This window comes from Triticum aestivum, chromosome 1A (genome assembly GCF_018294505.1).
Source record: "Triticum aestivum cultivar Chinese Spring chromosome 1A, IWGSC CS RefSeq v2.1, whole genome shotgun sequence".
Classification (NCBI taxonomy): Eukaryota; Viridiplantae; Streptophyta; class Magnoliopsida; order Poales; family Poaceae; genus Triticum; species Triticum aestivum.
In genome coordinates, this window is record NC_057794.1 from 315494392 (window position 1) to 315566480 (window position 72089).

Consider the following 72089-nt stretch of genomic DNA (forward strand, 5'->3'; position numbering starts at 1 on the left):
ACACACACTTAAAGTACTCAAGTTCCTTAGCGAGTGACTGTATCTCATGAGTGTGCTGAACAACAGAGTGCTCATCAGTCATCTTGTAGTCACAGAATTGCTCCATGACATACAACTCGTTGCCAGCGCCCGAGGCCCCAAACGTGGCCTCGAGCGCAGTCCACATGTCTTTGCCGCTATCAAACGACATATGTGAATCCACAATGGAATCGTGAAGAACACTCAGCAGGGCGGCTTTGAAGAGGGTATCATGTTCTCAAAAGCTTGCTGCTATGTAGGATTAAGATCGCCCTCAGGCTTACCCTTAGTGGCGTCATAGCAGTACATGATCTAAAACCAATATACTGGTCTTGTGCGCCACCTTTTATATTGCACGCCCTTAAAAGTAGGCAACTTAAAAAACGCAGCAAAACCACTCGGAGTAAATTGCCTATAATCAGGTTTTTGGACTGCATTGTTGAATATATGAGCAATTTACTATGAGATTTAATCCAAATCAATAGTAAATAGATCATGACGACAATTGCAAAGATCAAAGTAATGATGCGGACTAAACCAGGAGGACAGAATCACATACTATACGGCGGGAGCAGAACCGCTTTGGTTGATGTTGTCACTCATGTCGTTGATGAAGAGGTTACCGAGGTCGGGGAAGAAGGTTGTCATTGAGGAAGTGGTTGCTGGTAGCAGTCACAGGAGTGTGCTCCCCAAAAATCTGACCACCCCTCTCCCGTACAGGATCAAGAAAGGCGGGGTTGGGAGGACTGCTGTCCCTTCTCGTGGTGTATGCCAGAAGGAGGGATGGAGAAGAATTGTGTGGCGGCACTAAGATCTGGAACGGTGCGAAACCATATGATACAGTGGCGGCTAGGGTAGAGCCTGTTAGGTCGGTCGTGCAAGTAAGACCAAGTATAATAGTACTCCATCTCGGTTCATAGGGCATGCACGTCGTTCTAGGTTGAGAATTTAACTAGCTATATATGTATAATATGTGATGAAAAATATATGTTTAGAAACTACATCGGCTTAAGAATCCAATGATATACTTTTGGTGACATATAACTCATATTTAGTTAGTCAAATGGATGATCTGGAACTAAGCACACACCCTTTAAACTGAGACGGAGGGAGTAGGCCTTTGGCCCAAACCCCACGTCCAAGTCAATAATAGCCCCAGTATCCAAAAGAATCAGAAACGGTTGAGTAATTAAGGTGTCTGTTAATTATTAATTAATGACTTAATAAATTTTCCGACCAACAAAAATATAGATCACGTGCATAGCTTTTGTCCTTGGACAGGCTCATTCCTGAAGAGTGCGCGTGTAGGTGTCCTATTATCATGCTCATGCAAATGCTAGAATAGAACACATTATAAAGTGGTGCAACTCACACTAACCTAGTAGCAGTATGGGACTAAACTTTAGTCCCACTCACACCACACTTACAGCATGGTTAATAGTATAGCCAACATCCGGCTATATGAAGTTGACACATCATCTAGAACCAACCTAATAGCCTGCTAGTACAATAGTTAGTCCCTTTAGTATAATACTATATCATTAATAATGGCCCCACCTTTTGTCTCACAAAGTATGTTGGAGCTCCTGCTACAACCGGCTACAAGTTTACAGCCCGCTTCTCTTCTCTCTCCTCTTCTCTCTCCTTCAACTAAGCACAAATACTATATTGAAATCCTTATAGCCTGTTTATGTCATCTAATTGTAGTACTTGCTCTAAAGTTACTCTCCACTATGTAGTCTGAAATGCGGGGCGTGCAGCGGGTGATGCCCTAGGTCGACGTGCCGCTTCAACGGCGGAAGCAGTGAGAGGTTGCGTCGCCATGACTTGCCATCAATATGGAGTGGCGGGCTCAGCTGGCGCCAGGCGGGAAGCGCGCGCGGGAGGGGGGAGGGGTTTTTGGTGGGTCAAGAAGGTGAGAAGCCAACTTGGGATCGGTCCAGACAGGGAAATAGCATGTGCTCCCATACTCACTAGTTTCATGCATATGACACTAGTCTACTTGTTCCTCGTAAGCAAGAAATATCATGAGCATGTTACCACTTCTCATTAACTACTTGCCGCATAAGCAAAATTTAAACATCTACCTCTACTAATGGGCTAGTCGTGTTTAAACATCTTCCTCTACTATTAGTATAGCCACATATCCGGACCAACCATTTTCTTGCACGACACCACACTTAGAGCATGGTTAATAGTATGCAAGAAACATCATGAGCATGTTACCACTTCTCATTAACTACTTGCCACATAAGCAAAATTTTCATCGAGTGTGCTAAGTTACTCCCACTATAACTAGTCGTACAAAGTGTGGGCTATGTAGAGGGAGTAGTAAGCAAGCTTCTCATCATTCTGCGAGTTGACATGACACATCAAAGTAGTAGTTTTTTTTCAAAATGTACATCAAAGTACCAGTGTAGTACTCGCCAAAAAGGGTCGACCATGTCCGTGGCTACCATCCCATCCCATGCTCCGTCATTGAGTATGTGCACGATTGACGTGCCATCCAAGAAAAAAATTGTGCACATTCCATTGAAGAAAAAAATTAAAAACAAACACGCCATCGCGTCATGGTTGAACTTTGATTCGTCCACGTGTGGTTCCCGACCCTCCACTAAGTGAACAACTACCAAATGCGTCAAATTATCACGTGAGATGCCTCTTCATCCAGAAATGAGCTCCATTGTGTACCCGCGCGCGTGTGTTAGGGAATGAGGCACATAGTACGTGCGTCCGTGCGTGCAATTTTTCTCTTCGTGCATGTACTCCTTTTTTGTGGGTGATTTGTGCACGTACTCGGCCTACGTTGGTGACCGTTGGTGAGTCTCACTTATCCCTACATCTCAACATGTACATCTACATATGCATCTACATCTACACTACATCTACATCTACCTCTACTATAGTACAACAAGTTTTAAACATGAGACCAACCATTTTCTTCCATGACACGACCAGCCCGTTTCGCTTCTTGCTCCTCGTCTCTCTCAAAGTGTGTCCGGCAGGCGATTTTGCCATCGATTGAGGTCGGTTCGCTCACACTCGGTCCCACATGTTATAAATCTAAAAAGAATACTCTGACCAGCAGACCATTCAAAGAAGTATATTTTTCACCCTCAAATGTAAGTTGATGGACAAATAACCCCCCAAAGTCAATTTTGGTTCGATTTTTACCCTTAAATCTCTAAAACCGGGTATATCACCCCCTTGAGCGGTTTTAGTGTTCACATGTTAGAGTTTAGGCGGTTTTGATTGTTGACTAGGAATTGACTAATTATTTGCACTAATGAAATGGCAACGACGTCGTCGGAAGCCGCGAATGTCGTTGGAGATGTACCCAATGGACCGCGACCTTCCCTACGAGGAGAGGAGATCATGTGGGTGCCTTTCAAGCTCAAGGGGCCGTCAGGCTACCCTGTCGGCTCGTCGCCCGCCTATCTCTGGTCCTCCCAGAGCCTCTATCATTGTCGCGCAGCTCACGGTGGCGCTCATTTGCAGGTGGGTGCTGCTAGCTAGGAGACATAGTTGAGTTAATCGAGCCCTACTTGAAAATCAATTGTGTCCTTGGCCTAAGCTCTGCCACTACTAGAAGAAAACTCCTGGAGAGGAGGTCGATGAGAGGCAGCACCGTGCTACCTACATTGGTCGTTTGATTCATAGGATAGAATGCTATAAGATTTTTTTTCCAATGTAATCATGTGTTAATTGGCAATCTAGCATCCACCCTACTTTTTTTTCACTTCCTTTGTTTTTCATGTGTCAAACACTCTGGTTTTTTAGGGGAACATTGTGTTAATGCTATGGGATTCAAGTGGACATGCCACTCCAATCCTTCATTTTTCTTTATGAAGAGAGTACTTGCTGCTGCAAGAGCACTATGTTAATGATGTGCCGCTGGAAGAGCCGCCTATATTAATTAACCATGCAGCAATTCATTTAGTAGTACTAGGTTAGTAGGTGACCTTGCGCTTGGCTCTTCTCCTCTTCCGGAAGTCGGACAATAATGATGGTACTACAATAGTACTTCTAGCAATCTGACACCGAATGAACTGTTGCACGTCCACCGCTTGTAAGCAAAAGTTTCTCCTCGTGCTGTTGGTGAGGGAGCTCATCATTCTGCGACTTGACGGGGCACGTCAAACTTATTTAGTACTCTCTCCAAAAAGGGCCGACCATGTCCATGGCTACCATCCCGTGCTCCGTCATTGAGTACGTGCACTATTCATGTGCCATCGAGGAGAAAAAATATTGCGTAGTACTACACGACTCACTTACGCACTGCTTATCTCCATTTTCTTACATGACACGTGCACCTTGATGCTAGATGTCTCGCGTGTTGGCAAAAGGATGAACAAAGCTCACGTAAAAAAGTGGAAGAACATAGGGCCTGTTTGGTTCCCAGCCTAAGGTTGCCACGTCTAACCTTAGTCATGCCACAACATCTTAGACATGTGTTTGGTTCATTGCCACACTTCTCTAGTTATATGGTCCACATGTCATACGCTCATTTTTTTGCCAAATCTTGCCACACTTGTGCTGGCCATAGCCACACTTTTTGTGGCAGCCACACTTTGCCTAAGGTTAGTTGTGGCAAAAGTTCTCTTGTTTTTCCCTCCTTCTTGGTCATGGTGCATAACCAAAGAAGACTTATTCCTTATAAAAAAAAGACGACTTATTCACCTGGACGGAGGGAGTAATATAAAATATTATGAGTGCAGACGCTCTATCGCGAGGTTCCTTGCTCCTTCTCGGTCGTAGGGAATCTATGAGGGTAAAATCTATGAAGTGAGTGTATGGTTCAAGACACACCTTAGTCAAGCCACACTTGGACCCCACATGTCATACACACAAAAAATAAGGCAAGATTCCCTTAGGCTTGCCAACTTGTGGCTCTCATTTTGATGAACTAACCTTAGGCAAGCTTGGCAAAAATGTATGGCAAAGTGTGGCAATGCTAGGCCTAGAACCAAACAGCCCCTAACCTTAGGCAAGCGTGGCAACATTGTATGGCAAAGTGTGGCATGGTTAGGCCTAGAACCAAACAACCCCTTAATGTTTATTTTGCTAATTAATAGCATTGCATGCAATGAACTAACCACTGCATGTCGTGTTTGGTAGTCTCGAGTCATTGAAAACATGCACGCCCACATCTCTGATTGGTTGATATGTCAAGAAACAAGAATGTTTATTTGCTAATTAAGGTTGCTTTCAATGCATTGGTGCTTACAGGAAGTGATAAGCATATTAAATACTTTAGCAACTAAAGACCCCAATGCATAGGTGCTTAACTTGTTGGTGCTAAGTATCCTTCATTTAATGATTTTGCAACTAAAGTTCTTCATGCATTGGTGGGATTCTTCCATTGAAGTGTTTTGCCCAGGTTCTCGCGCTTGGCATTGTTTCTTCCTGGGGTCACCACACTCATCTCTCTCCTCTTAATTACCTTGACACATCAGATTTTTTGCCTACATGGCAGCCTTAGCACTTGTACAAGGTGGAGCATTGGGAGGGGCCTAAAGCATTACATGCATGCCCGACGACCGAGAAGGAGGAAGGAACCCCGTGGTGGAGCGTATGCACTCATAATATTTTAGATTATTCAGCGATATAAAATCAACCAATCATCTCCACAGTAGACCGGAAGAGTATGAAACACGGCAGCCCAGTGTAGTTACGTCATACTACATGGCTAACCCACGCTATCACCATATTTATTGGCCTTCGTGCGACACCTAGCTCTAGTAATCCAGCAGCCCATATCGCTTCTCGCTCCTCGTCTCTCTCAAAGTGCGGCGGGCTGGCGTTTTTGCCGTCTATTGAGGTCGGTTAACTCATCACATGTTAGCGACATGCCAAGAGCATTCTAAAAAAATTATTGTACTATATTGTTATGCCAAGAAGAGGAAGCACTTTGACCGATGGACCAAATGAGACAGGCGTGCCGTGCCATGAGTGGGTCCAGTTTCTCGTTTTGAACTTGTTTGGTGTAGTAGTAACACTTGGTTTTGACTATTGATAAGATTTTATATAGGGCCTAATGTATTCTTCGAGGATGCCTTTGACTATTGATAAGATTTTATATAATTTGAAAATTATATCATTCGAAGATCCTTTGATGTTCCGTTTTCAAAAAAAGACCCTTTCACCTACGAATTTAACTGTATGCTTTGAGGAACTTGCATGTCCTATACTGCTCCTGTTTGGATACTCTAATTTAGCTAGAGGTTAGACTAACTCATGACTAACCACTACTGCAGGATGTTGCTAATGCAACACTACGATCAGAGACCCTTCGAGAAACTGTGTGCGATGCCATAATCGCAAACAGTGTTGTATGAAAACCATCAAAAACAATGCAAAACGTTTGTGATGAATGATACATCAAACACGGTTCAGATTATAGTTGCGTGTGCGATGAGGGGCATACAGTTGATCTATACGAACTGTTTGCGATGAGACAGAACAACAGATGTGGGCATCCATATCAATGTGTGTGCGATATACGACATACAGTTTGCTCCGATGAACCGTTTGCTATTAGGGAGTGCAACATAAAATGTTAGCCAGATCAAGGTGTGTGTGATATAGGGCATACGGTTCACTCGGACGAACTGTTTTCGATTAGCGAACGCAACAGAAGTGGTTCAACTTAACAAGATGTGTGTGATACATGGCAAACAGCCGACTCAGATGAATTGTTTGCGATGAGAAATTACAACACAGACGGTTAATACAGTTAGTTCGTGTGCGATTCTGTGTGTACAAAAAACTTTGAAAAATGCAAACTAGTTGCTTGCGGTGGCTAGGAGTATCGCACACGATGCGTTTGCGAGTACTCGTGTGCGATGATTAGTAAGTTACGCATACATTTCCTTATGTTAACACTTGTTTGATAAATAACACGTGGCACCGGATACAGTATTCGGGTTGTGTGTGTGCTCCACTTAGTCTTCCCGGGCTCCAGCGAATGCTTCCCACGCTCCACATGGATGAATTGTAAAATCCACGCCTATTCCCTCACCGGTTTCCCGCCACCAGCTAACGGCTTGCTGGATATAACCCAGGCAGCAATGAACCGCCGCGACACTCTGCGAAGATCTAGTCCTCACCCATCTACCATTAGTTATTCCAAGCATGCCAGGCAATGACCAAAGATTCGACGTCGACGCCTACCTGCATTACATCTTCGGTGAGGAGAACAAGCCGGAGCAGGTCGGGGAGCAAGAGCTTCATCGGCCGGTGCAGGCACCATGGCCCATCGGCAGCGATATCGGCGTCACGGACCTTGGGAGCACAATCGACATATTGTAGAGGAGGTGTGATGAGCAGTTTGCCATCCATCGTGCAAAAGATCCAGAGCTGCTCAGCGGCATGATCGACGACCCACCCGAAGAGCCGCCGTGACCAGTGCTCATCGAGAGCCTGATGCCCCGCAAGGAATGGGCACAGGACCTTTGCGATTCAGTCAAGATAAAGGCAGCCTATGGCGTCATCATTGCCCGCGGCGGCCGTGTCAACCTCGATCCCGATGATGTGGTGGTCAGGCTTGAGCGCATCCTTGGCGGAGTTGACGTCCCCGACAAAGTAGAACATCGCCAACGTGATATCTTGAGGATGCAGGTGATCAATGGAATTTGCTACCAGGCTAGAGACATGGAAATGGAGCGGTTCCGCGGAGTTGTCATGCGCGCGATTGCACGCTGTCAAGCTCTTCTGGAAGAGGCCCAGCAGCCCTAAGAGCCTCCCAGCGCCAGCAGCTCCGTAGGCGGAGGCGGGTCGGGACACTCAGAGTGAACGGCCGCAAGGGTGCTATGCTGATCATGGAGTCCGAGAAGACCATTGTCGGAAGGCCACCAGCTCAGCCTTTTAGCTTATATTTTATTATAATTGTATGCATATGTAGGTCGTGAGTGTTCTGGGCCTTACCGCATTTGGCATTTTAAATTATCCTGAATATGTAAGACAACTATTAAGAATTATTAACAGTTGCCATTGTAACTTGGCCTCAACGGAGAGCAGAGCGTGCAGGGACGCCAGAGCGGAGCATGCTGTGGCCGCCTCAACAGCGAGCAACCACGTGGTCAACCTTCTGCCATCAGTAAATTTTGACCTTGTTTCTCGTCACATTGGTGATTACAACACAATAAGTAATTGCAAATCTGTTCACACCTATCAAACTAATATGTGTTCACACTTAGCACCGAGCTATAAAAACTACCCACTCGAAAATTACTTCATAGTTCCTCTCCTCATCACCCACAAAACTGGTTTTTTTTGTCAAGTCATTCCGCCATGATTGGTAGGAGGAGTTTAGGGTGGACATATAACCAGGCAGCAAAGACCAAGGTCGCAGAAGCACTAGAGAGGTCCCGCCACGAAGCCACAGCCGCAACAGAGATGTTCGGGCGCGCCGCGGAGCCCTCGAACAAGCTCTCACGGGCACGCGAGGGCTCTCACAAGAGGATTCGTGGCGTTGGTCATCGCGACGAGCCGGCGTTCCTGAAGTCCTTCGCCGACGATGACGACATTCTCGCTGGCGTCACTACGCAGCAGGAGCTGGTCGACGGCTTGATGAAGCTGCTCAAGATCAGCGATGCCTCGGTTGACAAGGCGACCGGCCTCGTCGAGCAACTCATGGATGACAATGCAAAGCTCCTCAAGTTGGTAGCCGGGAAGGAGGAGGAGACCACCGACTGCAAGATGCTGCATGAGCAGAGCAGTGCCTCGGAGATGACGCTGAAAGTGGTCGTCAAGGAACTGATGGGTGGCTTGAGGAAGCTCCGGATCGAGCACGAGCAGGAGGTGGAGGAACCCGTGGCTGCTTTCAAGCAAAGTCGTGAGGAATTGAAGAAGGAGCTGGAGGATTTCACCGCCCGCTGATCCATCATCGAGTAGAGACAGTAGCGACCCAGATCATTGTCTGCAATTTCCTTCTTCTCTTGCCCCCGTGTCTTCCGGGCTTTGCCGCATGTGGCATTTTAAATTATCCAGAATATGTAAGACAATTATTATGTGCGCCATTGTAAATTTTTCATTGTATTATCCATTGCCATTTTATTTGTGGTCGTATTATCTGTTGCCCTATGTGGCAATTTAAATTAGGGCGGAATACTAGTTGAAAACACGAACAAAGTAAATGTTGCCATGGGATCACAAGAAAACACCCTCCATCCAGGTGCTTTAATTAACCCATTAATGGAGAAGTTGTGAGCGGGGCGGGCGGTGGCTGGTGCATGCAGGTCAAAGATCTCGCTTCCCGGTGAGCATGGGTCGCCTTGCTGCTCGCACGTGTCCCGTCGAGCCTGCGAGGTGGAGAGGATGCATGCGTCCCGTCGAGCCTGCACGGTGGACTTCTCGCGCTCGTCCTATCTAATCAAACAGCTGCACGCACACCACCATGTATGGTTAAATTTTGACATGGTAAATATGATACAACCGTTTGTGATATTAACGGGTCATCTTTTTGTTTCAAAAAGGACTTCGTTGGCTACTAATGTGTGCGCCTCTTCTCAAATTGGACGATTTTTTTACCACAGCATATATGTGCAATGTCATGAAACCATGCAAAGTTTCATGTTTTTTGGGTGACTTCTTTATTGGGATTTAAAAACCGAGATTCTCATTGTTTCAGGATGACAACAAGTTTGAAATTCATTCTCATTCCTTAAACGAGTCCTAAACATGCACCCAATGACACATGTACGATTTCCCACCCATTTTGCTTCACTGGAGCATGTGGTTGTAGTTCAAATTTGAATTATGGACTAATGACCCACAAGTATAGGGGATATATTGTAGCCTTTTCGATAACTAAGAGTGTCGAACCCAACGAGGAGCAGAAGGAAATGATAAGTGGTTTTCAGCAAGGTATTCTCTGCAAGCATTGAGATTATCGGTAACAAATAGTTTTGTGATAAGGTGATTTGTAACGGGTAGCAAGTAACAAAAGTAAATAAGATGCAGCAAGATGGCCCAATCCTTTTTGTAGCAAAGGACAAGCCTGGACAAACTCTTATATAAAGGAAAGCGCTCCCGAGGACACATGGGAATTATCGTCAAGCTAGTTTTCATCATGTTCATATGATTCGCGTTCGGTACTTTGATAATTTGATATGTGGGTGGACCGGTGCTTGGGTACTGTCCTTACTTGGACAAGCATCCCACTTATGATTAACCCCTATGGCAAGCATCCGCAACTACAACAGAAGTATGAAGGTAAACCTAACCATAGCATGAAACATATGGATCCAAATCAGCCCCTTACGAAGCAACGCATAAACTAGGGTTTAAGCTTCTGTCACTCTAGCAACCCATCATCTACTTATTACTTCCCAATGCCTCCCTCTAGGCTCAAAAATGGTGAAGTGACATGTACTCGACGTTCGCATGACACCACTACAGGAGAGATAACATATATCTCATTAAAATATCGAAAGAATACCAAATTCACATGACTACTTATAGCAAGACTTCTCCCATGTCCTCAGGAACAAACATAACTACTCACAAATCATATTCATGTTCATAATCAGAGGGGTATTAATATGCATAATGGATCTGAACATATGATCTTCCACCAAGTAAACCAACTAGCATCAACTACAAGGAGTAATCAACACTACTAGCAACCCACAGGTACCAATCTGAGGTTTGGATACAAAGATTGGATACAAGAGATGGACTAGGGTTTGAGATGAGATGGTGCAGGTGAAGATGTTGATGGAGATTGACCCCCTCCCGATGAGAGGATCGTTGGTGATGACGATGGTGATGATTCCCCCCCCCCCCGGAGGGAAGTTTCCCCGACAGAACAGCTCCGCCGAAGCCCTAGATTGGTTCCGCCAAGGTTTCGCCTCGTGGCGGGGGAGTTTTGTCCCATGAGCTAGCTTATGATTTTTTTTCTCAACGAAAGACTCCATATAGCCAAAGATGGGCATCAGAGGGCCACCAGGGGGCCCACGAGGCAGGGGGCACGCACAGGGGGTAGGGCGCGCCCCCACCCTCGTGGACGGTGGGTGGCCCCCCTGTGGTACTTCTTTCGCCCAATATTTTTTATATATTCTGAAAATAATTCCTCTGGAGTTTCAGGACTTTTGGAGATGTGTAGAATAGGTCTCTAATATTTGCTCCTTTTCCATCCCAGAATTCCAGCTGCCGCCATTCCCCCTCTTCATGTAAACCTTGTAAAATAAGAGAGAAAATGCATAAGTATTGTGACAAAATGTGTAATAATAGCCCATAATGCAATAAATATCGATATAAAAGCATGATGCAAAATGGACGTATCAACTCCCCCAAGCTTACACCTCGCTTGTCCTCAAGCGAAAGCCGAAATTGAAAAATATGTCCACATGTTTAGAGGTAGAGGTGTCGCTAAAATAAAATACAGACATGAGGGCATCATGATCATTCTTAGAACAGCAACATATATATATATATATATATATATTGTCATATGATCTCTTATGCTAAATTAACAACTCATTCACATACTCAAGTATGAATCGGAAACTTCATTGAAAGCTAACGAACTATAATCTCAGTCATTGAAGCAATTGCAATTTATCATAACATAGGAAAGAGTCAATATAAGAGCTTCTCAGCAAGTCCACATACTCAACCATCATTTAGTCTTTCACAATTGCTAACATTCACGTGATATTTATGGTTATGAAGTTTTAACCGGACAGAGAGAAAGATAGGGGCTTATAGTTTTGCCTCCCAACTTTTTACCTCAAGGGTAATGTTAACAATAATAGTTCATGAAAACTCACATCCAATTAGCTATATATACCTGGATCTTTCCAACACATTGTGCTTGCCAAAGGATAAAATGTAAAAAGGAAAGGTGAAGATCACCGTGACTCTTGCATGAAGTATAAGACAAGAATCAAAGATAAGCCCTTCGCAGATGGAAGCAGAGGTTGTCATGTGCTTTTATGGTTGGATGCACAAAATCTTAATGCGAAAGAACGTCACTTTATATTGCCACTTGTGATATGGACCTTTATTATGCAGTCCGTCGCTTTTATTTCTTCCACATCACAAGATCGTATAAAGCTTATTTTCTCCACACTAATAAATCATACATATTTAGAGAGCAATTTTTATTGCTTGCAACGATGACAACTTACTTGAAGGATCTTACTCAATCCATAGGTAGATATGGTGGACTCTCATGGAAAAACTAGGCTTAAGGATATTTGGAAGCACAAGTAGTATCTCTACTTGGTGCAAAGAATTTTGCTAGCATGAGAGGGAAAGGCAAGCTCAACATATTGGATGATCCATGGCAATATAATTTATCTCAGATGTAAGAAAACATAACCCATTATGATGTCTTCCTTGTCCAACGTCAACTCTTTAGCATATCATACTTTAATGAGTGCTCACAATCATAAAAGACGTTCAAGATAGTATATTTATATGTGAAAACCTCTCTTTCTTTATTACTTCCTATTAATTGCAACGATGACCAAAACTATGTTTATCAACTTACAACAACTTTTATTCATCATACTCTTTATATGTGAAGTCATTACTCTCCATAAGATCCATATGATCTCTTTATTTCCTTTTATTTCTTCTCTTTTATTCTATTCTCTCAAGATCATAGTAAGATAATCAAGCCCTTGAATCAACACTAATCTTTATTATATATAGCTCACGGACTCGATCACATAGAAGGATCATAAAGCAAAACTCACAACTAGATCAAGATAACCAAAAGGATTGAACTAAGAAAAATGGTAAAGATAAAAGTGTGATGGTGATATGATACCGGGGCACTCCCCCAAGCTTGGCAGTTGCCAAGGGGGAGTGCCCATACCCATGTGTTTATGTCTCCTTCTTCGGATATGGTGACATGATATTCTTGGCGATGATGCCCTTCAGGATACAGTTCTCTTCTTCAAGCTTATTGACTTGCTGCTTGAGGTCCATTATTTCCTGACGGAGCTTGCCCGTAACGGCTAAAGCTCCTTTCACCCATGGATGTTGCATAGCTGCTGGAGAACAAATAACACTCTTTTTCATATTTTCATAAGAAATAAATCTAACATTGGAAGGGATGACCGAGTTTGGAATGGCTGAGCTCTATAGGTCCCCCATCATGAATCCAGCTCGGAAACGAGAAGTAACTTCTTGATCCTCTTCCATGGCATATATCCTTTTCAAGTCAGCCTCAATCTCTTCTTCCGTTGATGGACCAAAGTGGTCAGCATCGCTGTTTGCTCTCGGCCCCGGTGTCGGATGAGACGCCCGACTCTCCCTGACTAACTCTTGAGAAGACATCTTGCTCTAAATCCGCAGAAGAAACAGCTCGAAATAAAAATAGAGGATATTTGCATGATACGGTGGTCAAAACCTTCAGGAGATTATATAGTGAATATTTACCGACCAAAAGAAGTATCGTGCAAGAAAACGGAGTCCGGAGAGCACACGAGGTGCCCACGAGGCAGGGGGCGCGCCCAGGGGGTAGGGTGCGCCCTCCACCCTCACGGAAGCCTCGTGTCCTTCCCAGACTGCTTCTTATTTTTCCTATTTTCTTAAATATTCCAAAACGGAGAAATTTTGCCATTAGAACTGTTTTGGAGTCGGTTTACTTACCATACCAGGTACCTATTCCTTTTCGGGGTCTGAAACATTCTGGACAGTGTCCCTTATGTATTCCTCTGGGGTTATGGTTTCAATAACATTAGTTTCAACATTTATGGGATTACCTGAGATATAATGTTTGATTCTTTGACCGTTCACCACCCTCGGATTTGTGCCTTCGAAGCTGTCGATTTTTATGGCACCGGAATGATAGACCTCCTCGATGACATAAGGACCTTCCCATTTAGAGAGAAGTTTGCCTGCAAAAATCTTAAACTACATAATCACCTACATTAGACTCACGCTTTTGTATCCTTTTATCATGCCATCTTTTAACTTTTTCTTTAAACAGTTTGGCATTCTCATAAGTCTGGGTTCTCCATTCATCAAGTGAGCTAATGTCAAACAACCTCTTCTCACTAGCAAGTTTGAAATCATAATTGAGCTCTTTAATGGCCCAATATGCCTTATGTTCTAGTTCAAGAGGTAAGTGACATGCTTTACCATAAACCATTTTATACGAAGACATACCCATAGGATTTTTATATGCAGTTCTATAGGCCCATAATGCATCATCAAGTTTCTTGGACCAATTCTTTCTAGATCTATTAACAGTCTTTTGCAAAATTAATTTAAGCTCTCTATTACTCAATTCTACTTGACCACTAGACTGTGGGTGATAAGGAGATGCAATTCTATGATTAACATCATACTTAGCAAGCATTTTACGAAAGGCACCATGAATAAAATGTGAACCACCATCAGTCATTAAGTATCTAGGGACTCCGAATCTTGGAAAAATAACTTCTGTAAGCATCTTAATAGAGGTGTTATAATCAGCACTACTAGTTGGAATAGCTTCTACCCACTTAGTAACGTAATCAGCAGCAACTAAAATATGTGTATACCCGTTAGAGGAAGGAAACGGTCCCATATAATCAAAGCCCCAAACATCAAATGGTTCAATAACAAGTGAATAATTCATAGGCATTTCTTGACGTCTATTACCAATTCTTTGACATTCATCACAAGACAAAACAAACTTATGGGCATCCTTGAAGAGAGTAGGCCAATAAAAACCGGATTGCAATACCTTATGTGCAGTTCTATCTCCAGCATGGTGTCCTCCATAAGCCTCGGAGTGACACTTGCGTAGGATCTGTTCCTGTTCATGCTTAGGTACACAACGTCCAATAACACCATCTACTCCTTCTTTATAAAGGTGTAGGTCATCCTAGAAGTAATGTCTTAAATCATAGAATAACTTTTTCTATTGCTGGTATGTGAAACTAGGTGGTATAAATTTAGCAACAATGTAATTAGCATAATTAGCATACCATGAAGCAGTACGAGAAGCATTTATGACAGCTAATTGTTCATCAGGAAAGCTATCATCAATAGGTAGTGGGTCATCAAGAACATTTTCTAACCTAGACAAGTTGTCTGCAACGGGGTTCTCAGCTCCCTTTCTATCAATAATATGCAAATCAAATTCTTGAAGCAAGAGAACCCATCTAATAAGTCTAGGTTTAGCATCTTTCTTTTCCACAAGATATTTAATAGCAGCATGATCAGTGTGAACAGTTACTTTTGAATCAACAATATAAGGTATGAACTTATCACAAGAAAATACAACTGCTAAAAATTCTTTTTCGATAGTAGCATAATTTCTTTGGGCACTGTCTAGAGTTTTACTAGCATATTGAATAACATTTAATTTCTTATCAACTCTTTATCCTAGAACAGCCCCTACAACATAATCACTACCATCACACATGATTTCAAATGGTAAATTGCAATCAGGAGGCTGAACAATAGGTGCAGAAATCAAAGCTTTCTTAAGTATTTCAAATGCTTCTACACGATCATCATCAAAGACAAAGGGAACATCTTTTTGTAAGAGATTAGTCAGAGGCCAAGAAATTTTAGAGAAGTCCTTAATGAACCTCCTATAAAAACCGGCATGACCAAGGAAACTTCTTATACCTTTAATGTCCTTAGGACATGGCATCTTTTCAATAGCATCAACTTTAGCTTTATCAACTTCAATACCTCTTTCAGAAATTTTATGCCCCAAGACAATACCTTGGTTAACCATAAAGTGGCATTTCTCCCAATTCAAGACAAGATTAGTTTCTTCACATGTCTGCAAAACTTGATCAAGGTTGCTTAAGCAATCATCAAAAGAAGTCCCATAAACGGAGAAATCATCCATGAATACCTCAACAATCTTTTCATAAAAGTTAGAGAATATAGCAGTCATACATCTTTGAAAGGTAGCAGGTGCATTACATAAACCAAAAGGCATACATCTATAAGCAAAGGTACCGAAAGGGCAAGTAAAAGTTGTCTTTTCTTGATCCTCTTTTGACACAGGTATTTGAGAGAAACCAGAATAACCATCTAGAAAGCAAAAATGTGTATGCTTGCATAATCTTTCTACCATTTGATCAATAAAAGGTAAAGGGTAATGATCCTTTTTAGTAGCTTTATTTAATTTGCGGAAATCAATTACCATTCTATAACCTATAACAATTCTTTGTGGGATCAATTCATCTTTATCATTAGGAACAACAGTAATACCTCCCTTCTTAGGGACACAATGGACAGGACTTACCCACTGACTATCAGCAACGGGGTAAATTATACCTGCCTCTAGAAGCTTTAGTATTTCTTTTCTTACCACTTCTTTCATCATAGGATTTAACCTTCGTTGGTGATCAACAACTGGTTTAGCGTCTTTCTCCAGTTTTATTTTGTGCTGGCATAGAGTGGGACTAATGCCCTTAAGATCATCAAGAGTATATCCAATAGCAGCACGGTGCTTCTTCAGAGTTTTCAATAATTTGTTTTCTTCATGCTGTGAAAGGTTAGCACTAATAATAACTGGATATATCTCTTTCTCATCAAGATAAGCATATTTAAGAGTATCAGGTAAATGTTTAAGCTCAAAGTCAGGATCACCCTTAGGTGGAGGGGGGTCCCCTAAGATTTCAACAGGCAGGTTGTGTTTCAAGATAGGTCCCTGTTTAAAGAATACTTCATCTATTTCCCTTCCTTCATTCATAAACATATCATTTTCATGGTCTAGCAAATATTGTTCTAAAGGATCACTAGGAGGCACGACAATAGAAGCAAGACCAATAATTTCATCTTTACTAGGCAATTCTTTATAATGGGGTTGTCTACGAAATTTAGCAAAATTAAACTCATGTGACATATCCCCTAAACCAACAGAAACAATATCCTTATTGCAGTCTATCTTAGCATTAACAGTATTGAAGAAGGGTCTACCAAATATAATGGGACAAAAGTCATCTTGTGGGGAACCAAGAACAAGAAAATCAGCAGGATTTTTAACTTTCCCACACAAGACTTCAACATCTCTAACAATCCCAACTGGTGAAATAGTGTCTCTATTGGCAAGCTTAATTGTAACATCAATCTCTTCTATCTCAACAGGTGCAATATCATGCATAATTTCTTTGTATAAGGAATGAGGTATTGCACTTACACTAGCACCCATATCACATAAGCCATGATAACAATGATCTCCTATCTTAAGAGAAATAACAGGCATGCCTACAACAGGTCTATGTTTATTTTTAGTATCAGGTCTAGCAATTCTAGCAGATTCATTGCAGAAGTAAATAACATGCCCATCAATATTATCGGCCAAGAGATATTTAACCATAGCAACACTAGTTTCAACTTTAATTTGCTCAGGGGGTTTAGGTGTCTTAATATTACTTTTTTAACCACAGTTGAAGCTTTAGCATGATCCTTTATTCTAACAGGGAAAGGTGGTTTCTCAATATAAGTAGTAGGAACAATAGGATCATTATAAGTGATAGTCTTTTCTTCAACTTTAATAGGTGCAACTACTTTTAATTCAATGGGAGGATTATATTTAAACCACTCTCCTTAGGGAGGTCAACATGAGTAGAAAATGATTCACAGAAAGAAGCTGCTATCTTAGAGTCAAGTCCATATTTAGTGGTAAATTCACGGAAAGCATCGGTATCCATAAAAGATTTAACACAATCAAACTTAGGTGTTATACCTGACTCCTTACCTTCATCGAGGTCCCAATCTTCATCATAAAAGATCCAGTACAAGAAGTATCGAGCATGGAGCGATTACTGAAAGAAAGCCAAGCATAAAAATGTTGAATAATCATTTCTTTTGAGAGCTCATGATTGGGGCATGAATATAACATTGACTTAAGACTCCCCTGAGCTTGAGCGATGCTTTCTCCTTCGCGAGGCCAAAATTATATATATAATTACGATCACGATGAACAAGATGCATAGCATAAAACTTCTGATGAAATTCCAATTTCAGTCGGTTGTAGTTCCATGATCCCATATCATCACATAGCCTAAACCATGTCAATGCCTCACCCTTCAAAGATAAAGGGAAGACCTTCTTCTTGATAACATCCTCAGGCATACCTGCAAGCTTAAATAATCCACAAACTTCATCCACATAGATTAGGTGCAAATCGGGATGTAATGTTCTGTCACCTGTGAAAGGATTAGCTAGCAGTTTCTCTATCATACCCGAAGGAATTTCAAAGTAAACATTTTAAGTAGGTTCAGTAGGTTGAGGAGCAACTCTTTTCTCTATTGGTCGGGGCGAAGATACCCCGAACAAGCCCCTCAAAGGATTATGTTCCATAGTAACAAGTGACAGTAAATTTCTGCACACTATATAAATTTCTCCTTACCAAATTCCACCTACCAAAGGCGCTTCACTCCCCGGCAACGACACCAAAAAAGATTCTTGATGACCCACAAGCGTAAGGGATCTATCATATCCTTTTCGATAAGTAAGAGTGTCGAACCCAACAAGGAGCAGAAGGAAATGATAAGCGGTTTTCAGCAAGGTATTCTCTGCAAGCACTGAAATTATCAGTAACAGATAGTTTTGTGATAAGGTAATTTGTAACGGGTAGCAAGTAATAGAAGTAAATAAGATGCAACAAGATGTCCCAATCCTTTTTGTAGTAAAGGGCAAGCCTAAAAAAACTCTTATATAAAGGAAAGCGCTCCCGAGGACACATGGGAATTATCGTCAAGCTAGTTTTCATCACGTTCATATGATTCACATTCGGTAGTTTGATAATTTGATATGTGGGTGGACCGGTGCTTGGGTACTGTCCTTACTTGGACAAGCATCCCACTTATGATTAACCCCTATTGCAAGCATCCTCAACTACAACAGAAGTATTAAGGTAAACCTAACCATAGCATGAAACATATGAATTGGTTCCCATTCCTGGCATGAGACCTAAACATGCACCCAAGGACACATGTATAATTTTTCTAGCCATTTTGGTGAACTGGAGCATGTATTTGTAGTTCAGATTTGAATTATGGACATTAAATGCCTAGGAAACTCAATTAGTGTATAAAAAGGCCAAACGAACCCGAAATAAGTTTAAATCCCAGCACGGATATGATGTGGTTCCATGTTGCATGTGGAAGAAAGTACAAGGCAAAAAGTGAAGGAAATATGCCCTGGAGGCAATAATAAAGTTTTTATTTATATTTCCTTATATCATGATAAATGTTTATTATTCATGCTAGAATTGTATTAACCGGAAACTGAGTACATGTGTGAATATATAGAAAAACAGAGTGTCACTAGTTTGCCACTACTTGACTAGCTCGTTGAATCAAAGATGGTTATGTTTCCTAACCATAGACATGAGTTGTCATTTGATTAACAAGATCACATCATTAGAGAATGATGTGATTGACAAGACCCATCCCTTAGCTTAGCACGATGATCGTTGTTTGTTGCTATTGCTTTCTCCATAACTTATACATGTTCCTATGGCTATGAGATCATGCAACTCCCGAATACCTGAGGAACATTTGTGTGCTACCAAACGTCACAACGTAACTAAGTGATTATAAAGGTGCTCTACAGGTGTCTCCGATGGTGTTTGTTGAGTTGGCATAGATTGAGATTAGGATTTGTCACTCCGATTGTCAGAGAGGTATCTCTAGGCCCTCTCGATGATGCACATCACTATAAGCCTTGCAAGAAATGTGACTAATGAGTTAGTTGCGGGATGATGCATTATAGAACGAGTACAGAGACTTGCCAGTAACAAGATTGAACTAGGTATTGAGATACCGACGATTGAATCTCGGGCAAGTAACATACCGATGACAAAGGGAATAATGTATATCATTATGCGGTTTGACCGATGAAGATCTTCGTAGAATATGTGAGAGCCAATATGAACATCTAGGTTCCGCTATTGGTTATTGACCGGAGACGTGTCTCGGTCATGTCTACATAGTTCTCGAACCCGTAGGGTCCGCACGCTTAACATTCAGTGACGATTGGTATTATGAAGTTTATGTGTTTTAATGTACTGAAGGTAGTTCGGAGTCCTGGATGTGATCATGGACATGACGAGGACTCTCGAAATGGTCGAGACATAAAGATTGATATATTGGACGGCTATATTCGGACACCGGAAGTGTTCCGGGTGATTTCAGAGAAAACCAAAGTACCGGAGGGTTACCGGAGGGTTACCGGAACCCCCCTCCCCCGGAGAACTAATGGGCCACATGGGCCCTAGTGGAGAGAGAGAGAGAGAGGGTCAGCTAGGGCAGGCCGCGTGCCCTCCCCCTCTGGTCCGAATTGCACTAGGGAAGGGGGGCGGCGCCCCCCTTTCCTTCTCCCTCTCCTCCTTCCTTTCCCCCTCCTAGTAGGAGTATGAAAGGGGAGTCCTACTCCTACTAGGAGGAGGACTCCTCCTCTCCTGGCGCGCCCCAAGGGCCGGCAGGCCTCCCCCTTGCTCCTTTGTATACGGGGGCAGGGGGCACCCTAGAACACACAAGATGATTGTTTCCAGTCGTGTGCGGTGCCCCCCTCCACCATAATCCACCTCGGTCATATCGTAGCGGTGCTTAGGCAAAGCCCTATTCTGGTAGCATCATCATCACCATCATCACGCCGTCGTGCTGACGAAGCTCTCCCTCGACACTCTGCTGGATCATGAGTTCATGGGACGTCACTGAGCTGAACGTGTGCAGATCGTGGAGGTGTCGTACTTTCGGTACTAGGATCAGTCGATCGTGAAGACATACGACTACATCAACCGCGTTGTCATAACGCTTCCACTTACGGTCTACGAGGGTACATAGACAACACTCTCCCCTCTCGTTGCTATGCATCACCATGATCTTGCATGTGCGTAGGATTTTTTTGAAATTACTACGTTCCCCAACAGTGCTATCCGAGCCAGGTTTATGCGTAAATGTTATATGCATGACTAGAACACAAAGGAGTTGTGGGCGTGGGTATATACATATTGCTTGACGTCACTAGTTGATTCTTGATTCGGCGGTATTGTTGGATGAAGTGGCCCAAACCGACATTACGCGTACGCTTACGCGAGATTGTTTCTACCGACGTGCTTCGCACACAAGTGGCTGGTAGGTGTTAGTTTCTCCAACTTTAGTTGAATTGGATTCAATGAACAAGGTTCTTTCTGAATATCAAAAAGCAATCACTATACCGCGTTGTGGTTTTTGATGTGTAGGTAAGAACGGTTCTTGCTCAGTCCGTAGCAGCCACGTAAAACTTGCAACAACAAAGTAGAGGACATCTAACTTGTTTTTGCAGGGTATGTTGTGATGTGATATGGTCAAGACATGATGCTAAATTTTATTGTATGAGATTATCATGTTTTGTAACGAAGTTATCGACAATTGGCAGGAGCCATATGGTTGTCGCTTTATTGTATGAAATGCAATCGCCATGTAATTGCTTTACTTTATCACTAAGCGGTAGCGATAGTCGTGGATAGTTGGCGAGATAACAACGATGCTTCGATGGAGATCAAGGTGTCAAGCCGGTGATGATGGTGATCATGACGGTGCTTTGGAGATGGAGATTAAAGGCACAAGATGATGATGGCCATATCATATCACTTATATTGATTGCATGTGATGTTTATCCTTTATGCATCTTATTTTTCTTAGTTCGGCGGCAGCATTATAAGATGATCTCTCACTAAATTTCAAGGTATAAGTGTTCTCCATGAGTATGCACCGTTGCTACAGTTCGTCATGCCGAGACACCACGTGATGATCGGGTGTGTTAAGCTCTACGTTCACGTACAACGGGTGCAAGCCAGTTTTGCACACGCAGAATACTCGGGTTAAACTTGATGAGCCTAGCATATGCAGATATGGCCCCGGAACACTAGGACCGAAAGGTCGAGCATGAATCATATAGTAGATATGATCAACAAAGTGATGTTCACCATTGAAAACTACTCCATATCACGTGATGGTCAAACATGGTTTAGTTGATATGGATCACGTGATCACTTAGATGATTAGAGAGATGTCTATCTAAGTGGGAGTTCTTAAGTAATTTGATTAATTGAACTTTATGCATGTCTATGTTCTTGTAGATAGATGGCCCGTGTTATTGTTCCATTGAATTTTAAAGCATTCCTAGAGAAAGCTAAGTTGAAAGATGATGGTAGCAACTACACGGACTGGGTCCATAACTTGAGGATTATCCTCATTGCTGCATAGAAGAATTACGTCCTAGAAGCACCGCTAGGTGACAAACCCGCTGTAGGAGCAACGCCAGATGTTATGAACACCTGGCAGAGCAAAGCTGATGACTACTCGATAGTTCGGTGTGCCATGCTTTACGCCTTAGAACCAGGACTTCAATGACGTTTTGAACGTCATGGAGCATATGAGATGTTCCAGGAGTTGAAGTTAATATTTCAAGCAAATGCCTAGATTGAGAGATATGAAGTCTCCAGTAAGTTCTATAGCTGCAAGATGGAGGAGAATAGTTCTGTCAGTAAACATATACTTAGAATGTCTGGGTACCACAACCACTTGACTCAGCTGGGAGTTAATCTTCCTGATGATAGTGTCATCGATAGAGTTCTTCAATCACTGCCACCAAGCTACAAGAGCTTTGTGATGAACTATAATATGCAAGGGGTGGATAAGACGATTCCTGAGCTCTTCGCAATGCTAAAGGCTGCGGAGGTAGAAATCAAGAAGGAGCATCTAGTGTTGATGGTCAACAAGACCACCAGTTTCAAGAAAAAGGGTAAAGGGAAGAAAGGGAACTTTAAGAAGAACAACAAACCAGTTGCTGCTCAAATGAAGAAACCCAAGTCTGGACCTAAGCCTAAGACTGAGTGCTTCTACTGCAAAGGAACTGGTCACTAGAAGCGGAACTGCCCCAAGTATTTGGCGGAGAAGAAGGATGGCAAAGTGAAAGGTATATTTGATATACACGTTATTGATGTGTACCTTACTAATGCTCGCAGTAGTGCCTGGGTATTTGATATTGGTTCAGTTGCTAACATTTGCAACTTGATATGGGGGCTACGTATTAAGCGAAGATTGGCTAAGGACGAGGTGACGATGCGCGTGGGAAATGGTTCCAAAGTTGTTGTGATCGCCGTCGGCACGCTACCTCTACATCTACCTTCGGGATTAGTTTTAGACCTAAATAATTGTTATTTGGTGCCAGCGTTGAGCATGATCATTATATCTGGATCTTGTTTGATGCGATACGGTTATTCATTTAAATCAGAGAATAATGGTTATTCTATTTATATGAGTAATATCTTTTATGGTCATGCACCCTTGATGAGTGGTCTATTTTTACTAAATCTTGATAGTACTGATACACATGTTCATAGTATTGAAGCCAAAAGATGCAGAGTTGATAATGATAGTGCAACTTATTTGTGGCACTGTCGTTTGGGTCATATTGGTGTAAAGCGCATGAAGAAACTCCATTCTGATGGACTTCTGGAATCACTTGATTATGAATCACTTGGTACTTGCGAACCATGCCTCATGGGCAAGATGACTAAAACTCCGTTCTCCGGAACAATGGAGCGAGCAACAGAGTTATTGGAAATCATACATGCTGATGTATGTGGTCCAATGAACATTGAAGCTTGCAGTGGATATCATTATTTTCTCACCTTCACAGATGATTTGAGCAGATATGGGTATATCTACTTAATGAAACATAAGTTGAAACATTTGAAAAGTTCAAAGAATTTAAGAGTGAAGTGGAAAATCATCGTAACAAGAAAATAAAGTTTCTACAATCTGATCATGGAGGAGAATATTTGAGTTACGAGTTTGGTCTTCATCTGAAACAATGCGGAATAGTTTCGCAACTCATGCCACCCGGAACACCATAGCGTAATGGTGTGTCCGAACGTCGTAATCGCACTTTACTGGATATGGTGCAATCTATGATGTCTCTTACTGATTTACCGCTATCGTTTTGGGGTTATGCTTTAGAGACGGCTACATTCACGTTAAATAGGACACCATCTAAATCCGTTGAGACGACACCTTATGAACTGTGGTTTGGCAAGAAACCCAAGTTGTCGTTTCTTAAAGTTTGGGGCTGCGATGCTTATGTGAAAAAGCTTCAACCTGATAAGCTCGAACCCAAATCGGAGAAATGTGTCTTCATAGGATACCCAAAGGAGACTGTTGGGTACACCTTCTATCGCAGATTCGAAGGCAAGATATTCGTTGCTAAGAATGGATCCTTTCTAGAGAAGGAGTTTCTCTCGAAAGAAGTGAGTGGGAGGAAAGTAGAACTTGATGAGGTAATTGTACCTTCTCCCTTATTGGAAAGTAGTTCATCACTGAAATTAGTTCCAGTGATTCCTACGCCAGTAAGTGAGGAAGCTAAAGATGATGATCATGAAACTTCTGATCAAGTTACTACCGAACCTCGTAGGTCAACCAGAGTAAGATCCGCACCAGAGTGGTACGGTAATCCTATTCTGGAAGTCATGTTACTTGACCATGACGAACCTACAAACTATGAGGAAGCGATGATGAGCCCAGATTCCGCAAAATGGCTTGAAGCCATGAAATCTGAGATGGGATCCATGTATGAGAACAAAGTATGGACTTTTGTTGACTTGCCCAATGATCAGCAGACCATAGAGAATAGATGGATCTTCAAGAAGAAGACTGACCCTGACGTTTACATTGATGCAAGCTTTGACACTGATCCGGATGACTCTAAGTCACAAACCGGATACGTGTTTTTATTAAATGGTGGAGCTGTCAGTTGGTGCAGTTCCAAGCAGAGTGTCGTGGCGGGATCTACGTGTGAAGCGGAGTACATAGCTGCTTCAGAAGTAGCAAATCAAGGAGTTCATATCTGATCTAGGTGTCATACCTAGTGCATCGGGTCCAATGAAAATCTTTTGTGACAATACTGGTGCAATTGCCTTGGCAAAGGAATCCAGATTTCACAAGAGAACCAAACACATCAAGAGACGCTTCAATTCCATCCACGATTAAGTCAAGGAGGGAGACATAGAGATTTGCAAGATACATATGGATCTGAATGTTGCATACCCGTTGACTAAGCCTCTCTCACTAGCAAAACATGATCAGCACCAAGACTCCATGGGTGTTAGAATCATTACAATGTAATCTAGATTATTGACTCTAGTGCAAGTGGGAGACTAAACGAAATATGCCCTAAAGGCAATAATAAAGTTGTTATTTATATTTCCTTATATCATGATAAATTTTTATTATTCATGCCAGAATTGTATTAACCGGAAACTTAGTACATGTGTGAATATATAGACAAATAGAGTGTCGCTAGTTTGCGTCTACTTGACTAGCTCGTTGAATCAAAGATGGTTATGTTTCCTAACCATAGACATGAGTTGTCATTTGATTAACGAGATCACATCATTAGAGAATGATGTGATTGACAAGACCCATCCGTTAGCTTAGCACGATGATCGTTTAGTTTGTTGCTATTGCTTTCTCCATAACTTATACATGTTCCTGTGACTATGAGATCATGCAACTCCCAAATACCAGAGGAAAGCTTTGTGTGCTACCAAACGTCACAACGTAACTGGGTGATTATAAAGGTGCTCTACAGGTGTCTCCAATGGTATTTGTTGAGTTGGCATAGATCGAGATTAGGATTTGTCACTCCGATTGTCGGAGAGGTATCTCTGGGCCCTCTCGGTAATGCACATCACTATAAGCCTTGCAAGCAATGTGACTAATGATTTAGTTGCAGGATGATGAATTACGGAACGAGTAAAGAGACTTGTCGGTAATTATATTGAACTAGGTATTGAGATACCGACGTTGAATCTCGGGCAAGTAACATACCGATGACAAAGGGAACAACATATATCGTTATGCAGTTTGACCGATGAAGATCTTCACAGAATATGTGGGAGACAATATGAACATCCAGGTTCCACTATTGGTTATGTACCGGAGACGTGTCTCAGTCATGTCTACATAGTTCCTGAACCCGTAGGGTCCGCACGCTTAACGTTTGGTGACAATCAGTATTATGAAGTTTATGTGTTTTGATGTACCAAAGGTACTTAGGAGTCCCAGATGTGATCACGGATATGACGAGGAGTCTCGAAATAGTCGAGACATAAAGATTGATATACTGGATGGCTATATTCGGACACCGGAAGTGTTCCGAGTGATTTCGGAGAAAACCGGAGTACCGGAGGGTTACCGGAACCCCCCCCCCCCGGGAGAACTAATGGGCCACATGGGCCTTAGTGGAGAGAGAGAGAGGGCCAGCCAGGGAAGGCCGCGCGTCCCTTCCGCTCTGGTCCAAATTGGACTAGGGAATTTTGCGTGGGTGTAGGAATTTTTTTGAAATTGCTACGTTCCCCAACAAAAGGAGGCAGTGATTATGTTTTGCCCACAAGGGGAACACATTTCCCTATCAGAACCACGAGGCTTCTTTGAGAGAAGCTCCAGTTTTTGTAAGAGGTTTGTAATAAAGCTTGGCTCAAATTGGACAATGTTTTTACCACGACATATATGTACCATGCCACCTTTCATGACTTCCTGGTGAGTTTAGGATTTATGGGGACTTAAAAAACCGAGATTCGAAATGTTTGAGTACGAGCCATGACACCAGTGTGGTTGTAATTCATTCCCATTCCTGGCATGGGACCTAAACATGCACCCAAGCACACATGTATAATTTTTCTAGCCATTTTGGTGAACTGGAGCATGTATTTGTAGTTCAGATTTGAATTATGGACATTAAATGCCTAGGAAACTCAATTAGTGTATAAAAAGGCCAAACGAACCCTGAATAAGTTTAAATTTTAGCACAGATATCATGTTGTTCCATGTTGCCCATTGGAGATAATACAAGGTGAAAAGAGGCAGTGATTACATTTCGCCCACAAGGGGGACATGTTTCCCTATCGGAACCACGAGGCTTCTTTGAGAGAAGCTCCGGTTTGTAAGAGGCTTGTAATAAAACTTGCGCCACAATGGACGAAAAAAATTCCTCGACATATAAGTGCGATGTCATGACACCATGGCAGGTTTCACGATTTTCAGCTTAGTTTTGGATTTACGGGGATTTAAAAACCGAGATTCTTCTCACGAAATGTTTTCAAATAGCACACGGTTCACTCATGAAAGCCGATATTCAATGAAAACTTCATGGAAACCATATTTTGAAGTTCCATAAAAATCTGAAAAAAAAATGTGGGATGTTAATAAGGTGTTGTTTTATTGCGACACAAAATTTCAAGTTGAAAAACATTACGAGATGTGAGCTATGAAAAAGACAAATTCTGCCCTGAATAGTGGCATTACTATTTGGCACTATTCAACACTGATTTTGTCTTTTTCATAGCTCACATCTCTTAATGTGTTTCAACTTGAAATTTTGTGTGCCAATAAAACATCATCCTCTTAACATCCCGCATTTTTTTGAATTTTTTTTGAAACTTCAAAACATCTTTTGCTCGTGGTTTTCACCGGTTTCCACCGAATGTTGGTTTCCGTATGATATCCCCCCCCCCCCCCGCTGCGCGCGCGATCTGAGTCCTGCGTTCTGACTGGCCAGAACCCAAACCCCACGGATCGTACGTGTGCACCGTTGGATTCTCCCAGATTGAACGGCAACCCTAAGCTCTTTCGACAGCACATGTACATGGGTAAGCACTGTGCGCATGCATCGTGTAGCTCACGCTTCCTTCTCTACTAGGTTTTCATTCAAAACAGGCTATCGTTTCTCTCCCCTCCTCTCATCGGTTTCCCGCCTCTTCTCCCAGATATGCATGATGTAGATGTTCGTTTAATTCTTACAGCTCATCTCATCCAAAATCAATTAGTTTTGTAAAAAAAAGCTATTTTAAAATTCATGGAATTGTGCATTGTAAAGGTAAAAACAAAAAGTGACAATTCATTTAGAAAAAAAGGTTTGGGAAATTAAGATATGGAAGATTCTAGAGAACAAAGGAGAAGTGCTTGTGTTTAGAGGTTTGTACATTATGCTTAAGTTCAACCATGGAGTCTTCTAGATTGTACATGTGGCAGAATCTGGTGGAATGTAGATGATATCCAACGGCCAGTAGTGCTCGAACTTGCTATCTCTGTACCATTGGATTGGCTTCATCCAACGAGCAACTTTCATAGTTATTCCCACACTATATATGTGTATAGATGTATAGATATATATAGATGTGCCCCATGCTAGACAAAATAAAGTTTGAGCGCATGTGTGGGACGACCCCCCCCCCCCCCGCTGCCTCCTTGAAGTTGGGAAACTGACATCATAGGTATTGAACCAGCCTTGGAGTCGGGTACGGTCTTCATTTTGTAATGTACTTGGCGTGGCCCATCGAAGTTGTGCATTTGGGATTTAAACACATCATACACCATCGTACCCATACATACTTTTGGGCCGCATGCAGTGTATATGGGGTCTTTTGATCGACCACGTCTCCCTTGTGCAGTTTTTTGTGACGACACGGATATCTGTGGGCTCCCCGGGTGTATATATATCATCCCTTTGACCGATAATGAGGGGTATGTGTTGGCCATGAATGGATTCCTCCTAGTTCATGTTAGGGCTGGTCACCGTCAAATGTCGGTCAACCAAAGCTCGAGCTCATGCGTTGTCAGGATTCCCTCCCAGATGCTCGGATTGCTGGGTTCAACCTACATCAAACCCTGCGTATGTATCTCGTCCTTAACTACCTTGCCTTCATGGTTGTTGTCTGTATCAAGAGGTAGGCACCACATCTAAATTGTACATTATTCTATATTGAAAACACACATCACCCCTTCCCAATGTACATAATTTTGGGTTGCATGCAAGAGGTGCTAGTTTTGTGGTCCCTCTCGTGCGATGTTTATGATGGTTCAATCTATTGGCCCAAGCGGTTTATCGACAACAACAACTGTCATTTGACCAAAGAAAGATTCATTGGTCCATCTTATGGTAGGTCATGGCGACATGCATGTATGACTAAAGTATCAATCATTACGTGCATCCGCCCCGCTGACACGAAGTGGGAGGTGGTGGGCCAAGCATCCTAGCTAGGTACGACATTATGTCATTATATATAACCTAGCTAGGTGGTTGTTTAGGTGCTTTCGGGTTTGCAATGCAGGTGCCACCAAAGTTATGCATTGTGTATTTAAATTTTTAAACATCCCCAATATTTGTACATATATTTGGCCACTTCCAGGTGGTTCTTGACTTCTGGTCCCTCTCATCAATCTTCAATGACGCACCCAACCGTGGGCCCGCAGGGTCAAAGTTGTGCACTGGAATTTTGAACATCACATACCACCCTTTTCACTCATATATATTTGGGCCACATGCTGGTGTGGCTGTCTTTTGACCCTCCCTAACATTATTTTTTGCTGCAAAGACTCTGATGATCCTCAACGGACACGGGGTATAATATCTAAACCGTGTGTGATACAAGTGCGATGTGAATCACGACGACCGCGCAAGTGCGAGCAAATTAAGGTGGAGGTACTGGCTCAACCGTGTGTGATGCAAGTGTGCTAAAATCACCACGACCGCGCAAGCGTGAGCAAAGGGTGGAGGTACTGGCTCAACTGTGTGCGATGCAAGTGCGATGAAATCACCACGACCGCGCAAGCGCGAGCAAAGGGTGGAGGTACTGGCTTAACTGTGTGCGATGCAAGTGCGCTGTAAAACCACCACCTATGGAAGCTAAAGGCAGGTAAGTTAATTTGGAAATTAGGGCAAACCATGTGCGATAGACCAGCTAGCTAGAAATATAAAAAAACAAACTACTCGCCTTGAGCATTGCAAAAATCGGCGGATCTGCGCCACTTTTCCTTATTATCATACACGCATATTGTTATTGGACCGTGCGCGATCTTGGACACTCCCGCCCCGCATCAATTCCTTTACCCAAATTTTAGTAGCCATCGTACTTCAACCCTCGCCCACACTCCTCCAGCACCGATCTTATAGTAAAATTTTAGCAGCCGAGGCATTTGAACCGTCGCCCTCCCTCGTCCACCACCATCTCCACCCACCATTACTAAAATTTTCAGTAGTTGCAGCGTTTCCTCAAACACCACCACCCCCTCCACAGTCCCCCACCCGCCCCCCTCCCCCCTTCGAACCCTAGCTCGCGGCCGCCACCGCCAACCCTGCCGGTATGCCCGTTCCTCCTAGCTTAGATAATAAAGTTCAGGTTATCCAGCGAATCCCATACCATCGCCCCACTCCCCTGAGTTTTTAGATGATTCCTGTGGTGTCCCTCCCCGCCAGATCCACGTCCCCTGCTCCAAAATGTCGCAGCGTAAGCTCGACCACGTATCCCGAGGAGCCTGACGAGCGTTCGGCCAAGAAGAGGTTTATCATGGCCTCTCCGTCGGACATTGGCGAGGTGGCCGCCTTTCGCCCAGACCTGTCGATCCCAGAGCAACACATCGTCACGGAAGACGGCGAAGACGTTGACTATGTTGCCATGCCGAAGGCTTCATGTCAGCAGGCTAGCGTATTGCTGTATCTCAGGAAAGCTGGCTACGACATCAAGCTCGTCCACACCGACGGCTTCACGCGGGCCATGTCACAGGTTAAGTGGTCCATCCCCAACCCCTTTGGTTCAACTGCCGTCGATCTCTTCGACGGCCCTGTCGCTGATCTCCTCCGCCAAGCGGTCAAGGATTTGCGAGCTTTATATGCCATCAAGCCCATTTTGTCACTTTCGAAGGACACATTATACGGCGGCGGCTTGGGATCCTCAATTGCCAAGTCAGATCTCATCGACCACGACCACGACCATGAGGAGGGCACCCACAAAGGTTCTTCCAAGGTGAAACAGCCCATCTGTGATATCAGAGAGCGCACCATGGGTCTGTGCTCTTCCAACTGGAAGGATCCCGTCCATGAAATGTGAGGCAACATTCTACCAGCAAATATTACCTTTTCTAGCTTGCCAACCCGTACCCTTTGTTGTAGTAGCATTTGTCGTGCGGTGCTTTAACTATGCTGTGTTTAATTATTTCAGTTATGCAAAAATGTATTGTTCAATAGGTCTATGTGATGTTTAAGTATGAATTGTCCACTTTAGTTTCACGAATGGCTATATTTGGTTGTTTGAGTGAGTAGATACCTTGTTTATCTGTATTTGGTTGTTAGGTTGGTTGGAGTGAGCATTTTTTCAGTTATCAAGCAGATGCCTTGTTTATCTGTATTTGGTTCTTAGTTTGGTTGCAGTGAGTATTTGTCTAGTTATCAAGCAGATGCCTTGTTTATCTGTATTTGGTTGTTAGGTTGCTTTTTTTAGCATTTGTCCAGTTATCAAGCAGATGCCTTGTTTATCTGTATTTGGTTGTTAGGTTGCTTTTTTAGCATTTCTCCTGTTATCAAGCAGATTCCTTGTTTATCTTTATCTGCTTGTTAGGTTGGTTGCAATGAGCATTTGTCCAGTTTTCAAGCATATGCCCTGTTTATCTGTATTTGCTTGTTAGGTTGGTTGCAGTGAGACTCTGTCTAGTTTTCAATGGCTATATTTGGTTGTTATACTAGTCATGTATGCCTTGTTTATTTCAGTCATTCACAATGTGTGGTTCATTATGTGCAAGTTGGAACTGTGCCGCTCGACTACATCAATACCAGTTTGAATGGCTATATTTGGTTCCAGTTATTCCTGGTGTAGTTAACACATGCCCTTTATTTCAGTTTTACACATTTATCCGGTGTGATGTTTAAGCATTACCTATGTTCTATTCATTTTCAACAATACTAGTTTGAATTGCAATATTTGATGGCTGTTAAGCCTGCTGTCGGTAACATTGCCTTCCATTCTATATCTGCTTTAACAGCATGCTGAAACCAACACATTCAAGCTATCATTTGGAGATGATGTTGTTTACCTTTTCTATATGTGTTTGATGTTAAGATTGATGTACTTATCATGCCTTTCCACTACTTATACAGGACAACAACGGGAGTGGCCACCATTTTCCGCCGAGGTTAGCTTCATCCCTCGGCTTGTACTCCCCCCCCCCCCCCCCCCCCCCCGTCATTCCATAATGTAGTGCATATAGATCCAGGCCTGGAGACTAGTTAGCTTCTAATATTGACTTGTTGCTTGTACATACATATGCCCTTGGCAAGGATCCACGCATCGACCCCTTTTGCGTATGGGGCAATGAGATATTAATGAACAAGCATCAAGTGAGGAAACTGATAAGGATTATTAGCAAAAAGATACGAATGGTGGCAAGCAAATTATTTGTTTATGCTCTATCCAACACAACAGTGAGCTGTAGGATGGTAACTACAAACTCTGCAGCCTTCTCTTTTTACTGCCCATAATGAGTTGTTAGACAACAATGTCTGAGTCTTTTTCATTCTCAGTGGTTCCCGAAGCAGTTCACTCAAGATTACCTCGCAAAGTACATGACTGGTGGACACACAATGAAGGTTAAAGTATTTCATCCAGACTAGAATGAGCATCGAGAAGTTCTAATGAAGACAATGAAGGATGGACGGGAAGCCATCACAAGGGGTTGGCATAGAGTCATGCGCGCCTTACGCATGGAGAAGGGAACAATATGGGCATTCCGCTTCACCTTCTCCAGCAACCAGAATGTATTTCGCCTCTCTCTTTATAGTCTTTAGTACAACTATGGTTCATCATTCTTTACTTGGTGCTTCTGTAGTTCTTCAGTATATGTACATGTGCATTGAATTATGGATTCGTGGTTGAACCTATATTTGTAATAAACATGGTTGGGTATGAAATAAGTGATGCCTACTTTCAAATTCATAACATGTGATTTTATTAGGGATTAATTGGACTAATTATGGATTAAATAGGGATTACACCGCAGATGGTTTGCGAAAGCGAAACGTCTGCGATATACGTGGAATCAGAAACGTTTCTAGGATCCACTACGTGTGCGATCAATCTCCACTGCACACACGACTTTCTCTTGAAAACTGTTTGTGTTAGGCCACCTTGCGCAAACGTTTATCACATAAAAAGTGTGTGTCATGGACAGCCTTTGCCACACAGTTTCTTTCTACGCACCGTGTGTTATGCATTCAATAACACAAACAATAAAATTATTAATATCCTATGCAATGGCAACGCTATCACAAACGATTTAACGGGAAAAATTATGTGTGATGTACCTGTGAACGGAAATGTTTTCCTTGGAGCGACTGTGTGGGATGTACATACGAATGGAAATGTTTAGCGGGACTGACTGTGTGGGATGTACTTGCGACCGGAAACAATTTCGCCATATAATTATATTTTTTTAGCTGTATTGTATGTATTTCCGTATTTGAGCACTCGCCGGTCGCACACGACCTCATTTTGCCGAACATGTGTGCCAGGAGGGCATATCCCCGATGGTTTCTGGGTCGTGTGGGAAGGACCCCCCTATTGCCCACACTCACTTGGTGACGGTTCCAGATGTCGTCATGGAAAGGGGTTAAAACCATTTGTTTAGGACCGACGCGCACCAGTGAACCCTGAACTAACTGTATCCAAAGAGGTGTTTGGGTGACAGGGTTAGATTGACAATAAATGCACTTGATGGAGAGAGAAAAATGATTTTTAGTGGGCCCAATGAGAACTATCTCCAATTAGCACCTCTTGGGTGGGATAGTTTTTTTGGTGGGTTCAGTGCAACTTGCTCCAATTTAACCCTCATGCTTGGATACTTTAGGGCTATTTGAGCCCCAACTAGCTCAAACTAACTCTAACCCATGGATCCAAATAGGGACAAAGTTAGTTTCAGAAAAGACATTAAGCCCTATATACATGGACAAACGGAGTACATGATACTAGCAAACACTCACCATTAGTATAGTAGTTCATTGGTTGGTTTTGATTTTTGATTCAGTTATTGTGCTGCTACCGTCCAATATTCGCGTGTGCTTGTTTCTAGAGTAAAAGAGGAGGTACTAGTACTTACTGTGGGAAAGGTGAAGTCATGGTTGCTTCGCCCGAGCAACTTATCACTCTGGGAATATGAGAGTACCAGTGGATTCAACGAACAGAGAAATGATGGTTGCTTCGTCCGAGCAACTTACTGTGGCAAAGGTGGGGTGATACGTCTCAAACGTATCTATAATTTTTGATTGCTCCATGCTATATTATCTACTATTTTGGGCAATATTGGGCTTTATTATCCACTTTTATATTATTTTTGGGACTAACCTATTAACCGGAGGCCCAGCCCAGATTTGATGTTTTATGCCTATTTCTGTGTTTTGAAGAAAAGGAATATCAGACGGAGTCGAAACGGAATGAAATCAACTGGAGAAGTTATTTTTGGAAGGAAAGCCACCGGATAGACTTGGACTCTCTCTCAGAAGATATGGGAGCTGGCCACGAGGGTGGGGGCGCGCCCACCCCCTTAGGGCGCGCCCCCCTGCCTCATGGGGCCCCCGAAGCTCCACCGACGTACCCCTTGCACCCATATATACCTACGTATCATAAAACTTCTAGAACAGAGATTAGATCGGGAGTTCCGCCGCCAGAAGCCTCTGTAGCCACCAAAAGTCAATCGGGACCCTGTTCCGGCACCCTGCCGGAGGGGGGTACCCTCACCGGTGGCCATCTTCATCATCCCGGTGCTCTCCATGACGAGGAGGGAGTAGTTCACCCTCGGGGCTGAGGGTATGTACCAGTAGTTGTGTGTTTGATCTCCCTCTCTCTCTCGTGTTCTTGATTTGGCACGATCTTGATGTATCGCGAGCTTTGCTATTATAGTTGGATCTTATATTTCTCCTCCCCCTCTACTCTCTTGTTATGAATTGAGTTTCCCCCTTGAAGTAATCTTATCGGATTGAGTCTTTATAGATTTGAGAGCACTTGATGTATGTCTTGCTGTGGATATCTATGGTGACAATGGGATATCACGTGATTCACTTGTTGTATGTTTTGGTGATCAACTTGCGGGTTCCGTCCATGAACCTATGCATAGGGGTTGGCACACGTTTTTGTCGTAATTCTCCGGTAGGAAGTTTGGGGCACTCTTTGAGGTCCTTTGTGTTGGTTGAATAGATGAATCTGAGATTGTGTGACGCATATTGTATAATCATACCCACGGATACTTGAGGTGACATTGGAGTATCTAGGTTACATTAGGGTTTTGGTTGATTTGTGTCTTAAGGTGTTATTCTAGTATAAACTCTAGGGCTGTTTGTGACACTATAGGAATAGCCCAACAGATTGATTGGAAAGAATAACTTTGAGGTGGTTTCGTACCCTACCATAATCTCTTCATTCGTTCTCTGCTATTAGTGACTTTGGAGTGACTCTTTGTTGCATGTTGAGGGATAGTTATGTGATCCAATTATGTTAGTATTGTTGAGGGAACTTACACTAGCAAAAGTATGAACCCTAGGCCTTATTTCCTATCATTGCAATACCGTTTATGCTCACTTTTATCACTTGCTACCTTGCTTTTTTTATAATTTTAGATTACAAATACCTTTATCTACTATCCATATACCACTTGTATCACCATCTCTTCGCTGAACTAGTGCACCTATACAATTTACCATTGTATTGGGTGTGTTGGGGACACAAGAGACTCTTTGTTATTTGGTTGCAGGGTTGCTTGAGAGAGACCATATTCATCCTACGCCTCCTACGGATTGATAAACCTTTGGTCATCCACTTGAGGGAAATTTGCTACTGTCCTACAAACCTCTGCACTTGGAGGCCCAACAATGTCTACAAGAAGAAGGTTGTGTAGTAGACATCAAGCTCTTTTCTGGCGCCGTTGTCGGGGAGGTGAGTGCTTGAAGGTATATCTTTAGATCTTGCAATCGAGTCTTTTAGTTTCTTGTTTTATCACTAGTTTAGTTTATAAAAGAAAACTTTTAAAAAATGGAATTGAGTTTGTCTCATACGCTTCACCTTTTTAATATCTTTCGTGAGTATGATGGAAAGGATAATTGTACTCAAGTTCTAGAAGAAGAAATCTATAAAATGTTTGGCACTAAATATTTGAATGATGAGCATGATTGCAATGTTGTTAGTACGAATTCTTTGAATATACATGATACTAATGATGATTGCACTAGTTATGATGAAAATGTCTCCTATAAACATGTCAATTTTTATGGAGTGCATTGGGTTTGTAAGTACACACCAAATAGGGAAGATAGATATTGCAAGAGGCATAAGTACTTAGAAACTGAATTCTTGCAAGAAAGTCTTGATGATTGTGCTGAAAATTTCAATATTTTTCGTGCCCCTTGTGAACTTTGCAATGAACATGGTCATTTAAATCTCCAATGCAAATTGTTTCATGACCGAATCGTATCCAAAAATTGTGATAATTTGATTACCCTTGAGCATCATAAAGAGCTTAGTCTTCTTATGGGCTACGAAGAAATGAAACGTATAACTAAGGATATTCCAAAATTTGCCATTGATAAAGTTCTTCATTTTGATCTAGAGAAAATTTATATGTATTGTGCGGTGAATTGTATTGAAAATCCTTATATTTCCAACTACATAAAGAAAAGAAAACAAATGGAACATGAAGAGAATACTAATGAAAGGGAAGAGACTTCCCAATATCCTCCTATTATTTCTTATGATGAATCAGGTAACGAGGATGAGCCTCCTATTCCACCAATCTCATTAATAAGGAGCTCCAAAAAGAGGATTGAACCCACACATGATGTGGTGAAGAAGAAGAAAAGAAAAAGGAAGAGAGGTAAAAAGATGTCTCTCCCAAATAATGCTGCCCCTATTACTATTGTGCCTCATGAAAATATAATTATGGAAGGTAATGATACTTCTTATGATCTTGAAAATCTTTTTGGCACTTGCTAGGAATAATATGATAATTGCTATACTATTGGTGCTATCCATACTATTAATGATGAGAGTGATTATGCTTATGATATGAAAAGGCCCAAGCTTGGGGATGCTATATTTGATGAAGATGATGTTTTTGAGAATATATTTGCTGCAATTAATGTTTGTCCCAAGCTTGGGGATGCTACGCTTAATGAAGATGATATTTTTAGTATCCCAAGTTTTGATATACAAATTTACAATGATAATAACATGCCTCCTACTTATGATAATTATTGTGATGATACATATGCTATAAAAAGTAGTGAGGATTATATTTATAAAACTTTTCATGATTATGATTACCTTTTTTCTGAACATTACTCTTTTAATGTAGAAACAATTTATAGTATTCAAGTCTCTTATGATACTCCCACTATTCTGATTGAGAAGAAATTTGCTTATGTGGAGAGTAATAAAATTTCTATGCTTGTAGATCATGAAAAGAATGCTTTAGGTGCTGGTTATATTGTTGAATTCATTCATGATGCTACTGAAAATTATTATGAGGGAGGAACATATGCTTGTAGGAATTGCAATAATATCAAGTTTCCTCTCTATGTGCTTAAAATTTTGAAGTTATGCTTGTTTTACCTTCCTATGCAAGTTGATTCTTGTTCCGACAAGTTGTTTGCTCACAAAATCCCTATGCATAGGAAGTGGGTTAGACTTAAATGTTCTAGTCATATTCTTCACGATGCTCTCTTTACGTTACAATTCTTATCTTTTATGTGAGCATCATTGAAATCATCATGCCTAGCTAGGGGCGTTAAACGATAGCGCTTGTTGGGAGGCAACCCAATTTTATTTTTGTCCCTTGATTTTTGTTCCTGTTTAGTAATAAATAATTCATATAGCCTCTGTTTAGATGTGGTTTTATGCTTTTAATTAGTGTTTGTGCCAAGTAGAACCTTTGGGAAGACTTGGGGAAAGTCTTTAAGATCATGCTTTAAAAAACAGAAACTTTAGCACTCACGAGAATTGCTGCCATTTTTTTGGAGAGTGATATTTAGTTAATTATTTTTGCACATGATTAATAGACAAATTACTCAGGTAAAACAATTTATTTGAGAATTTTATGAGTTCCGTAAGTATACGTTTGATTCAGATTACTACAGACTGTTCTGTTTTTGACAGATTCTGTTTTTGATGTGTTGTTTACTTATTTTGATGAATCTATGGCTAGTAAAATAGTTTATAAACCATAGAGAAGTTGGAATACATTAGGTTTAACACCAATATAAATAAAGAATGAGTTCATTACAATACCTTGAAGTGGTGATTTATTTTCTTATACTAACGGAGCTTACGAGTTTTCTGTTAAGTTTTGTGTTGTGAAGTTTCCAAGTTTTGGGTAAGGATTCGATGGACTATGGAATAAGGAGTGGCAAGAGCCTAAGCTTGGGGATTCCCAAGGCACCCCAAGGTAATATTAAAGGATAGCCAAGAGCCTAAGCTTGTGGATGCCCCGGAAGGCATCCCCTCTTTCGTCTTCGTTCATCGGTAACTTTACTTGGAGCTATATTTTTATTCGCCACATGATATGTGTTTTGCTTGGAGCGTCAATTTATTTTGTTAGAATTTGCTTGCTGTTATTTAGAACAATGTTTTGCATCTTTTATTTCAATAAAAGTGGCATTGATAGCCTTTACTATGCCTATGTTACAAGTATACATGTTGCTGTTTGAAAACAGAAAGTTTACCGCTGTTGCAATAATTCCCTAGAAAAGTCAGAATGTGATAAAATGTTAAAACCTTTTGCATATTAAGCTCTGATAAATTTACTACAATGGGAGTTTTCTTTCATAATTTTTGGAGCTAGGGAAGTATGGATGTTGCAGCATTCTTTATAGACTATCCTGTTTAGGCAGATTGCTGTTATGTTTGCATTGTTTGCATATGTTTGCTTCTTTAATGATTCTATTTGAGGATAGGACTATTAAATATGCAGAGGAATTTAGTATGCAATATTGAATAATAATTTTAGTGATTTGCTACAGTAGAGTATGATAAGGTTTTTGCAATGGTTTATACTAACTTATCTCATGAGTCCTTGTTGAGTTTTGTGTGGATGAAGCTTTCGAGATTTAGGGAGACCGTGATATGAGAGGAATTAAGGAGACACAAAAGCTCAAGATTGGGTATGCCCAAGGCACCCCAAGATAATATTTCAAGAATTCTAAAGCATCTAAGCTTGGGGATGCCCCGGTTGGCATCCACCTTTCTTCTTCAACAATTATCGGTTAGTTTCGGTTGATCCTAAGCTTTTGCTTCTACACATGATGTTTGCCATTCTTAGAATGTCATTTTATTTTGCTTTGCTTGCTGTTTGAATAAAATACCAAGATCTGAAATTCTTAAATGTTAGAGAATCTTCACATAGTTGCATAATTATTCGACTACCCATGAATCTTCACTTATATCTTTCGGAGTAATTTGTCGCTCTAGTGCTTCACTTATACCTTTTAGAGCATGGTGGTAGTTTTATTTTGTAGAAATAGATGAACTCTCATGCTTCACTTATATTATTTTGAGAGTCTTAAATAGCATGGTAATTTTCTTAAAATCCTAATATGCTAGGTATTCAAGAATAATAAAATTCTCTTATGAGTGTGTTGAATACTAAGAGAAGTTTGATACTTGATGATTGTTTTGAGATATGGAGGTAATAATATCAAAGTCGTGCTAGTTGAGTAGTTGTGAAATTGAGAAGGGAAAACTTTGTTTTTGCCACTCTAGTTTTTGCCCACTTTGCTTATGCCACTCTAGAATTTGACATTTCACTTTTGCCACTCTTAGTTTTGACAATATATCACTTTTGCCATTCCGTGGCAAAAGCAACATTTTCAGAGTGGCAATTGTGATACATTGTCAAAAGCTGAGAGTGGCAAAAGTGAAATAAAACAATATCGTTTTTGCCATGGAATGGCGTTTGTGATGTATTGTCAAAACCCAAGAGTGGCAAAAGTGACATGTCAAATTATAGATTGGCATAAGCAAAATTGGCAAAAGCTAGAGTGGCAAAAACAAAGTTTTCCCAATTGAGAAATGCTTGTGTTGAAGTTTGCAAGTCCTGTAGCATGCACGTATGGTAAACGTTATGTAACAAATTTGAAACATGAGGTGTTATTTGATTGTCCTCCTTATGAGTGGCGGTCGGGGACGAGCAATGGTCTTTTCCTACCTCTATCCCCCTAGGAGCATGCGCGTAGTGCCGAGGTTTTTGATGACTTGTAGATTTTTGCAATAAGTATGTGAGTTCTTTATGACTAATGTTGAGTCCATGGATTATACGCACTCTCACCCTTCCATCCTTGCTAGCCTCTTCGGTACCGTGCATTGCCCTTTCTCACATTGAGAGTTGGTGCAAACTTCACCAGTGCATCCAAACCCCGTGATATGATACGCTCTGTCACACATAAACCTCCTTATATCTTCCTCAAAACAGCCACCATACCAACCTATTATGGCATTTCCATAGCCATTTCGAGATATATTGCCATGCAACTTTCCACCATTCCGTTCATCATGACACATTCATCATTGTCATATTGCTTAGCATGATCATGTAGTTGACATAGTATTTGTGGCAAAGCCACCGTTCATAATTCTTTCATACTTTTCACTCTTGATTCATTGCATATCTCGGTACACCGCCGGAGGCATTCATATAGAGTCATACTTTGTTCTAGTATCGAGTTGTAACCATTGAGTTGTAAATAAATAGAAGTGTGATGATCATCATTAATAGAGCATTGTCCCAAAAAAGGCCAAATAAAAAAGAGAAAGGCCAAAAAAGGGGGGGGACAATGCTACTATCCTTTTTCCACACTTGTGCTTCAAAGCAACACCATGATCTTTATGATAGAGAGTCTCTTGTTCTGTCACTTTCATATACTAGTGGGAATTTTTCATTATAGAACTTGGCTTGTATATTCCAACAATGGGCCTCCTAAAGTGCCCTAGGTCTTCGTGAGCAAGCAAGTTGGATGCACATCCACTAGTTTCTTTTGTTGAGCTTTCATACATTTATAGCTCTAGTGCATCCGTTGCATGGCAATCCCTACTCCTTGCATTAACATCAATCGGTGGGCATCTCCATAGCCCATTGATTAGCCTCGTTGATGTGAGACTTTCTCCTTTTTTGTCTTCTCCACATAACCCCCTCATTATCTATTCCACCCATAGTGCTATATCCATGGCTCACGCTCATGTATTGCGTGAAAGTTTATAGGTTTGAGATTACTAAAGTATGAAACAATTGCTTGGCTTGTCATCGGGGTTGTGCATGATGAGAGCATTCTTGTGTGATGAAAATGGAGCATGAATAAACTATATGATTTTGTAGGGATGAACTTTCTTTGGCCATGTTATTTTGAGAAGACATAATTGCTTAGTTAGTATGCTTGAAGTATTATTATTTTTATGTCAATATGAACTTTTGTCTTGAATCTTTCGGATCTGAATATTCATATCAAAAGTAAGAAGAATTACATTGAAATTATGCCAACTAGCATTCCACATCAAAAATTATCTTTTTTGTCATTTACCTACTCGAGGACAAGCAGGAATTAAGCTTGGGGATGCTTGATACGTCTCCAACGTATCTATACTTTTTGATTGCTCCATGCTATATTATCTGCTGTTTTGGGCAATATTGGGCTTTATTATCGACTTTTATATTATTTTTGGGACTAACCTATTAACCGAAGGCCCAACCCAGATTTGCTGTTTTATGACCATTTCAGTGTTTTGAAGAAAAGGAATATCAGACGGAGTCAAAACGGAACAAAATCAACTGGAGAAGTTATTTTTGGAAGGAAAGCCATCAGATAGACTTGGACTCTATGTTAGAAGATACGGGAGCTGGCCACGAGGGTGGGGGCGCGCCCCCTGCCTCGTGGGGCCCCCGAAGCTCCACCGACGTACCCCTTGCACCCATATATACCTACGTATAGTAAAACTTCCAGAACATACATTAGATCGGGAGTTCCGCCGCTAGAAGCCTCTGTAGCCACCAAAAGTCAATCGGGACCTTGTTCAGGCACCCTGCCGGAGGGGGGAACCCTCACCGGTGGCCATCTTCATCATCTCAGCGCTCTCCATGACGAGGAGGGAGTAGTTCACCCTCGTGGCTAAGGGTATGTACCAGTAGCTATGTGTTTGATCTCTCTCTCTCTTGTGTTCTTGATTTGGCACGATCTTGATGTATCGCGAGCTTTGCTATTATAGTTGGATCTTATGTTTCTCCTCCCCCTCTACTCTCTTGTAATGAATTGAGTTTCCCCCTTGAAGTAATCTTATCGGATTGAGTCTTTATAGATTTGAGAACACTTGATGTATGTCTTGTCGTGGATATCTGTGGTGACAATGGGATATCACGTGATTCACTTGATGTATGTTTTGGTGATCAACTTGCGGGTTCCTCCCATGAACCTATGCATAGGGGTTGGCACATGTTTTCGTCGTGATTCTCCGGTAGGAACTTTGGGGCACTCTTTGAGGTCCTTTGTGTTGGTTGAATAGATGAATCTGAGATTGTGTGACGCATATCATATAATCATACCCACGGATACTTGAGGTGACATTGGAGTATCTAGGTGACATTAGGGTTTTGGTTGATTTGTGTCTTAAGGTGTTATTCTAGTATGAACTCTAGGGCTGTTTGTGACACTTATAGGAATAGCCCAACAGATTGATTGGAAAGAATAACTTTGAGGTGGTTTTGTACCCTACCATAATCTTTTCGTTCGTTCTCCGCTATTAGTGACTTTGGAGTGACTCTTTGTTGCATGTTGAGGGATGGTTATGTGATCCAATTATGTTAGTATTGTTGAGTGAACTTACACTAGCGAAAGTATGAACCCTAGGCCTTATTTCCTATCATTGCAATACCATTTATGCTCACTTTTATCACTTGCTACCTTGCTGTTTTTATAATTTCAGATTACAAATACCTTTATCTACTATCCATATACCACTTGTATCACCATCTCTTCGCTGAACTAGCGCACCTATACAATTTACCATTGTATTGGGTGTGTTGGGGACACAAGAGACTCTTTGTTATTTGGTTGCAGGGTTGCTTGAGAGAGACCATCTTCATCCTACGCCTCCTACGGATTGATAAACCTTAGGTCATCCACTTGAGGGAAATTTGTTACTATCCTACAAACCTCTGCACTTGGAGGCCCAACAATGTCTACAAGAAGAAGGTTGTGTAGTAGACATCATGGGGCTTTCTGATTTGACTACTCACTAGTCATTACTACTGTGGCACAACGACCTGGGTGAATCTTTCCCTGCAATTGTGCACTCAATATTCCTGCATGGCAGGTGGAGCCGGATGAAGGATGTCCCTCATGTCGGTGAAACGAAGTTGAATTCTTTCTGGCATTGCTATCAATCCTTTAGGATTTGTTTATATGTACGCATAATTTTAATGAAATTGTACTGTGATGCTATGAAGGTTTCAACTTTGGTTCCCGCGGGAAAAAGAAGGTTTCAACTTAGGATTGCATGTGTCCTCTTGCCTCAAGATTATCTCGTTACAACATTCCATCAAATACAAATGAAACTACCATGGATCAATTGGAACCTCTTCCTAAATAGTGGATTCATCACAAAATAAAGTCATGACCTCTCCAAATCCACTTTTATCAATATAATCATCATAAATAGGAGGCATGCTTTCATCATAATAAATTTGCTCATCAAAACTTGGTGGACAAAAAATATCATCTTTATCAAAAATAGCTTCCCCAAGATTGTGGCTTTGCATATCATTAGCATCATGGATATTCAAGGAATTCATACTAACAACATTGCAACATACTCATCATTCAAATATTTAGTGCCAAACATTTTAATGCATTCTTCTTCTAACACTTTGGCACAATTTTCCTTTCCATCATACTCACGAAAGATATTAAAAATATGAAGCGTATGAGGCAAACTCAATTCCATTTTTTTGTAGTTTTCATTTATAGACTAAACTAGTGCTAAAACAAGAAACAAAAAGATTTGATTGCAAGATCTAAAGATATACCTTCAAGCGCTAACCTCCCCGGCAACAGCGCCAGAAAAGAGCTTGATGTCTATTACACAACCTTCTTCTTGTAGATGTTGTTGGGCCTCCAAGTGCAGAGGTTTGTAGGACAGTAGCAAATTTCCCTCAAGTTGATGACCTAAGGTTTATCAATCCGTGGGAGGCGTAGGATGAAGATGGTCTCTCTCAAACAACCCTACAACCAAATAACAAAGAGTCTCTTGTGTCCCCAACACACCCAATACAATGGTAAATTGTATTGGTGCACTAGTTCGGCGAAGAGATGGTGATACAAGTGCGATATGGATGGTAGATAAAGGTTTTGTAATCTGAAAATATAAAAACAGCAAGGCAACTAATGATAAAAGTGAGCACAAACGGTATTGCAATGCGTTGAAACAAGGCCTAGGGTTCATACTTTCACTAGTGCAAGTTCTCTCAACAATATTAACATAATTGGATCATATAACTATCCCTCAACAAGCAACAAAATAGTCACTCCAAAGTCACTAATAGCGGAGAACAAACGAAGAGATTATGGTAGGGTATGAAACCACCTCAAAGTTATCCTTTCTGATCGATCTATTCAAGAGTCTGTAGTAAAATAACATGAAGCTATTCTTTCCGTTCAATCTATCATAGAGTTCGTACTAGAATAACACCTTAAGACACAAATCAACCAAAATCCTAATGTCACGTAGATACTCCAATGCCACCTCAAGTATCCGTCGGTATGATTATATGATATGCATCACACAATCTCATATTCATCTATTGAAACCAACACAAAGTACTTCAAAGAGTGCCCCAAAGATTCTACCGGAGAGTCAAGACGAAAACGTGTGCCAACCCCTATGCATACGTTCATGGGCGGAACCTGCAAGTTGATCACCAAAACATACATCAAGTGGATCAATAGAATACCCCATTGTCACCACGGGTATCCCATGCAAGACATATATCAAGTGTTCTCAAATCCTTAAAGACTCAATCCGATAAGAGAACTTCAAAGGGAAAACTCAATCCATTACAAGAGAGTAGAGGGGAAGAAACATCATAAGATCCAACTATAATAGCAAAGCTCGCGATACATCAAGATCGTATCACCTCAAGAACACGAGAGAGAGAGAGAGATCAAACACATAGCTACTAGTACATACCCTCAGCCCCGAAGGAGAACTACTCCCTCCTCGTCATGGAGAGCGCCGGGATGATGAAGATGGCCATCGGTGAGGGGTGCCCCCTCCGGCAGGGTGCCGGAACGGGTCTAGATTGGTTTTCAGTGGCTACGGAGGCTTCTGGCAGCGGAACTCCCGATCTATTCTGCTCCCCGAAATTTTTAGGGTATATGGATATATATAGGAGGAAGAAGTACGCCGGTGGATCACCGGGCTGTCCACGAGGCAGGGGGGCACGCCCAGGGGGTGGGCGCGCCCCCCACCCTCGTGGGCAGCCCGGGATTCTCCTGGTCCATCTTCGATACTCTGTGGGCTTCTTCTGGTCCAAAAATAAGTTCCGTGAAGTTTCAGGTCAATTGGACTCCGTTTGGTTTTCCTTTTCTGCGATACTCTAAAACAAGGAAAAATCAGAAACTGACACTGGGCTCTAGGTTAATAGGTTAGTCCCAAAAATAATATAAAAGTGTTTAATAAAGCCCATAAACATCCAAAATAGATAATATAATAACATGGAACAATAAAAAATTATAGATACGTTGGAGACTTATCAGCATCCCCAAGCTTAATGCCTGCTCGTCCTCGAGTAGGTAAATGATAAGAACAGAATTTTTGATGTGGAATGCTACCTAACATATTTCTCTAAGTAATTCTCTTCATTTTGGCATGAATATTCAGATCCATAAGATTCAAGACAAAAGTTTAATATTGAAATAATAATAATAATACTTCAAGCATACTAACTAAGCAATCATGTCTTCTCAAAATAACATCGCCAAAGAAAGTTCACCCTACAAAATCATAGTTTTGTCAGGCTCCATTTTCGTCACACAAGAATGCTCTCATCATGCACAACCCCGATGACAAGCCAAGCAATTATTTCATACTTTAGTAATCTCAAACTTTTTTCAACTTTCACGCAATACATGAGCGTGAGCCATGGATATATCACTATGGGTGGAATAGAATATAATGAGGGGGTTATGAGGAGAAGACAAAAAGGAGAAAGTCTCACATCGATGCGGCTAATCAATGGGCTAGGGAGATGCCCATCAATTGATGTCAATGCAAGGAGTAGGGATTGCCATGCAACGGATGCACTAGAGCTATAAATGTATGAAAGCTCAACAAAAGGAACTAAGTGGGTGTGCATCCAACTTGCTTGCTCACGAAGACCTAAGGCACTTGAGGAGGCCCATTGTTGAAATATACAAGCCGAGTTCTATAATGAAAAATTCCCACAAGTGTATGAAAGTGACAAAACAAGAGACTCTCTACATAAAGATCATGGTGCTACTTTGAAGCACAAGTGTGGAAAAAGGATAGTAGCATTGCCCCTTTTTATTTTCTTTTTTTGGGGCCTTCCTTTTTTTTGGACTTTCTCTTTTTTGGGGAACAATGTTCTATTAATTATGATCATCACACTTCTATTTATTTACAACTCAATGATTAGAACTCGATACTAGAACAAGATATGACTCTATATGAATACCTCTGGCGGTGTACCGGGATGGGCAATGAATCAAGAGTGACATGTATGATAAATTATGCATGGTGGCTTTGCCACAAATACGATGTCAACTACATGATCATGCAAGGCAATATGACAATGATGAAGTGTGTCATAATAAACGGAATGGTGGAAAGTTGCATGGCAATATATCTCGGAATGGCTATGGAAATGCCATAATAGGTAGGTATGGTGGCTGTTTTGAGGAAGATATAAGGAGGTTTATGTGTGATAGAGTGTATCATATCATGGGGTTTGGATGCACCGGCCAAGTTTGCACCAACTCTCAAGGTGAGAAAGGGCAATGCACGGTACTGAAGAGGCTAGCAATGATGGAAGGGTGAGAGTGCGTATAATCCATGGACTCAACATTAGTCATAAAGAACTCACATACTTATTTCAAAATCTACAAGTCATAAAAGACCAAGCATTACGTGCATGCTCCTAGGGGGATAGATTGGTAGGAAAAGACCATCGCTCGTCCCCGACCGCCACTCATAAGGAAGACAATCAAATAACACCTCATGTTTCAAATTTGTTACACAACAGTCACCATACGTGCATGCTACGGGACTTGCAAACTTCAACACAAGTATTTCTCAAATTCACAATTACGCAACTAGCACAACTCTAATATCACTATCTTCATATCTCAAAACAATTATCAAGCATCAAACTTCTCTTAGTATTCAATGCACTTATATGAAAGTTTTTATTATATCCCTCTTGGATGCCCATCATATTAGGACTAAATTCATAACCAAAGCAAATTACCATGATGTTCTAAAGACTCTAAAAATAATATAAGTGAAGCATGAGAGTTCATCTATTTCTATAAAATAAAACCACCACCGTGCTCTAAAAAGATATAAGTGAAGCACTAGAGCAACAACAAACTACTCCGAAAAATATAAGTGAAGATCAATAAGTAGTTGAATAATTATGTAACTATGTGAAGACTCTCTAACATTTAATAATTTCATATCTTGGTATTTTATTCAAACAGCAAGCAAAACTAAATAAAATAAAATGACGCTCCAAGCAAAACACATATCATGTGGTGAATAAAAATATAGCTCCAAGTAAAGTTACCGATGAACGAAGATGAAAGAGGGGATGCCTTCCGGGGCATCCCCAAGCTTAGACTCTTGGTTGTCCTTGAATATTTCCTTGGGGTTCCTTGGGCATCCCCAATCTTAGGCTCTTGCCACTCCTTATTCCATAATCCATCGAATCTTTACCCAAAACTTGAAAACTTCACAACACAAAACTTAACAGAAAACTCGTAAGCTCCGTTAGCGAAAGAAAACAAAACACCACTTCAAGGTACTGTAATGAACTCATTCTTTATTTATATTGGTGTTAAACCTACTGTATTCCAACTTCTCTATGGTTTATAAACTCTTTTACTAGACATAGATTCATTAAAATAAGCAAACAACACACGAAAAACAGAATCTGTCAAAAACAGAACAGTCTGTAGTAATCTGTAACTAACGCAAACTTCTGGAACCCCAAAAATTCTAAAATAAATTGCTGGACGTGAGGAATTTATCTATTAATCATCTTCAAAAATAATTAACTAAATATCACTTTCCAAATAAAAAAGGCAGCAATTCTCGTGAGCGCTAAAGTTTCTGTTTTTTACAGCAAGATCAAAAAGACTTTCCCCAAGTCTTCCCAATGGTTCCACTTGGCACAAACACTAATTAAACACACAAAAACACAACCAAAACAGAGGCTAGATAATTTATTACTAAACAGTAACAAAAGCAAGGAACAAGAATAAAATTGGGTTGCCTCCCAACAAGCGCTATCGTTTAACGCCCCTAGTTAGGCATGATGATTTCAATGATGCTCACATAAAAGATAAGAATTGAAACATAACGGGAGCATCATGAAGCATATGAAAAGCACATTTATGTCTAATCCTCTTCCTATGCATAGGGATTTTGTGATTAAACAACTTATGGGAACAATAATCAACTAGCATAGGAAGGCAAAACAAGCCTAACTTTAAAACTTTAAGCACATAGAGAGGGAACTTGATATTATTGTAATTCCTACAAGCATATATTCCTCCCTCATAATAATTTTCAGTAGCATCATGAATAAATTCAACAATATAACCATCACATATAGCATTCTTTTCATGATCTACAAGCATAGAGATTTTATTACTCTCCACATAAGCAAATTTATTGTCATGGATAGTAGTGGGAGCAAACTCAACAAAATAACTATCATGTGAGGCATGATGCAATTGAAAATTAAAATCATGATGAAAAGTTTCATGGATATCATTATTCTTTAAAGCATACATGTCATCACAATAATCATCATAGATATCAACTTTGTTCTCACAATCAATTGGAACCTCTTCCGAAATAGTGGATTCATCACAAAATAAAGTCATGACCTCTCCAAATCCACTTTTATCAATATAATCATCATAAATAGGAGGCATGATTTCATCATAATAAATTTGCTCATCAAAACTTGGGGGACAAAAAATATCATATTTATCAAAAATAGCTTCCACAAGCTTGTGGCTTTGCATATCATTAGCATCATGGATATTCAAGGAATTCATACTAACAACATTGCAATCATCCTCATCATTCAAATATTTAGTGCCAAACATTTTAATGCATTCTTCTTCTAACACTTTGGCACAATTCTCCTTTCCATCATACTCACGAAAGATATTAAAAAGATGAAGCATATGAGGCAAACTCAATTCCATTTTTTTGTAGTTTTCTTTTATAGACTAAACTAGTGCTAAAACAAGAAACAAAAAGACTCAATTGCAAGATCTAAAGATATACCTTCAAGCGCTAACCTCCCCGGCAACGGCGCAAGAAAAGAGCTTGATGTCTACTACACAACCTTCTTCTTGTAGACGTTGTTGGGCCTCCAAGTGCAGAGGTTTGTAGGACGGTAGCAAATTTCCCTCAAGTGGATGACCTAAGGTTTATCAATCCGTGGGAGGCGTAGGATGAAGATGGACTCTCTCAAACAACCCTGCAACCAAATAACAAAGAGTCTCTTGTGTCCCCAACACACCCAATACAATGGTAAATTGTATTGGTGCACTAGTTCGGCGAAGAGATGGTGATACAAGTGCAATATGGATGGTAGATAAAGGTTTTTATAATCTGAAAATATAAAAACAGCAAAGTAACTAATGATAAAAGTGAGCACAAATGGTATTGCAATGCGTTGAAACAAGGCCTAGGGTTCATACTTTCACTAGTGCAAGTTCTCTCAACAATATTAACATAATTGGATCATATAACTATCCCTCAACAAGCAACAAAGAGTCACTCCAAAGTCACTAATAGCGGAGAACAAACGAAGAGATTATGGTAGGGTATGAAACCACCTCAAAGTTATCCTTTCTGATCGATCTATTCAAGAGTCTGTAGTAAAATAACATGAAGCTATTCTTTCCGTTCAATCTATCATAGAGTTCGTACTAGAATAACACCTTAAGACACAAATCAACCAAAATCCTAATGTCACGTAGATACTCCAATGTCACCTCAAGTATCTGTGGGTATGATTATACGATATGCATCACACAATCTCATATTCATCTATTGAAACCAACAAAAAGTACTTCAAAGAGTTCCCCAAAGATTCTATCAGAGACTGGAGAGTCAAGACGAAAACGTGTGCCAACTCCTATGCATACGTTCATGGACGAAACCCGCAAGTTGATCACCAAAACATACATCAAGTGGATCAATAGAATACCCCATTGTCACCACGGGTATCCCACGCAAGACATACATCAAGTGTTCTCAAATCCTTAAAGACTCAATCCGATAAGATAACTTCAAAGGGAAAACTCAATCCATTACAAGAGAGTAGAGGGGAAGAAACATCATAAGATCCAACTATAATAGCAAAGCTCGCGATACATCAAGATCATATCACCTCAAGAACACGAGAGAGAGAGAGAGAGAGAGAGATCAAACACATAGCTACTAGTACATACCCTCAGCCCCGAGGGAGAACTACTCCCTCCTCGTCATGGAGAGCGCCAGGATGATGAAGATGGCCACTGGTGAGGGGTTCCCCCTCCGGCAGGGTGCCAGAACGGGTCTAGATTGGTTTTCGGTGGCTACAGAGGCTTCTGGCGGCGGAACTCCCGATCTATTCTGCTCCTAGAAGTTTTTAGGGTATATGGATATATATATATAGGAGGAAGAAGTACGCCGGTGGATCTCCGGGCTGTCCACGAGGCAAGGGGCGCGCCCAGGGGGGTGGGCACGCCCCCCACCCTCGTGGGCTGCCCAGGATTCTCCTGGTCCATCTCCGATACTCCGTGGGCTTCTTCTGGTCCAAAAATAAGTTCCGTGAAGTTTCAGGTCAATTGGACTCCGTTTGATTTTCCTTTTCTGCGATACTCTAAAACAAGGAAAAAATAGAAACTGACACTGGGCTCTAGGTTAATAGGTTAGTCCCAAAAATAATATAAAAGTGTTTAATAAAGCCCATAAACATCCAAAACAGATAATATAATAGCATGGAACAATCAAAAATTATAGATACGTTGGAGACATATCACTGACCTTCCATGTTTGCAAAGATATCCAGTCAGTGTGATTACAATAATAGTGGAAGTAGATGATGAAACATAATACACACAAATAAAAGCCGATCACCTCTGTGATCTCTCTTTAGTACTAACTACTTGTTGGAGAAGATCAGGCACGGAGTTGGATGAGGAGGATAGCAAAACCAATCTCCCTTTCTGCAGTCCCACGGAAATGTAAAAATGTTGCCCGTGTGATATTTTGGCGGAACTGCACAAAACACTCTTAAGGAAAAAATGATTTGTGCAGTTCACCAAAAGGTTGCAATAGCAACGAGGTGAAATGGACAGCCATGTTTACAAAAGGAGGTAGAAAGGAAATAATTACTACCCAGTAACACAATTTGAAGACACATACGCCGAAAAAAGAAGCATACTCCATGTAATAATGGAAAGATAGCAGCATGGTGGTTTATCAAAAATGGTTTGAGGACAAGATTGCAACATGGAAAGTACGCCAGCCGAGATACATTTTAAGCAAACAACTAAAGAAGATCCACATGTAGGATTTTCCACAAGCAGCAATGTGGGAAGATGGGCAGTGGAGCAAGGCCAGGGGAAGCTGTACCTGAGGGTCATCGGGGTGAAACTAGGAGGGCCTCAGCGGCCGGGATCTGCCCATATTGCGGCAGCGAGCAAGTGGCGAAAGCCCTGCCGTGCTGGAGCTTGGTCAGAGATAACGGCGGGTACCGCAGACCAGAACGTGCTGCCTCAACGCCATCGAACAGAGAAATGATGCACATCCTCCCTTTCCGCCAGCAGATGGGATGCAGCCGGATCATTGACCAACGATGAGAGAGAGAGGCCACCGCCGCCTTGTGTGAGATGTTGTGACAAGAGACAAACCCCAGCAGGCAGGCTCCATTCTATATAGTGGAGCGGATTTTTCCATTTTCCTCATGACAATCATTTTATATTCTGTACGTGCCATTGAGGAATATATAACTTTATTTAATACTAATGTGTCAAGTCAACCTTTGTTCCGTCTATATGTGGTACACGACCCTCCTTCGAGTAAACAACCGCTACACGCGTCAAATTATCACGTGGGCTGCCTTTTCATACAGAAACGAACTCCATCGTGTACCCGCGCAGGTCTGGCCAGGAACAAGATGTGAGTACGTGCGTCCTGTGTGCACCTCTTCTTTAGGTGCAGGTACGTACATGGGTGGGTGTGAGAGAGATGGTTTGTGCGAAACAGAGGCAATGTGTCGATGATATCTCAAACAAAAAATGTAACATATGCAATGTCTGTGAAATAGAGTCATGGATATATCATATATAGAAGGAGCGATCCACGAGAAGAGAGTGGAGGGATCATCGGCGTGAGATATCGATAGAATCAAAAACATGGATGAAGTGTGTGGCTGCGCGATTGATATAGAGTGCCATCGAATTTGTGTTTTCCCACGTCAAAGATACAATGCGGCTGGCCTACTGGAATTTGAGAGGGCAGAGGTGCAGTTTTTCTCTGTGGCATGGATACCTACCTACAACGTTCGAATATCGGTGTGTGGGGGGGGGAGGGGGCAGAGACCTAACTATAGAGAGGTAGATCGACTAGTATATGTGTGGAGAAGGAGAGGGACCTAGCGATGTATTGAGGGAGATCAATCGGCATCCATGCATATGTGTAGCAGAGGAATAAGGTTGGGAGAAAGACAAAGGTAGAGTGTCAGAGGGTTGGTAGTGGAGTATCTCATAAATGGTGGGAGAGGCCTACTAGACAAACGGAGGGTACGAGTGCAATATCAATAAGAGAGGGCCGGGGATGTCTGTCTGTCTATGCGCGTGCGTGTGAGAGACATGTCGGGAGGTATGCAAGGATGATGAGGGGAGACGATATGGTTGTGGTAAGCATACGTAACTACATAGGAAGATCAACCATCGTGCGTCCGAGAAAGGGAGAGACATAACTAGTGAGGTAAGTCTATCGGTGCATGGGGAAAAAGAATTATAGTCGACCTAGCTATATGTAGGGAGATCGGTACGTATACATGCATGCATGTGTTATAAGCAAATAAGGTCCAGAGAGACAGACAAGGGGAGAGGGGTGCGGCCAGGAGGTGGTGCGAGAGGCCTACTATGTCGAGGGGGGAGGAGTGTGCAAGTATGAGATCGATGAAAAGAGGGGTGGGAGAGTGCACCCGCGTGGAACCGTATTGGACATAGGGGGCATGAACGGTGAGAAGAGAAGAGGGGAAGTATGTGTTTGTGGTAGGTACAATTGGCTAGAGAGGTATATCGACTGATGTGTGTCGGAAAGAAATAGCCGGGGGGCCTACACACACCGCAAGTGAACAACTTAAAGAGAAATAACGAACGTGCGTGATGGAGGGGACGCTGAGGGAGGGTGAGAGGGGGCAGGCGTGTGCATGCACGATAGAAAGGTAGCGCTAGCTAGCTACAAAGAGAAGAGGATCGTGAAGGTGTAAAAGACGAACAGAGATCATAATTCATTATAAAAAAGTGGATACAGATACTTGAAGAATATATCATAATGTAGAACATTGATTATAATTTAGGCTAATGTGTGGCTTTTGCAGCTCGGGGCTAAATACTTGTCATAATTTAGGGGGCGGGGCACTATACTTTGTGTGATAAACACTATGTACGTATGGAACATGGTTTAGATTATGAATATATAGTTAGTACATCAAATGTACTATTATTTGGAATCAACATCAAGTGTATTAAAAAATTGAATTCGAGTTCATATAGTACACATAGTTCATATCTATTTCTATAGTAATCATGTGGTGTGTTGTTAAGGTAATACACGAATGATGGTTGAAGTTGGCAACAATCATGATTGTAGATTCTTATTCAAATAGATAAATGAATTCAAATTTAGTTCGAATTGCAGCGATAGTATAGACATTTGGAATGCACTAAAATGTTGGTACGAGTAGGTTGCATGCATTATACAGCTAGCAAAAAAATATTAATCGGATATAACATGGATTCATACTCTGTTTTGAATAGCATTTGTATAATAAAACGGGACAAGACTCTCTCTTTGTATGGTGTGAGTAGTTTTATTTTTTCGTTTTTTTTCATCGAGGAAAGTGCGAATTGATTTGATATGTACAAATAAAATATTACACGTTAGGCTTGTCCCTAAAATTCAACCCGCGCCTTGTTATATACCGAAAATTCAGATATCGTGCTCCCAAAACTGGCGCCTTCACAACCCGCGCCTTGCTATCCCAAAATTACAACGTGCGCGAAAACTCCCTCCAGCTGCCAAATCCCGACATGTGAAATCCCCCTTCTAACCCTAAGCCGAAAGGGCCGCTAGTTCAAATCGCTGGGGGTACTTTTGTAACACACCCTACATTTTGGACAAGCGCGTCCCTAAGTTATGGTTCCCCCTCCCATCGCCTCCTTTTCGCCATTTGAAATCCCAGGCCGCCATAACCTCTCCGCTCCAGCCATGAAACCCTACCCTCCTCCGTCCGCCACCTCACCACTGCTAGTCGGAGCCTCTTCCTCGACAACGTCGTCCACCGCAACAGCTCGATGTCCCTCATCCACCTCCCCGGATGAGGATCTATCGTCCATCTCGTCATCCTGCCGGTTCAGCCGCCTCGTCCTCCACCTCCAAGGAGCTACTCCGACGATCGCCTCGTCTATCGCGGCTGCTCCATCCCCATAGCGCCGCCTTAACCTGCTCCACCGGAACCGCAGCATCCTCACCGATTCCTCGGACAAAGTCGAGGCCTACTCGGCGCCACCAAAGAGGTTGTACACCCATCGCATCGCACCTTCTCCTTAACTCGACCTCCCGGCGCCCACGGTGCTCCATCCTGCACCCCATGGCGTGGCTACCTTGAAGCCGGCGCCACGGGAGACATCTCCACGGCGGCTCTCCCCCAGTGTGAGGCCCCTTCAGTGGCGACGTCCATACCAGCCGGATCTGTTGCTGCTGCTCCGGATCTCGCTCGCTCGCTCGCACTGCTGCTGCTGTTCTCCCCCTCGCTTGTGCTGCTGCTCTGCTCCGATTTAGCTACACTTCAGCCGACTGAATCAACTTTTGGGTTAGTCGACTTTCAGGGGGTGGGGGGCTTGCTAGAGTTAAGGAAGAACTACCCGTAGCGGGGAGGGGGGGCTCGCCGAAGAGGTGCCCCACTATCTATCTTAGGGTTCAGGGTGGGGCGGTGGTCGCCGGCGGTGGGGGCGCGGTGGTGGGGCGGTGGCGTGGGGATCGCCCGAGAAAAAGCTCGGTGCGGGGGGGGGGGGAGGCTAGAGGGCTAGCCGGGGCGGCGGTGGGGAGTTGTTTCGGGGCGGCGAGGCGGTGGCAGACCGACGGTGGGGAGTTGTTTCGGGGCGGTGAGGCGGCGCGGGGGCCGGCGGTTCGGCCGGTGGTGGCTGGCAGCTCAGGCGGGTGTAGGTTGAAGATGAACTGTAGGCCCTCCCAAAACTACATGTGAAGTGCCTTTCTACTACCATTGCGTCCAGTTTCGACAGTAACATTCAGATTCCATAGTAAATTTCAGTTTCGACAGTTAAGTTCAGAGTCAACAGTTTTTACCTCATCTGTTGTAGTCAGGTGGTTTTTGGTGGTAATGTATTTTACATCATCTATAGGAGATGCTATTAGAATCCCACTTGAGATTAACGATGTCTATCTTGTGTTGCTTCAGCCTCGTCGTCTTACGGCTCAACAGAGCTGCTCCAACGATAGAACAATCCATCACAATAGAGCAGTGCCCTGGACGCCGTCTATAGATTCCTCAGATCTTCCTCCACACCTCCGACAGCCACCTCTGCCTCAACTTCTTCAGCGACCAACCCAATGATGTTGAGGTCGACACGGCTACGGCAAAGAGGTTGTACACTTGTTGCATCACTTATTACTCTACATTCATGTTGATCCATTAGGGCTATTTTGGTTCAATGGAAAAACATAGCAATAGGAAATTTTCCTATGGCACTCTACTATTCAATTATTCATGCATTTTGTTGAAAGGAATGGAGCAAAACATCCACCTGGACCTACTTTTCAAAATCCTATGCATGAAAACAAGAACGAGTGCATTAGTGGCAGAATAACATTCTAACTGTACACGCTTTCATATGGTTTCACTTTTTTTGGCCATGTTTCTTTGCATTCCTCTGCTCTTCCAATTCCTGTGAACCAAACACCCAAGTTGACAGAAATCATGTGTTTACAAATGCTTTGTTTACCATGTGCATTCCTATCCTATTCTGGTGTTTTTCCTATCCCTGCGTTTTTAGAATCATGCAAGCCAAATGAGCCCTTACATAATTACTTCACTTACAGGTAGGTGTCAAAGGAAACTTTGTGTGGTTTGTCCTGCTCCTGTCGCGACGTCGTTGTTGGGGAACGTTGCAGAAAATTAAAATTTTTCCTACGGTTTCACCAAAATCCATCTATGAGTTCATCTAAGCAACGAGTCAAGGGAGAGAGTTTGCATCTACATACCACTTCTAGATCACGAGCGGAAGCTAGCCAAGGGGATGGTGATGATGGAGTCGTACTCGAACATGATTCGGATCACCGATGTCCAAGTGCTGAACGGACAGCACCTCCACATTCAACACACGTACGGGACAGGAGACGTCTCCTCCTTCTTGATCCAGCAAGAGGGAAGGAGAGGTTGAGGAAGATTGCTCCAACGGCAGCACGACGGCGTGGTGTAGTTGGTGCAGCAGTACTCCGACAGGGCTTCGCCAAGCATATACGGAGGAGGAGAGGTGTTGGGGAGGGGAGGGGCTGCGCCTTGGCTTGTGTTAAGCTCCCATGCGCCTCCCCACTATATATAGGGGTGGAGAGGCTGGTTTCTTGCCCTCCAAGTCCATTGGGGCGTTGGCCAAGGTGGGAGGAAAGAAATCCCATCATTTCCTTCCCCACCGATTGTTATCCCCCCTTTTTAGGGATCTTGATCTTATCCCTTCGGGATATGATCTTATTCCTTCTAAGGGGGGATCTTGGTGCGCCTTGACCAGGGGTGTGGGGCCTTTCCCCCACTACTCACGTTCATGTGGGTCCCCCCATGCAGGTGGGCCCCACTCCGGAACCTTCTAGAACCTTCCCGGTACAATACCGAAAAATCCCGAACATTTTCCGGTGGCCAAAATAGGACTTCCCATATATAAATCTTTACCTCCGGACCATTCCGGAACTCCTCGTGACGTCCGGGATCTCATTCGGGACTCCGAACAACATTCGGTAACCACATACAAACTTCCTTTATAACCCTAGCATCATCGAACCTTAAGTGTGTAGACCCTACGGGTTCGGGAGACATGTAGACATGACCGAGACGTTCTCCGGTCAATAACCAACGGCGGGATCTGGATACCCATGTTGGCTCCCACATGCTTCTCGATGTTGTCATCGGATGAACCACGATGTCGAGGATTCGATCAAACCCTGTATACAATTCCCTTTGTCAATCGGTACGTTACTTGCCCGAGACTCGATCGTCGGTATCCAAATACCTTGTTCAGTCTCGTTACCGGCAAGTCACTTTACTCGTACCGTAATGCATGATCTCGTGGCCAACACTTTGGTCACCTTGAGCTCATTATGATGATGCATTACCGAGTGGGCCCAGAGATACCTCTCCGTCATACGGAGTGACAAATCCCAGTCTCGATCCGTGTCAACCCAACAACTACTTTCGGAGATACCTGTAATGCACCTTTATAGTCACCCAGTTACGTTGTGACGTTTGATACACCCAAGGCACTCCTACGGTATCCGGGAGTTACACGATCTCATGGTCTAAGGAAGAGATACTTGACATTGGCAAAGCTCTAGCAAACGAACTAAACGACCTTTGTGCTATGCTTAGGATTGGGTCTTGTCCATCACATCATTCTCCTAATGATGTGATCCCGTTATCAACGACATCCAATGTCCATAGCCAGGAAATCATGACTATCTGTTGATCACAACGAGCTAGTCAACTAGAGGCTCACTAGGGACATATTGAGGTCTATGTATTCACACGTGTATTACGATTTCCGGATGATACAGTTATAGCATGAATAAAAGACAATTATCATGAACAATGAAATATAATAATACTTTTATTATTGCCTCTAGGGCATATTTCCAACAGTCCTCCACTTCATCTGAGCTGCTCCATTGACAGAAGCATCCACCAAACCAGACATCACGACTCCTGACCGTCTTTCGCCGCCTCAGATCTCCTTCCCTGCTGCCAGCACCCACCACAACGGCATCACCATCATCGACTCAGTAGATGAACCTAAGGAGTACATGGGTCCACAAGAGAGGTCGCACTCTTTTGTTTCTGCTTATGTTATGCATTGGTTAAACTTACCTGCTACTTTATCATCCTGTTCACCTCTTAGACTCCAAGTCAGGTCCAAATTAATGTTCAAAGTTGAGTTCTAAATTAGTTGTGGGGCACATATCAAGGCAGCAATGAATAATATCTATGTCTAATATCTGGTTCACCTAGGGTATGCCTATGTTTTTCATCTTCGGAGGGAAACAAATAGTAAAGCAATCATCATCTGTCTTTTTATTAAATTAAAGCAATCATTAGCCTGCTATCATTATTTTTGGATCCATCCACGCGTTGTTAACATCACTCTAGATTTATGCATGCTTTCCTTACATAATCTCACCATATTTTTCTCGTGTGCATGTCAGATATTGTACACAGTCATGCTGAACATGTAGAGAAAAAAGAGAACAATTTTGCGCGGCAATACAATGTCATGCAGACATCGCTCCATGGTGGGTTCAATGGCAAACCCTCCCCCCCTCTCCAGATTGTAATCCAGAGGAAGATATCTGTTCAGAGGCAGATTCAGATGTAGCTGACCACTTCTATTTACCCCCCCCCCCCTCCAAAGTGTTTGCTCTACCTTGGCATGATGATGTTAGTCATATCATGCATATGTTGCCTTGCAGTGCCTACTTTTGACATCATATATGTCATTTGCTTAGTTTAGACATGTTCTGTAATGCCACCTGTTTATTTTCTATATCATATATGGGAATTATGCAGTCTCATGTCTTTTAGCCAGCCATAATATATGTGAAATGTGTAATGCCATCCTGTTTAACTAGGCATCATATATTTGAACGATATCTTTCCCATCCTTTTCTTCATTACATTTCCATTTGTCAACAATGTGTGTACATTAAACTACTCTTCCTGTGAATCGGCCATTTGGGTGGGAGATGGAAAAATCTGGATGAAAACAAGGCCTTCAGAGCAGACAGTGCTACCTGTCGAAGCAGATCTCTTGTTGGGTCCCGATAGCTCCTCAAAGATGGATTCAGAGACAGATGACCAGTCCTATTCCCCCACCGAGGTGTATGCTCTAACTTGGCACGGCTATACTGCTCATATCATGCATATGGTGTCTTGCATTGCATAGTTTAGACATCATATACACAATATTCAACACCATGTTCTTAGTTCAGACATCATATATGCGAATGCCCTCTGCTTAGCATATAAATCACATATGTGAATTAAATCATGCGATCCTTATTATTTAGATAACATGTATGTGAATTATGTCATGCGGTCCTGTTTAGTTATTCATCATATCTTTGAATTATGTTATGCTATGCTATCCAGTTTAGATAGACATCATATATGTGAAATTATGTCATGCTATCCATTTTAGTTAAACAATATACATGTCAACTATATCATGCCCTCTTTTTTCCACACTATCTATTGCATCCGTCTCTCATACAATGTCTGTACATTCAACTATGTTTCCTGTTTATCAGCCATTAGAATTGGAGCAGGTGATGCCAGTATCTAGCGGAGTAAAAACACGGTCTTCAAATAAAACAGTGCTACCTCTTGGTGGAGATAGCACCCTGGTTGTACATGCACGAGAACTAGTCCTACCACACATAACCCAGACTCTCGTAGATTGTACCCCTACTGCGATGGACAGTGAACCAGCTTCACTCAATCTAACCCCAACCCCAACAGATAGTAACACAGTTCCTATTGATACAGCACCATCTCCACCACAGAGCTCCCAAAGAAGAGCAGTTAGTAAGGCAGCTCCAGTGCCCAAAGGGCCAGTACTACCATGGCGAACCCCAACTCCACCAGTTAGTACGCCTATTCCTGTGGAGGAAGCACAATCAGCTAGTGTAGTTTAGCATCTATCGCATTTGATGTTGTTAAATCCTATGTGCGTATCTTCCCATCTTGGAAATATTATACTAAAGATGAAGGAAAATGCCAGTTGCAGGTGTTTGTCCAGGATTTATGTGTAAGTAATGTTATTCATGGCAATTACTTTGCTTTGTCCCATACATTCTACCTCCATGATGGTTATAATACAGAAAATTTCCCATTTTCTCTATAGAGAAGGACCAATTTGGAAACTCGGGATGAGGTAACCTGTGCTAATACCTCTGCTATCTTCAAGAATGCTTGGTGGCAATATCGGAATTACCTGAAGAAAACGTACTTCACTGGCAAAGAAACTCATCAAATTCCCTTACGTTCTCCTGAGACACATTTACTGGACGATGACTGGGAATGCCTTGTTTTGTACTGGTCCCGAACCAAGAATGTGGTAAGGTCTATGAGCTCATTTTCTATTTTAAGTACTATATTCTTGCGTCTTACTATAGTCTGTTCATGTAGAACAAGTGCTTAAACCTGAAGAACAATTATTCTAATTTAAGATTCCATTGCTATCGTGCATACAGCTTTGCTCTTGTATCACTGTATTTACTCACACAAACTTATTTTTAAATTGAATGATCCAATCGAAACTCCAATAGCACAGCAGGTATGTTCACGCATGTTTCTTTAACAGGTTTTGCTCTTATCAATAGCTCTGTTGATTTCAATTTCAATTGTGTATACAGTTGACTTCTCATATCATGCACATTACTAGCATTACAACATAGCCAATAGTGTTGGTGTACATGTAGACCCGTGGTACCCATCTGAAATCTTGTTGTGCCGTGTATTTTCCCACGCTTTGTATTCTTTCAGTGCTGCTTTGTCTTGAACTGATATGATTTGAACCGTGTCTCTATTTTGATTTGGCAAGACAATGCAATGACCATAGGACATAGATATATGTTTGTTTGATGCTTTTATAATGTACTACTTGGCAATAGAAGACTTGGTAGTTTAATCTTGTCCACCTTACTAATGAACTGGTTCATCGAAATGAGTTTCATATACTAGTACATGCTAAACATGTTATGTGTCTACTTGTTTCTTCTTTTAGAATGCTGACAGAATATTGGGGAAGAGTGCCTTATTAAGTAAGGTAAAGGAAGTAATGCAGATAAGGTTCAGGATAGTGAGACATCCTTGTTGGTCTCCAACAAAGCTGATAAACCAGCTAAGGAAAACTTTCTTGAAGACAGTGAGACAACCCCAAAGTCCTGTCTTGGTTTAGTGTTCGAGTTACTGGCCACTACCGCTTGCACAAGCTATTCAAACTCACTGTCTGAATCAGTTCGGTTTCTCGAGTCTCAACTACAAGCTGAAAGACATTGATCAGCTGTGCTGCGACAAGAAGCGGAAGGACTGCAGAAGTCCCTGGAGCATTCAGATGCATACTTTCTGGTGCAACAACAAGTGTTGGAGGATTTTAGCGCCAAACAGGACAAAGCTAATAAGATTGCTAAGCTTATTACCAACATGGTGGATACCCAGGATAACGTTTCTTGAGCTCTTCTGAAGTTGTTTCAGTTATGGACTTGTTTTGATGCCGCGCTTATTTGCACTGGTGGCCAATTTAGACGGCTAGTGTATGTAATATGCTGCTTTGTTCCCTATATTTGCACTGGTGGTGAATTTTGATACCGAGTGGATGTAATATGTGTAATAGCCGTAATAGCCTAGCATTAGTTCCTTGCTTATTTATTTCCTTATTGTCTTGTTTAGTTGTTTGCTTGTAGTCACTGTAGTTTTCCACGTTTTTCTAGTGGCCACAATAACCATGGCAACACACGGACTGTTGTGACCATGGTCCTGCTACCTGCGTAGTGACCATGGCCCTCCACGGGCTGTACGATCCATGGGCCTTCCACGCGTCGTAGGATCCATGGGCCTTCTACGGGCCGTAGGATCCATGGGCCTTCTACGGGCAGTCTCATCTATGGGCCTTCTACGGGCCGTATAATCGTTTCGCTAAACATGGGCCGTACTATTCGTGGACCAATGACGGACCGCAAAATGGGTCGTAAACGGGCTAGAGTGGAAATCATTTGTTTTATGGCCCGGCCATAATGGGCCGTTAATATGCCATAATTGATGACGCTATGAAAACATCCCAACGTGTTAACGGGCCACAAGTAGGCCGACTATAACCATAGGTTGAATTTGGCCCACAAGCTGAACAGGCGAGCAACGGACCATAAGTAATCGAATTCTGGAAATGAGCCCAAGAATAAATGGCTCCTTAGAAGGCCGAAAGTTAACACGGGCTGGAAACGGCCGACAGACTAATGGGTCGTTAATGGGTATAAAGCGATACACTGTTCATTACGGGCCAGTTTCACCACGGGCCGTTAATGGGCCAACATTTATGAAGGGCCTCATATGGACAGAAAGACATCATGGGACAAACATGGGACGGAAGTTACAATGGGCTGGAATCATACTGGACGGCCCAGATAACGCTACTGGGCATAATTTGGGTAAGCCGTAACGGGCCGTGACCTAGCGGGTTGTATATGGGCTATATGGTTATAGGTCGTTAACAGGCCCGCCTGCTACCTCTTTGACCAAGTCAAACAGGTCGGCCTTTTCACCGAAATGTGCCTCTGTTGGGCTGTGCCATGTGTCAACGAATCATAGGTGCCTCCTGTCTAGTGAGTGGATGACATCTGTCCCAACGGTGAGCCAACACGTGTTTCCTCCGGCCAATGAGAATTTTACACGTAGAAAATCCCCATTGGTCCGGGCTGTTAACGGGTTATCGGATCCAAAACCGGACCCGATAGCTTAACGATGACCCGTTACGGGGGATGCCACCTATCGGTCACCCTTGACGAAAGCACTTCCATGACGCGCCATTTATCGTCATGGAAGTGGACACTTCCGTGATGATAATTTTTGTAATGTCATGGAACACTTCTACGACGGCACATGTATGACTATCTTGATTCTGTCATAAAATCGTCATGGATGTACATGCATGACAGAAAACTTGACCTACTGTGACAAACACGTATCATCACGGAAGTGTATTTTTTTAGTGAAAATACTTTGCTGGATTTTTTGTGTTTTATTTATCCATATACCTATACAGGATTTGATCCTTGCAATTAACCGCCAAGGGATTGACAACCCCTTGTTCGCGTTGGGTGCAAGTATTTGTTATTTTGTGTGCAGATGTTGTTAACGAGGTGTTGTGTCGTTCTCCTACTGGATTGATAACCTTGGTTCATAACTGAGGGAAATACTTATCTCTACTGTACTGCATCTCCTTTCCTCTTGAACGAAATCCCAACACAGCTCACAAGTAGCATGAAGCGCCACCGTCTCAAGGCGGAACCTGAGCAGGAGCACTTTTGCTCTGCGCGGAGCGATTCCACCGGGGAAACTTCCCTCCGGGAGGGGAAAATCAAAGCCATCGACATCAACATCCTCGCATCATGGGAGGACCAATCTTCATCAACATCTTCACCAGCACCATCTCATCTCAAACCCTAGTTCATCTCTTGTATACAATCTTTGTCTCAAAACCTCAGATTGGCACCTGTGGTTTGTTAGTAGCTAGTGTTGATTACATCTTGTAGTTGATGCTAGTTGGTTTATTTGGTGGAAGATTATATGTCCAGATACTAATGATATTCAATACCCCTCTGATCTTGAACATGAATATGATTTGTGAGTAGTTACTTTTATTCTTGAGGACATGGGAGAAGTCTAGTTATAAGTAATCATGTGAATTTGGTATTCGTTCAATATTTCGATGGTATGTATGTTGTTGCTTCCTTTAGTGGTGGCATGTGAACGTCGACTACATGACACTTCACCATCCTTGGGCCTAAGGGAAGGAATTATGGAGTAGTAATTAGATGATGGTTTGCTAGAGTGACATAAGCTTAAACCCTAGTTTATGCGTTATTCCATAAGAGGTTGATTTGGATCCATATGTTTCATGCTATGGTTAGATTTATCTTAATTCTTCTTTCATAGTTGGGGATGCTTACAAGAGGGGGTAATCATAAGTGGGAGGCTTGTTCAAGTAAGAAAGACACCCAAGCATCGGTCCACCCACATACCTAATTATCAAAGTAGCGGACACGAATCAAACAAACATGATTAAAGTGACTAGATGAAATTCCCATGTGTCCTCAAGAATGCTTTGCTTGCTATAAGAGAACGTTTCAGCCTGTCCTTTGCTATAAAAAGGATTGAGCTACCTTGCTGCACTTTTGTTACTATTGTTACTTGTGACTTGTTACGAATTACCTTGCTATCAAACTATCTGTTACCGATAATTTCAGTGCTTGCAGAGAATACCTCGCTGAAAACCGTTTGTCATTTCCTTCTGCTCCTCGTTGGGTTCAACACTCTTACTTATCGAAAGTACTATGATTGATCCCATATACTTATGGGTCATCAATGCTAGATTAAGTTTTGGGGTGTGTGAAACAAGAGAGTTAATTAAAATCTCTAGCCCCACACTAAACTTCGTCAATACGCGTGACCCCCTAGAAGATCATCCATCTTTGGCACCCTCTTGTGTACACAACAGTTTACTATTCTCAACTATGGTGAAGCCCAAGGAACTATTAGCAGGTCATCAACAGCCAGAGCCGATCGATTGTCAGAACCTTGTAACAAAGCGACACCATGTTGTCAATGGATTGAACCGAAGAAACACTTGAGGGAAGCATAGCAAGAACATTAAACCTCACAATCACATGTGATCTAGACCGCAACCTGCACCTACTTATATAACTGCTCATGATGCCACTGTTGGGAAACGTAGTTGAAAAACAAAAAAAATGCACCTAGGATCACCCAAGATCAATATGAAGATGCATAACGGGTTGGGATCACGATCGTTACCGTCACCGAGTTGCATCAGACGAAGAACGTGTCTGTGTAGATCATACTTGGATCCCTCGAACTATCGATGAATGATCCCTCATACCACTCACGAATAGTCCCTCGAAGCGAAGACCGAAAGCACGGCCTCTCTACTTGGTTGCAAGTGTGCAGCCTTCATGATCCGGTAGCGCTTCACCGTCTAGAGCTAATAGTCGCTGGAGAACTAGAGGAAGGAGATTAGAACCACATTGGGCTTCTGATTATGAGGACAAGAGGATTAGTCTAGCTCTAATTATTCAACTAGGACCAACTAGAACTAGAACTAGAAGAACTAGAGGAGGCTCCAAAACTTGTATGTTCAGTTATGGCCAATACCTCAAGTATATATAGGTTAGAGGGGAAGAGGAGGGTTGCCACCAAGGAGGTAAAACCTCCTTGGGGTGCTAGCCTAATGGGGGAGGAACTGGACTCCTCCCCTACTCCCAATTCAGTCACCTTCCTTAGGGAAGGAGGCAATTTCCCACTTGGGCCTTTTTGGCCCAAGTTGCCTTCCACCTCTTGGCCTTTTTAGGCTCGTTGATATTTAAATTAAATATAAAATGTTATAAATACATCTAGACCAGTTTTTATATATATTAACATCTCCGGAAAAAAAATTCCACCTATATATATTTTATCGGTAATACCCGGTATTACCCAATATTCACCGAAACCCTTCCGGTGACCCCGAAACACTTCCAAATCCTCTCAAAACTATTCCGAATATTAATGAAATGATTCCAAAAATATATTCTCATCACTCCCGTCTCAACGGATCGTGATTTCCTTAAGCTTGTGACCCTGTAGGTTCGGTAACTCATAGACATGAACGAAATCGTTCGTTCAATGACCAACAGCGGGACCGTGGAAGTCCATATCGATCCCTATGAGCACAAGAATGATATTCTAGCAAACCTTTGGTTATCATGTGATGTTCCCTTTGCTTCATGATACTTCACAAAACCCGGGATGCATCGGTATCCTCCTGATTCATCACCATGCTCACTATACCAAAATCCGTGTTGCCAGTTTTGTTCTTCTTTCTCGTTATTGTGTTCTGGCATCCTTGTGACGAAGTCAGCTATGTCTGGCCAGATGATGATTGATGCCGTCACACCGAGAGGGACCTAAAAATATATCTCTATCGTCGGAGAAGCAAATCCCACTCTTGAGCTATCAGGCCACTTATAAAACTTTCTGATGAACCTGTAAGTTGTCGTTATGATCACCATGTTACAGGTGACGTTTGAGCAACCCCAAAGCCCACCGTACGGTAAGAAGTGACCACAATACTCTCATGGTCTAAGGAGCAAGGTCACATTTTAACATTCCGTGTTATTACAACTGAATACGAATGATATTAATCCAAGTCACAATAAAAAAGTTTGGGTTGATTCAATATGACCGTTCTTCCAATGTCATAATCTCAATGTTGTTTTAGGACTATCATTACACTTAAGGATATCCTAAGATCCGAAAAACATGACCACCAACAACACTTGAGCTAGTCCCAGAGGCAAGACTAGGAACCTTTTTATTTAACCGTTTATCGTTCCACACATGCGTATGAGTTTTCCATTGAATCGCATATTCCAGGATCTTAGAAGTTATAACATGAAATATAAACTCTTAATTATGAATGAAATATAAACTCTTAATTATGAATATGGAAATATAATAATATAAATATTATTTCCTCTAGGGCATATTTACAGCACTGGAGCATCGGGCCGAATGTGGCAGTCTTAATGCGATAGCTCGCCCATCCGGTGTGTCTCTCCGCCAGGGCATCGGGATCCTGAAGAAGCGGGTTCACCCACAGGGTTTCGATGAGAAACCACCTCCGGCGCTACTCCTTCACGTGTGTGTAAAGCCCTAAGGGGATGAAGTTTCCATCTTTTCCTTCGGCCGCAAAACGGAAGCATACACAGCTGGACATCTGGTCCACGAGGATCGGGCGCTTGGCGAAGAAATGGTGGAAAAGGTCTAGCAACGGCATTACCCCGACAAATGCCCAACAAAGAAGAGCGAGGATGGAAATAGTGAGGACCGCATTAGGGTGCAAATGGAGCATATGCACCCAGTAATTCGCCAAAATAGCAAGAAAGAAATCCGAGAATGGGGGCACCAGGCCGGCGATAAGGAAGTGGAGAAAGATGGGGGCACGGTGGCATCATTGTCTGGGTTGCCCACCACCTAAAGCTTTGTCGGGCTCCACTCGTTCCTCTTGCCGCCGACCAAGAGCCAGAACTGGTCGAAATCCTCAGCAAATCTCCGGCGGGTATAAGACCTGCGGTGGTTCCGCTGGAGCCACTCTCTTTTTTCCCTCTATTTGTCTGTGTCGGGCTTCTTGCGCGGTGCCATGGGGGTTGGAAAGAAATACTCTCGAGCGGTGGGAGGCTGCTGGGGAGCGTGGGTGCCAGCGATGAAGCATAAAGTGTGAGAGGAAGAAGACGATGGGACGAAGGGGATGTACCGCCGCCCCTTCCCCTCTTTATAACAAAGACAAGCGAAGCAGCAACCGCCCGCCAGTCAAGGTGTGGCGCCCCACTCTCACCATCCCTCGAGGACACACATCTGACATGACATGATAATTGAGGAGGCATTCCCTTTCTGTGACTTAGCTTGAGACCGCAATAAACACGGCTGGGGAAGGAGTCATGGGTACGAATTCCCACCTACCAGAGCCAACTGCCACGCTCAAGCCCCGGCCTTTCCTAGGGCCGTCCCCTTGCTCGCACCCTACGACGGGCACAGGAAGGGGATAGGCCCGGGGGCTACTTTTGGCCCAATGGGAACCAGGGTACCCTAGGCCGGCGGGCCTCGGCCTTGACCATGGCGCCCGACAAGCAACGCCGCATGAGGCCACCCGATTAAAGGGTTGGCAACACGTCACTCCTTTAATGGAAGACAACCAAGAGGCTGAGCTAGGTAATTCACGGGACGCCCAACCCCGATAGGGCGCTTCCCAGGTCCGCCCGGGAGGCACCGCGCCTTCTGTTTCCTCCTCGAAGAAGGAAGGGAATTTGTGAATCAGAAGCATTAAATGCACCCCATCTCGCCTCTACAATTGTCGTCAGCAGCTGGGATGGGATGCGACAAGCCCATCCTCCTCATCATGAGCTTCGGCGATGCGTGCCACTCCCCGCGGTCATTAACAGTGGCCACTAAAGATTCACCTACCCGACGCGCGGCTACAAGGCATCGTCCGGCAGCTGCCTGCCCGGTATGGACATGCGTGCCACATCCGGTCATGTCAGGCCAGTACGGCGGACCATGCCTTACCTTTTGTCTATGCTGAACTAATGGCAAACCTCTAGGGCAAAATAGGGAAGAACCAAAGCAGTCTAAATAAGGGAGGACCACGGCCTGACAAAGGGACTCGTTCACAACTGATCACACACATTGTAGCCAGTTCGTCGAGAACACTACTGCAATAACATCCTAAAGCAAGAATAGAGTATTACACCTCGATGGTGGCCTGAACTTGGGTAGCTTCGGTGTGCTCTATTTTTTGTCTCCCTCTCTCCGATGATCGATGACCTAGGAACATAGTGTGTTCAGTGCCTGGACGAACTCTCTAAGGGTTGTTGCACACAACCTAATGTCAGGATCTTAGACTCCGACAACCTGACATGGCCCTCTCATCCTTTATGGTCATGTTGTGTAGGATCACACAACAATTCATGATGTTTTCCAATAGATCCTTGTCTAGAAATAAGTAGGCCCCCGGACAATTGCAAACCTTGCTTGTAGCACTCCAAGTGCCCTCTTAATGTCCTCCCTCTGAGCTTCTTGTGCCTTCGCAAAATGCTTATGCTTCTGCTCTCGGGCTTGAAAGTTGCCTTCACAAATGTTGACCATGATGAATATATGCCATCTGCTCAAAATTAGCCTTGGTCATACCGATGGCCATTCACCGTGAAGCTGCAAGGTGGACAAGTACCATCAGCTTGCCTTGCAAACAGATGGGATCACTTTAAAACATTGATGTCATTGTGAGATCCAGTCAACCTAAAATAGCAATGTCAGATCCACTGATCTTTGGAGGCAAGAACTTCCAAAATTATGGTCGGATCCTTGGAATGCCCGGTGAATTGGTCACTCCAAGATGGAAGGAAATTCTTTCACTTCCAGTGCATACAATCGACACTTCCTAACATCTTAGGACATCTTTTTACTTCATGCATCTCTAGAAGCATGGCCGTGTCCTCGGCATTGGGTGCTCACGGATACTACGGTCCATAAACACGCACAACAGTTTTATTGAACACTTTGATGCACTTGATGATTGTATTTCGGCCATTCTAAGGGTGTCATCCCATGAATCTGCGGGAGAGCCATATGCAAGCGTCTGAAGTTATGTGGTCACCTTCTGAAAAGAGGGAAAACCCAAAAGGCCGGGGCCATTTCTCTGTTGTTGAAAGAAAGGTTTACTGGCGTTCATGTCGTCGGCAATTCGATGAAACGGATGTTCGGTCATGCGGAAGCATCACCAAAACACGTATGACAGGAAAGTACACCACATGCCTCACCCAACCTCCAAATACGAAGGCTCACGTGCTCGATTTGAAGGTGCTTTAAAAATTACGATGATCGAGGGTGGAATGATGACTCTACTAGGGTGTCATTTTGGACAAAAATCTGGCGGTTATTAAGGTGATCGAGCCAATACGGTGATGTACTATAGTTGCTCTAAACAAACATAAAGTCATGGCGAGGCGCTCTTAGATTCAAAGATTAACGGCAGACAAACATTCGAAGAATTACTGTAAGGACAAGCATTGGCTGTTCTTCTTGCAGGCTTAAGATTCCGACACAAGATAAGAACAGAGCACGGATACACGATTTGAGATTTTTAAGAACCGTGCTAGCTCAGCCGATGTTTCGTTGTTTTCCCTAAATCTCATTCTCAAATCCCAAGTTCTCCACGCATACATGTACCTGACAAACTACAGATTTCCAGTTTAATTACCACGGTGAGACACACACACGCGCACACACACACACACATGGAGCGCTCACTCTAACTAAAACTCTACCGACCATCTCATCTCATCTTCTTTACAAGTCTCTCTGAACCCCAAGAACCCAAAACAGAAAGAGACAGTACCGTCTGAGCTCCTCTTCTAAGCCTTCCCCGCCATTCCGGCTGCTGCCCTGTCGTTGCTCTTCCTGGTGACCCGGATGTAGAGGAAGATGACGGCCATGACGGCCGCGGCGAACCCGGCGAGGATCACCTCGGCGCCGGCGATGGACCGGTCGTGCCTCCCGCCGGCAGGCCGCGCCACGCCGTCCGGCCCCTCCGCCGGCAACGGCGTCGGCGCGTCCGCGGTGGCGCCCAGCAGCGGCCTGGCCATCGCCATGGCGACCACATCGGCAAGAACCGCCAGAAGTAGCACCAGCCTCGGCTGGGACAAGAAGGCGCACCTCGCCATTGCAGCTCTCACTGACTCTGTGTGTGGGCGGTCCGGAGTTGTGTGAGCTGGAGATGTGAGGAGCAGAGCAGAGCAGAAGAGGGTTAATGGAGAGTGGGTGCGGGTGAGTGAATATATAGGCCGTGAGCCGAGCTGGAGGCTGGGAGTGAGCTGGATGCTGAGTTGCTGACCATGGTTGGCGCACATGAGACTGCAGAGAGGGGGGGGGGGGGGGGGGGGGGGGAGGAGGAGGAGGTCGGGGGAGATTGTCTCCGGGGGAGGGACGGGTGCTGCTGTGCTGTGGAAGGACGACGTGTCTTTGGCCTTAACTCCGAGTAGTTGGCTCTGTACTAGCTAGGCAGGCTGCGTACGATTATGAAGCGATGCTCTTGATGCTACGAGTACGACACTGTTCCATTCGTTATGGGCATTCTCAGCTCCAGTTTCATACAAGCTTCCTTCTTGTTTCCCACTCGCTTTCTACCTAGCATATGTTTTTCTTATCCCGCGTTTTACTTTCATTCAGGTGAGTATAAGAGTATTGTTGGTGGTACTACTTTTCGTGCATTTTGCTATTCCTTGCATCCCTCTGAAATTCGAAACTGGATCCTCTAACATTAAAAAGAAAAGTTAAAGAAGCTACAATACCTTAACTTTTTCTCTTTCAATCCATATGATTAAGGCTAAAATTATTTAAATTAATTTACAAATTACGGATTTAATGTGTACATTTATAATCATTACATACAAATAATTCGATGGTGAAATAAAATTAATTATAGATTATTTATGTCTACAATAAATATCAATAGTAAATAATAAACGCCTCTAACATTCCTTCTTTATTTTACACTAGGATTGCATTGTAGCATCATGACTTTGCTTTTTTAAGTTAGAGGATCCGGCTCCCTGAAATTCATGTATTTGAGCGTGCACTGCGCATACAGTTTGGAGCCGTGCAGTGCCGCTGTTTCCAGTTGGGCCGGCAGTCAGCAGCCGGCACTAACATTGACCCTTGCCGAAAGCGCGCGGCGGCATCTCCTTGTTTGGTGGAGCGAGGAGAGGACGGCTGGCCACGCCCAGCTGGATGCCAACCGGCCAGCTAGTAGCTAGGCTACACGACTACTAGTATCCTGCTAACACTGTTCCGAGTCAGAATACGCGTTTGGTGCCCGAGTGCGGGGCGCCTGCCCTACCTACAGTATCTACGTACGTGCAAACATTATTATTCCGCTTTGCTCGGCTTCCTTCATTTACCTCTCAACTTTTCTAGCTAGACTAGAGAGCACGTACGTACACGAGCGAGCGAGCGAGCGCTCTCCTCTCCCTGTGGCTCGTGGTTGTGCTTGGATTTCTAGAGTAATCGAGCCAAACCCGACTCGCGGGATTTAATTCAATTTCTCTCTCTACAGGTTCCACTTTAACCCCAGCGCACGGAATAAAGTTGGAGCCATCACTTGAGAAT

At 42.7% G+C, this 72089-nt stretch overlaps 1 protein-coding gene across 1 annotated transcript; it reads right to left on the reverse strand.

Moving 5' to 3' along the window:
* Nucleotides 1-70055: 70055 nt before the first annotated feature.
* Nucleotides 70056-70840, reverse strand: LOC123122619 (uncharacterized). The gene has a single exon (XM_044542911.1). It carries the CDS (start codon nucleotides 70829-70831, stop codon nucleotides 70337-70339), a length of 495 nt encoding a protein of 164 aa, XP_044398846.1. The 5' UTR covers nucleotides 70832-70840; the 3' UTR covers nucleotides 70056-70336.
* Between the last annotated feature and the right edge of the window lie 1249 nt (nucleotides 70841-72089).

Excerpts from the sequence above, each read along its gene's own strand:
- LOC123122619 (XM_044542911.1), bottom strand. The coding sequence starts at position 70,831 with ATGTGCGCCAACCATGGTCAGCAACTCAGCATCCAGCTCACTCCCAGC.